At 31.3% G+C, this 72,089-nt stretch overlaps 1 protein-coding gene and 2 non-coding genes across 3 annotated transcripts; 1 reads left to right on the top strand and 2 right to left on the bottom strand.

Annotated features, from left to right (window-relative positions):
- Nucleotides 1-10,100: 10,100 nt before the first annotated feature.
- Nucleotides 10,101-10,172, bottom strand: TRNAP-UGG (transfer RNA proline (anticodon UGG)). The gene has a single exon. It is a non-coding gene; the product is annotated as a tRNA-Pro (tRNA).
- A 174-nt stretch (nt 10,173-10,346) lies between these two features.
- On the top strand, nt 10,347-10,418 carry TRNAP-UGG (transfer RNA proline (anticodon UGG)). The gene has a single exon. It is a non-coding gene; the product is annotated as a tRNA-Pro (tRNA).
- Nucleotides 10,419-53,267: 42,849 nt separating this feature from the next.
- LOC148300663 (snurportin-1-like) lies at nt 53,268-61,812 on the bottom strand. The gene is made up of 6 exons (XM_088274453.1): nt 61,493-61,812; nt 60,002-60,098; nt 59,022-59,189; nt 56,848-57,039; nt 54,391-54,670; nt 53,268-53,723 (listed from the first exon to the last, which is right to left on the bottom strand). The coding sequence occupies exons 1-6, from the start codon at nt 61,633-61,635 to the stop codon at nt 53,308-53,310; spliced, it is 1,296 nt and encodes a 431-aa protein (XP_088130579.1). The 5' UTR covers nt 61,636-61,812; the 3' UTR covers nt 53,268-53,307.
- Nucleotides 61,813-72,089: the final 10,277 nt, after the last annotated feature.

The raw sequence follows: 72,089 nt of genomic DNA, 5'->3' as shown, positions 1-72,089 counted from the left end.
TTTTTTCAAAAGAATCAAGAAGCGTGCAGTATTGAAATGGCTTTCAAAAAGCTTTCAGTATTTTTAAATATTTTTTTTAAAAGGAATTTTATTGAAATTAAAATGTTACTTTTGCAGATTATTACATCAATGAACAAATGGTGTCATCTGTGTCGTATTGCCAAACATCTATTTTGCTGTACAATTTATGTTTTTCTTTTTCTAACCGTATCTTAACCTAACGATGCATAGGACATTAATTTTCATAGATCTTGGTCGTTAATTACGTGGAGGTTAGTAGTATGTTCAAGGTTTGCGTATGTGTAAATAAACATTTATAGGAATTTAAACATGTTTACAATTTATATTTTACACAAGCTTATACATGTACGCTGTCGCAGCCATTTTTCTTTCCCTGTATGTTTTTACGTTTCGATTTCTTTCCTCGTTTAAGTAATGTCGTTCATTCTGAGCGTTTTGTCATATTATGTATTCAATCAAACATATTCCATTGTTATATTCAAAGGTCTAGAACGCATGACTGATCACCTCTCTTCCATGTGATAGGAAAACATTTAAACAATGTCTCGATACAGTGCCGCGCTTTATTTTGTGTAGGAAAAGATGCAGTGCCTCATTTACCATTATATTTAAAATTAAATAAAAAGCAGCGCCTTATAAAGCATTAAAATTTGAAAAAGAAGCTGTACCTTTTACATCATTTGTTGAAAAACATGCAGTGCCTTATGTACGATTATATGTTTAAAAAATATGCTTTGTACCATTGTATGCAGAATAAGATGAAATGCCTTTTTTACCATTATTTATAGAAAATTATTCAGTGCCTTAAATACACTTACATGTTTAAAAAATATATATTGAACCTTTGTACCATTATATACGGAAAAAGATGAAGTGCCTTGTAAACCATTATATGAAGAAAAATATACAGTGTCTTATAAATGTACACCATGATATGTAGATAAATATGCAGTCACTTGCATATTAAAATACAGTATTTTAAATACCATCATTGACATAAAAAGATGCAGTGCCTTATAAACCATTATATGCAGAAAGAATTTAAAAATGTATACTAATTTTCATAATAATCATCAAATTAAAATTTTGTTTTTCTAATCAAGACTTCTTAACTTATTTTTACACTTATATTCTATACTAGAGATAAAATATACCCAAAAAGTTTATTATAATACTAAGTGAAGGGAATGGATGAAGAAAGAGCTTTAAGAAAGATTAACGATGCGGATGGTTGGCGAATAAAAATCGAGAATGTCCAAGAAAGATATGAGCTAGAAGGGTAGGTGTTTGAGGATAATAAATATATTCTTTTTATAACGAAAAAACACATAGCGCCAAACTTGATGCGGTATAAAATGATGTAGCAGTTTATCAGACACATTGTCACTCGATAGCTCGTACGAAATGATGTTTTCGGAATAAGTTCATACTACGAACAAGATAATTTAATAATCCTCTTTTATCTCATATATTTAGCAAAAAAACTTAACTCTTATACGCTTATAGTAGTAGGAGAGTTTGTTGGAGGTCCCGGGTTCGATTCCTAGGGAAGTCAAATTAATTATTAGTATATTCCCAATATTATTGACATTTAAAGCATTTACTTTGTGATGAGTCATTTTTACTTATTTATTTTTTTTATAAAAATGTTAATAATATTAGTATATAACCACTCACCGAGATTTTAATATCTACCGGTTTCGAGACGTACCCGTCTCTTCGTCAGGACAATCCCTACCACAGCATGCAAACAATACTACCCTTTACAACCATAACACTATTTACACACTTAAAACTACACAAAATGTTTAACACATTCGATTTTTGATCGACCCGAATACCAACATGCACTAAGGGTTGCAGCACAAACATGCGGTAATAGCCGAGCTCAAACATGCACCAGGTTATTACATGTACTAATTATTAGTATTTTTTACATATACTAATTATTAGTATTTTTTTACTCTACAACCTTTTGAGCTTGTCTAAATACAAGTCAACAAATTTGAATTATCCCCAATAGGGAGTTGTTTTTTTTTTATTCTTGGCATTTCAACAAAGATGAAGTAGAATATGTATGTATATCTAAATGTTTCAAGAATTTGATTAGCGCGGTGGAAGTGGTGAATATTACACGTGTGTAAAGTGATCACTTAAACCAGCCTATGATAGTCGTAAGCCCTGTAAATGCCCAGACTTCCATATTCTTCCTCGTCTATGTTGGGATGTCAAAAATATTTTTTTTGCTGTCACCTTCATTTTATATCACACTGGATTGATATAAGAAGCGCAGAACTGATCACCGTGACTTTATTCATTTGACGATCAAAATAATAAAACGATACAGTGCCCTTTACACCATTGTATGCGGATAAGGCTGAAAAAGTTAAACTTAAAAAAAAAAAATTTAAGATAAATTTAAATTATCCCAAAATAACATTTTTAAGTCAGTTACGACCAGATCGAGAGATATTATGAGTAAGTTTCTTTGTTTTATTGACAGTTTTGATAGAATTACTTTGACATAGTGAATTTCAAGATTGAGTCTACTGATATTGACAGCCTTTTAAGTTTTTCCATTAGATATTTGAATAATGTTTTTATCGGTTCTGAATAATATATCGATATCAGTGAAAGAAAGTAACGATTAAAGGAAAGAAGATTGACTGGTTGTCTTCTGAATTACTCGTTGAAAAAATTAAGACAAAACGAGAAATGTTTTTTTTTTACTATGAACATAAATTAAAATATATAGATATTGTTTCCTCTCCAAGCACAAGAGCTCGGTTTCTTTTTTGGAGAGGTTCATAAGATAGTTTTAATTAGAAATGTAAAGAAATTGTATCAAGTTGTAAAAAAATGTATCCGTATTAAATAAATGAAAGTAGACTGAATGCAGTCAAAATGCAATCTCTCAGAAGAATGTGCGATAAAACGATGTATGATAGATGTTCGAATAGTGAAATAAGGAAGGAATGCAAAGCTGAGATAAGCATTATCGATAAAATTAAGAAAGGTGAGTTGAGATGGTTTGGACATGTAGAGCGAATGAGTGAGGAAAGAACGGTAAAACAAGTATATGAGGCGAACGTAATTGGGAAAAGAAGCAGAGAAAGACCGAGAAAAACATGGCACGATCAGGTATGCCAAATACTTGAAAGTGGTCAGGTTAGGAGTCGTAACAATCGGCGGGTATGTATGAGGAGATGCATGAACGTGGAAGAGGCGAAGAATGTTTGCTAAGACAGAGTGGTGTGGCGTTCTATTCTCTTTGCCTACCCCTGCGGGGAAGCGGCGTGATAGTAACTTAGTTTTTTTTTTTATTAAATAAAATAAAATAAACATTATTTTCATTAACTTTGTGGTAACATCTATCCATTTTAAATAAAAGTTTTACGTACTAAATACCACTTTGTCTTAAAATCTACTGTGACACGTGTTTCGATGCATTCCGCATCATTTTCATTCACCATTTGTGAAGCTAATTCTAAATTTTAGACGTTCAACGCCCCAAGGACCCAACTCTAAAATTTAGAATTAGCTTTACATACGGTGTTTGAAAATGATGCGGAATGCATCGAAACACGTGTCACGGTAGATTTTAAGATATAGTGGTATTTATTCTACTGCATAATCTACTCTAACCATCCAAATATTTAGGCGATGGACACTTAGCCAACTGACGTTTTGGCGTCGCTGGTTCGATTCCCGCCAATTGCAAAATGAATTCACGAATGTTTTGTTTACAATTGGTCCGGGTGTTTGTGATGTATTTTTCAAATTTACCTTCCCTATCCTTACTTTCCTATTTGTAAATAAGCATCTAATAATAAACGTTTTGCTTTTTGCATCTAAATAAAAAGTATATTTTCTTTTAAAATTGATGGTAAAATTATCACATGTATTTCACAAAATTTCAACCCCTCCCTTTTTGTGTCCAAAATTTGTCTAGCCAAGTGGAAACAATATATTATTAGATTAAAATCAATATTTTTAGCTTTTCCACATTATTTTTATTTGAGCAGCGACCGGGTTTCGTCGTTACCGACATCATCAGACTGGATGTCTGATGAGACCAGTCTGATGATGTCGGTAACGACGAAACCTGGTCGCTGGTCAAATAAAAATAAAGTGGACAAGCTAAAAATATTGGTTTTAATCTAATATATATTAAAAATGCAATTCCATCACGAAGTGTCAGTGGATAATATAAATCTATTAAAAGTGGAAACAAGTCTGATGATGTCGGTAACAGCAAAACCCGGTCACTGGTGAATATCGAAAAAACGTATAATTTTATACCACACGTATTTTGAGAAAAATCGAATCAATCTTAACCTACTCTAATAATGTTTTATATAATAGATGTACCTCTTTCTAGTTTTGGCCCTCATCTGCGCTCAGCTTCTTTTTCATGACTATAATTGCCATATAAATTTGCTTTACCGTTCTTTCCTCACTCATACGTTCCACATGTCTAAACCATCTATGACACCTTTCTTAATTTTATCGATAGTGCTTATCTCAGTCTTGCATTCCTTCCTTATTTCACCATTCGAAGATCTATCACACATCGTTTTACAGCACATTCGTCTGAGGGATCGTATTTCGACCGAATTCAGTCTGCTTTCATCCTTTTTTTTCCTAACTCCATGCTTCGCTTCCATACATAAGGGTTGGAACCAGGACTCCGTTGTGAACTTTAATACTTAATAATAATAAAATACTTTCATATTATATACAATTACCGATAACTCTACTAGGCATAGGGATCGATTCAAGAAAACGTCGTTTTCCTCAATATCGTCTTAAATCAAAGTCCCCTAAAAACGTACAATCTTGACGGAAACTTACAAAATATAATACCTAAGGTCTTAAGGGAATCTTTCCTTTCTGTCATACGCACACATTCGGGGCAAATAAGCTCCTACCATCAACGTTACGATTGTAGATATACTTAAATTGATTGCAAGTTTTTCTCTACTAGGTTCAGTTTAGGACATTTGGACTCGATTTTACCGATCAATGGCTATTCTTTGAGCCACGTGCTCATGGACAAAAAAAAATACAAAAAATAAATAAATATCAATTTAAAAGAAACCTGATGCATCTAATACCATTTATCTTCCATTGTGATTATTCGCTCACTCCTTTCAAGAACGTCATAAATCAAAAATTGTCAATATTCAGTTGTGCATGTTTTCGGAATGCCCAGAAAATGTACTATATCCCAGCAAAAGCGGCATATTTTGTACTTAATATTTACCCGCTACAGGGCAGAAAATGTTGTTTTTGCATTTTGAAGAAAAGGTATTGTTTAATTATTTTTTGAAATATACTAAATATTTTTCAAATGGTGAAAGAACCTTCAGGCTTTACCTTAAAAGATCTGTTGCACAGTAAAAAGTTCAATAAGTGGCTTGATATTTATTTTTATTATATTGTATTATATTTTTAAACTTTAAAAACGTTCTCCTGAAAAATCAAGTTTTTTGATTAATGACGTTCTTGAAAGGAGTGAGCGATATGTATATACATACACTCGTGTATATATGATGATTCATTAACTGAAATTCAGTCTTTGCGACTTGAAGTGATCCCTTTTCTGGCAGTTTTGGACAGTTTTCATAAGAACCAGATTTTTAAAAAAATCAAAAATCATTTGGACCGCACACTGGGAGCAATGATTTTTTAGCTATTTTTACGCGGGTCAACCCTACTGAATTGAATAAAATTATTTGAGACCGCTCAGTTTCACTCAAATCACGGTTGGCGTTTTAATAAAAAGTAATGAAGGTTTAAATGAAAATTACAAAAAGAAAACACTTTTTCACTGATTAAAATAACTGGAGAGCAATGTTTCACATATAAACTGACCCTTGAAATTTGTAAAAAGAGAGTTTTTTTTAATAAACTACGCCCCTAACTGTCGTAAGTCGGGATAACAGGTAATAAGTAGTAGGTAAAATCCATAAAAATACGATACAATCCGAAAAGATTGCAAAAATTCACATTTAAAGACAAACCAATTCTGTAGGTGGTGCCTATTACATTTGGCCACCACTGTACATATATGTATAATTTTGGTAGACATTTTTATGTTTTACTATATAAAGTATATTTTTTGGGTGTAATCAAAGTAGTACGTCTGATATATTATGGTAAAAGGCGAAAAGAGTTAAAGGAATATCTCGTTTTCCTACAAATTTGCATACAATCAAAATGTTGTATTTAAAGATTGTTTACTTAATAAGAAATCGGCAATAGTTTGGATGGTGACCTAGATATCAGACTTCCTTCTTGCCTTATAAATGCTTTCATTTTGTTAACAACGATTTAGGGTCCGGATCGTGAAGGCCCGAACTAATGGCCCCCCAACACGGGGTTGGACCGTTCGGCCCCTCGGGCACCTGGCTTGAATTGTAATTGTTTGATAAGATGCCAATAAAAAGGCCATTACTCAGGTAGTCGGACCTGATTAGGTTCACGTGAGGAAAAGTGCTCTGTTTACACCGAACTGACTCGGAAAACTCGACTCTACATTATTTACTTAATTCTTCATTGCCATCCCACTCTGCCGACTTCCGTATCCAGTTCCCAGTTAACCCATTCTGATTGTAACTTCCTGCTATTATTTTAATTATATCTATTCATTTTATTACATGTCATCCCTTTCTCCCGGGACATCGCATATGCCAATCTCAGTATAACGGTTTGAGTAATTTTGTGACCTAAAATAAGGTTTTACCTTTTCATAAGACTAATTAAAGATTAAATTTCATAAGACTTCTAGAGAATCATAAATACAAAACCCTACCCAGATGCGAATTTTTTATCTTTAATTTACTTAAGTATATAGAGCAGATACCGTTGCCACAAAAAACGCGCTTAGAGTGTCAGAAATGAATAATCTGAGAAGCATAACAGGCAAGAGTCTTCGAGATAGAATCAGAAATGTCAGGATCAGGGAAATATGCGAGATCGAAGATGTCGTTAGGTGGGGAAGGCAACGAAGGAAACAATGGTATGCGCATGTGAGGAGAATGGAACCATCCAGACTCCCCCACATCGCACTGTACGGCCAACCCCATGGTAAACGACTCCCGGGCAGACCACCAAAGAGATGGGTCGATAGCTGGGAATCAACGTCGCAGGAGGCTAAACCCTCTTAAAAACAGGCCGCAAGGCCTATAATAAGAAGAAGAAGTACATAGCTATTAGTTTGCAGTAAGCTTTTTTTCAAGAACTGCTCGTATGTAATTTCATTTCAAATATTTTAGATAGTTAAAAACTCTTTTATATTTTTTATTATTTAAGTTTTACTTGGTAAATACCATGATTTCGAAAATAATATGGAATGTATCGAAAAACATGTTGGATATATAGTATTTATTGTTTCGGCATTAACTTTGTAGTAAGACATGTTACAATGATGAAAGAAAACACTTGAGTTTTATTATAGACTACATGTTTCAGAAGTTAAGCTTCCATCATTCAGGTCTATATATATTATATTGTTATTATACAGACCTGAATGATGGAAGTTTAACTTCTGAAACATGTAGTCTATAATAAAACTCAAGTGGTAAAAAACAAGTGTTTTCTTTAATCATTGGATATATAGATTTTAAGAAGTAATGGTAACACTAAGTAAAACATTAATCAAAAATGGATATGGATATAGATATTACCACAAAGTGATTACCGAATAAATTAACAAAATTATTTGCTTTCTATTTTTGTTGTTTTAGATTTGGTAAAAATAGGATAGATATTGATTCCTGATGAACCAAAATAATTGTTTAAAATGGCTAGGGCGTTTTACCAAGTCAAAAAAAAGTAATAGTTAGGAACGATGTACAGTTGAAATCGATTTAGTCTTTTTCAAGTATTTTCTGTGTGTAAAATATTTTATACAATGTTAAAAAAAAATACCATTGACGCTAATATATTATAATTACTAATATTAAAATTACAAATTGATGGGCATGAGTTCCTATTCTTTACGGGACTCAAACGTGTTAGTTTAAATAAGCTTTAACGAATACGAGTATGTAATCTTGAGTAACTTATGCATTGCAACTTTTCCTTTCTATGTAATATTTCTCAACAGTTTTAATCGATCTTAAATCTTCATTAAGACAAGACTATGCGTCAGGCAAAAACAGACCTTTTACCGCAATGGCAGCGCTATCTGTTAAAGGTGATAGCATCACATACAACAACTGCTGACACTTGACATTTTCATGTTTTTGATCGCATTATTATGTCATAGATTTATAACATTTTCATTACTTTACTTCAATTTAACCCTTATCCGCACCCCAATGGTGCATAGGGCACTGCATTATATAAACACATTGTTATCTTGATCGTTAACAAATAAAGGAAAGGTGATCAGCCCTCCGCTTTAGGTACCAGTCCAGGGTAATATTGAATAAATATAAGAGTGAAAAAATCATTTATATTTATTTGACCCCCCCTGGGAATCGAACCCGAGACCTCCAGAACGGTAGCTGAGCGTGCTGGCCATTACACTACGGAGGTGGACAAAGCATTGTCATTACTTTACAAGCATTATGAAATTACACGTATTTGAAATGTGAGCGTTTTATTTTATTTCTTTTCTATTTAACCAAACTGAGCCCTATATATGCATATAAATGCCTTAAAGGGTTGCCTTTCTCATTAAAATAATGAGCGGTAAGTACTCTTAAATCCTGACTGGTTCACTTATTTTTATCGTCTTACGTAACAGTGAGTTTTTAACTCAATTAACGGATTCAACAAAGATTCAAACATATCACAGTTCTGTAGTAAATCAACGTTCATACTCGGATAATAGCAGAGATATTATTGCACATACCATTATATACAGGCGTAAGTACTTAATCACTATTTTTTATAAAATCATTTAAAAAAAAAAATGCCACCACAAGTCACTCAAATTATACTCACTAGTCTATTTGAATATGTATAACGAAATATCATTTAAAATTTAAATTAATTTAAAACATTTTTTGAATTATTTAAAATACAGGTAGTGTTTTGAACAAACAATCATTAATATTTTGCAGCTTCAAAAAATGAACATTTAAAAGCTTGCACTACATACGCGTTCGTTTTAACTATATTATTACTGCGTAAAGTTTGAAAAAATATCTTTCACATACTCTAACTGCTGTAAAAGCATATTATAAATGTTAATGGTATAGAATTATGAAGCGAGTAATTGCCAGGGGAAGCAGATTATTAAGGCTAAATAAATGAGATCATTAACGAATCTTAGCGAGAAGTCGTTAGTTAATCGTGTAAGAAATTAGGATATTAGGAAGCAGTATGTGGAAGAGGAGAGCATTATTGTATTCAGACAGGAAAAAGCCACGAAAATTCATTTCCTTCACCCATTCTAGGATACAAATGGACCGTTTCTACCGTTAATGAGGGAACGTTACTTTTAATGATTGTCGTTTCGCCAACCTCATCATCTGCCTACCCTATTACAGACTTTTCTTACCGCGAAATGATAACAAGCTAAAAGCTTTAAGATGGACTTTCTATGTGTCTAACTTTATTTTGGCCTAGGTTAAATTTAGGTCAGATTTATTTCCTGATTCAACAATTAATTTCCTATTTCCTATTTTTAAAGTAATATTAACTTCTTATTGCATGCACACATATTTCAATTTCATATTTTTTTTAATGACTTAAGGTACCCGTTATTGTAAATCATTTTCAAGTTGTGGAAGAGACAATTTAAACTCAAAAACTAATCGCTTCTTTATCAAGTCTGATTAATACCATTATAAGTATAATTCAGTCTTGATAAAGAAGCGATTAGCTTCGAAATCGGTAGATATTTTAATTAAGTTACAATAAAATATGTACAGTGATTTTAAAACAAAGTTAAATTTAAATTATAAAATAAAAAATCACAAAGTTAGTGGTTCAATTATAAATTATATTATTATTTCTTACAGTTTACTTCGTCTGCGCATATTGAAAAACAAGTTTAATCAAAAACAAAATTTAATACAATAAGTCATTTTTCATGGGAAAATCGTTAGCAAAAAAAAAATGGGCTCGTCCGGGATTTGAACCCGGGACCTCTCGCACCCAAAGCGAGAATCATACCCCTAGACCAACGAGCCGCTTATATGGTTCAATAAATATTTATAGAAACTCATAAAAGTAACGATACGTCATAAATTTTACAACTCGCTATCGATTTATTGTTTACAACAAAATGCTGTGTCAACAAAACGCGTGAAATAAAAATTCCTCAAACTGATATTGGAACACGTTTTGTTTTATACAAATCAGTTGGCTCGTTGGTCTAGGGGTATGATTCTCGCTTTGGGTGCGAGAGGTCCCGGGTTCAAATCCCGGACGAGCCCATTTTTTTTGGCTTACAATTTTCCCATGAAAAATTGTTTATTTTATTAAAATTAAACACTTGAATATACCACTTAAATGAGTTTTATTTTTATTTACGACTAGTTTCGAAAACGACAGATGTTTTCATCTTCTGGCACAAAATAAAACAATTTAATTCAGCTTTAATTTGTACCAGAAGATGAAAATATCTGTCGTTTTCGAAACTAGTCGTAAATAAAAATGAAACCCATTTAAGTGGTATATTCAAGTGTTTAATTTTAATAGAATAATCATGTCATTCCACAAAGTTAATGCCGAATCAATAAATAATATAAAAATTGTTTTTGAAAGTTTTGAAATTTATGCAGATGAAGTAAGCTGTAATCAATAATAATAGTAAACATTGCATCGATCCGTAAAAGTGATCGTGACAAACTATTATATATATGCAAGCTGTTTGACCCGTTGTGATCGGATATGCCACCGTAAATTACAGTAATATCCAGACTCGTGACGTAACGATAACGTAGAATAAGTCCAAATGTTTATTCAAAATACAACAAACTCTTATAATAAATGCATTTATCAAAATACATCGAAATAAGTGGAATTAAAAATTAATAAAAAATTATATGATATATATTGGTGGAATTAATAATTAATGCCCTATTTAGTAAGTTATCATTAAAAGTGAAAAAAAATTATGAATTTTCTAGGGTAGGTATCAAAAATTACTGGTAAATGAAATAAAATAAGGTACAATTTTACGGAAAATCAGCATTTTTATCGGAAAATCCGAGCCCATTTTTTGTAAGTGCGACTTTTTATTTAAAATTTGAGTAAGTTACCAGAGAAATATTTAGAAATAAATTAATATTATAATACGGAACATTTCTGCGATATCACATTATGTAAACATTTTTTAAAAGCATTTACAAATTTATCATAGACCACGTGATACATATCTTATGTTTAAAAATAAAATTAAAGATACCCACTCAATCTACCTCACTAGAAATCTAACAAAAACACTTAAAAACTGGATAAATTTAAACTCATTCGTACAAGTTAAAGAAACTGCTAACTTTTATAATATATAGGTATTCATTTAAGCAAGGTAGCATATTATTTTATTATAATGTCAACGACACGTAGTGCCAGACATTTCTCTCGAGGCGACAAAGCTATTACACTGTAATGTGATATTTGGAGTTGGAAATTACATAAGTTTTTGAAGAAGACTGTAAAAATACAACAAGGATGCTAAATGTAATACAGCTTTCAGACCATAAATCCCTCTTATCACTAGACCTGGTGTGCCGCCGGCTCGTAACTGGCTTGTTCACTCTTCGAGTCTTTAACAATATATATTGTAAAAGGCTCAAAAGAGATTTAACTCCGACCAAGAGAGGATACATAAAATGCTCTTACTTTTTGCGTTGATGTCTTAAAATACAGCAGTGTTTGGAAAGAATATAAATTTTTACTCGGTCTGAAAATATGGTTGTTACTGAAGTTTCCGACTGAATGATTGATAACATTGACATCAAAATATTATTTCGAGACATGTTTTTTTGAAGCGTGAGAGCATACTTGAAATGGAGTTTATTTTTACTTATTTTATTTTAAACGATATATCAACAACATACGCGAAAAAAGTACCTTTTCAAATATAAATATACTCGTATGGTAACAAATCTCTTTCCCTTTGGTTGTTTGTACTTTTTTCTAAATATTCATATAATGTAATAGAGGATTCTTATATCAACCATCATACCAAAACCGCAAAATTATATTTGTAACTTAAATAATGCGTTTATTTTTTTAAATTACATGTTTTCTTTATTTCGCCTTTTCATGACTTTTTATAATACATAAATGTATTCTCGTTTCTTTTTATACAATAATATATTGATTTTTTTTTAAATTAAACATATTGCTCGCTCCTTTCAACAACATCATATATCAAAAATCGAAAATTTTCAGTTGTGCATTTTTTTGGAATGCCCAGAAAATTAACTATATCCCAGCAAAAGTGTCATATTTTTAATTTAAACAATACCTTTTCTTCAAAATGCAAAAACAACGCTTTCTGCCCTGTAGCGGGTAAATATTAAGCTAAAAATATTTTTCTGAGATATAGTACATTATCTGGGCATTCCGTAAACATGCACAACTGAAAATAGGCGATTTTTGATATATGACGTTGTTAAAGGAGTGAGCGATATGTATAAAACCACATATTGAGTTTTATTTTATTACACGCAACTAGTTTCAAAAACTACAGTTGCAACATGTCATGACATTCAACATGTCATTCCACGAAGTTAATGCCGAATCAATAAAAATACGACAATATATTAATCGGTTTATAATAAATATACATTTCTCTTCTCTGTCTTATTCCTCATTACTGAGGGTTGTGACCCTTGTGGAAGCAATGACACTTCTCCAGTTATCCCTTGACTGCGCTGCACGTAGCGCTCCAACCACCGAGGTGCCTTCTGATAACTAAACTTAACAATAAATATGTATTAAATATTTTTTTATTCCACACAAATCAACCTTACGAGCCGATATAAATTGAAATAATATTACCAATTGATTGCGATTTTATTTTACTGGTTGAGAGCCCTTACCAGAACAATATCTAAATAACTTACACGAGACAAATTCAATTTTCGACGATGATAAAAATGGTTACTATCCTTAATTTTGACTAGTACTAAGCTTCACGTAGTACCCATTGTCCCGTCAATACATTTGATCTACAATTCCTCTCATCCAATTTGAGAATATCGGTTTATTACCCTATGTTTGTAAGCTATTTGTAAATAACAAAGGTAGAAAAATCTGCAAAAAGAAATAGTTTTGTAAAAACCAGGCCACGATATATGTATTTCAATCCCCTTACCTTAAATGGATCTTGGTGTGCTGTGACGTAGGCAGACGCTCTCCGGCCAATCAGAGAGCGGCAACCGATGGAACTGCTCCTCCGACCGGACATCCGATCATGCGGAACCGGCAACATGCTCGAGTTCTGCTTTCCAGACACTTTCCGCAAAAGTTTCGGCCACTTATTCAACACCGACACTTCGAGTCTCATAAATATTACCTTTATTTTTTTAATATTTCATTATGCGGGATAGATTATAAAGAGTCATTATTTTTAAATATATTGCTCACTCCTTTCAAGAACGTCATAAATAAAAAAACTTGATTTTTCAGGAGAACGTTTTCAAATTTTAAAAATAAATTACAATATATTAAAAATAAATATCAAGCCATGTATTGAACTTTTTAGTGTGCAACAGATCTTTTTAGGTAAAACCTGAATGTTTTTACTCCATTTGAATAATATTTAGGATATTTAAAAACAGTAATTATACAATATCTTTTCTTCAAAATGCAAAAACAACACTTTCTGCTGTAGCGGGTAAATATTAAGTTAAAAATACGCCGCTTTTTCTGAAATATAGTACATTATCTGGGCATTCCGTAAACATGCACAACTGAAAATTGACGATTTTTGATGTATGACGTTCTTGAAAGGAATGAGCGATATCTCTAAAACCTTTGTACACTTAATCACTTTCAAAACGGCTAACTTTTTGAATAATTGTTTCTACTCTTCTCTGGATGGCGTTAATGTACCGCACTGTATTCACGCAATGCTTAGAGGTATCATTTAGAGGGGAAGAAAAATTCCGAGGAAAGTGTTGAAATTCACACCATTTTGTGCTAAAGGCAACTTGATTAATAGTATCATTTATCGGGGAGGACTTATTACAAGATAAGACTTGTCGAGCTGCGAAGCTCCTTTCTTCGGAAGAAACAAAATAACACACGTGAGAATCTTAACAACCCTCGAAACGAATTGAAGCTATTTAGAATTGTTAAAGAAGGTGATAAAAGACGAGAGATTACTCGTTTTCAGGGTAGTACCTGCTTAAACTTAGTATAGTCAAAAAACTCAATCATAGTAAAAAAAAAACTATTAGTATGGACTCTAAAATGTACTAATGTTAAGGTCATTTTTTTTTTTTTAATATTCACTTGTATAACACCACTTATTGAGTTTTATTTCATTACACACGACTAGTTTCATCTGTCGATGAACGCAACTGAATGTGAGTGTTTTTGCCTAGAATTTTCACTCATGAATTACATGAAATTATAGTAACTTTAAACATAAAGAGTAAATCCACTCACGAGTAGGCATAGGCAATGAAACTTAAAAAGTTGAAGCCTGAGTAGGGTCATGATAAGTGGTGTTGCATAAGCCGTAGCTAGATTTCAGAGTCACTTGGACGTTAGGTAATTTTAAAAAAACGCAACTTTAGTTTGTGAAACTAGTCGTGTTAATGAAATAAAACTCAATACTTGGTATTATACAAGTGTTTTTTTTTTTAATAATCAACATTTCATTCCACAAAGTTAATACCGAATCAAACGATTACAAAATTACACCCAGGTAGGTTAGAACCTAACAGGTATCGCCATATTTTCATATGGCGATACCTGGCGCGACTTAAATCTTGATATATCTTAATATGACATGATTACCCCAATATATGTATGATACAAAGTAGATCAGTTTTTTTTTCTTAATTATCCTGAGAGATGTCTCTCTATTTTTCAACATTGATACCGCCAAGCACTTCACTCTAAAAAAAATGTGTATATATCGTCCGTGTAAATACGGACATTTTATATGGTTTGTAATGTGGAAAAGTGAGACGTGTTCACGATTATGGCAGTTAAAAAGTTTAAGTTATCTTTGTCTTTACCATAACATTTTTAAGTACCTTTTTACTGCTCTAAAAAAACATCTAACGCAGCTGCGTATCAATGATTATCCACAGTATCTATTTAGAAATAATATATTTATAAGTAATTTGTCAAATAAAACACCTCAAACAATTCAAACATCGCTATACCACTATTTATTCAATGTTCATAAATAAAGAAACAAGGTTTTAACGCACTCCTTTTGCCACAAAGACGTTTTCTTCCGTTTTATGTCCTACATCAAATGAAACATCCGGAGATTTCATTCGCCCTTTCCATTTTTCCTCATTCCAGTTCCACATTTCCTTCAAGATGGAATCTGTAATCTTATTGATACTTTGACGGACCGCAAAAGAACGGAACTCTCTATTTTTGTTAAGAGTTTTATGAATCGTTATATGAGCAATGTTGCAGTTTATTGAAATTGCTTTGCATGCATGCACTGCGAAGCCTGCCTGGAAAATAACGTAATATTGTATTTGTACTTTGATATGAATATGCGTCTTGATGTTTAAATTTGTTTATTTATATTAATTTATTATCATCATACACATAATAACAAATTACAGATAAGGGTTGTTCGAAATCTTATAAACCTAAAAAGGTAATTCTATTCCCTGTCCTTTCCTTTTCTTCTTTTCCTATCACTGCCATCTCCTTTTCTCTTCATCCCATCCTTGTCTCATGTCTCTTCCTATATTTTATAGACTTCTCTTATGCATAGTTGTGAAGAACTGTAATTGGTACTCATGATTTTATTTTTTGTATTCTGATGTATCATATATTGTAACTGTTGTTCTTCCTTTCAATAAAATAAAAAAATAAATAAAAAATAAAAAAATACGCCCTCACTAAGTTTTTCCGTGCCAAGGGCACATTTAATATATCATATTGTACCCATTTTATATTTTTAAAAAAATTATATTTATTGATAAAATTATTTAACTAAAAATAAGTATTCGTTCAAATAATAAATATTTACATTAATTATAAAAGTAATTGTCACTCCGATTCTTTGCCTGGGTAGGCAGAGAAAATTAAACGCCGCACCACTCTGTCTTTTTAAACAATCTTAGCCTCTTCCACATTCATGCATCCATCTCCTTATACATACCAAATGATTATTCTGATTCCTAACTAACCGCCTTAAAGTATTCGATATTCTTGATCATGCCAAGTTTTTCTCGATATAAGTATGATATATAACATTTAAAAATTAAGATATTCAACGTTAAATAAAGTACAAAATGATGAATTTATCGAGCCGTTGCCAGACCTTAAGCCCTGTGAATCTCCAGACCTCCACTTTTCTGGAAAAAATGGAGACCTGGAAATTTATTTTCCATTTCATTTCATTTTCCAGAAATCCACAAACCTGTTAAGATATCTAATATATATTGACTCTTTATTCTTTCCCAAAACCTTTTACTCACCTACGTATAAATATATCTTTATTTCTACAATACCTACCTATCATAAAACAGTAAGAGGCTTAAAGTAATAAAGTCGTCTAAACTAGTGCAAAGAGAAAAGTTTTCGTTAAGTAGGAATTATTCTTTGGAACAACATTGATTATTTTCCAAGAAGGGTGTCAAATCCTGCAAACGATACTTGAAAATCGTTTTTACACATTTTTTTCTTTATTAATTTTACTGTATTTCTACATCGAATTGTCGTTTGTTTGATATATGAATAAATGATACATGAATTTATAAAAATAAAAATGATAATATTCGTGTATTTTTATTTTGTAGCAAGAAATTTTAACAAATGTGGTATTTTCCATTATATTATATTTAGAAGTGTTTTGCATTGTAAGAATGATATTTATGTAAAATAAATGAAGAGGAAAAATAACCGCCTAAAACTGAATTTGGAGAACTGCGTACGAAAAAGCATCTCTATATTTTAACAATAAATAATTTAAGCATAAATAATATTAAACTTAGTCATTTTCCATCTTAAAAGTCTTTTCGTGATGCCTACAACTTAACATGTGTTAAAAATGTTATGCCTATATTTTACGTTAAGCTAAAGGACTCACATTACGTAAATTATGAATTCAAAACGAGTATGTTTACAATATTATCATTCAACTAATATTTGACTTTGTCTAAAAAAATCTTTTTATCTACTACTTTTGACCATTATTTTCACTCTATAGGGCACTGTATCAAATTGATGTTATGTTAAGATGATCGTTAATCATATGAAGGCAAGGTGATCAATCCTACATTTCGGTTACCAGTCGAAGGTAATAAATATCAAATATATATAAGAGTGAAAAAACAAAATATTTTGACCCTCCTGAGAATCAAATCCTGGACTTATTGTCAAAAATACTAACCACTGCAATAGAGAGGAAGAGAAGTATATATTTTTATATTCAAAAAGTTAATTAGAAATATGTATTTTTTTAAATGAAATTATATGTTTTACGATGGCAAACTGCTTAAAATGCAGGTCATCGGGATTTCTGAATTAATGCCTAATAATGTAATATTTAGTGTTTTAAATACAATAAAATAAATTAATCTTATTTTTTTTATTCAAATTAAATTAAAACAATCTCTTGTGGGACAAATTATTTTATCCAATCAAAAAGCTCGCGGTAAGTTTATTTTGTTCTTTGAAACACATATTTATTACCTATATAAGTTCTTCAGAAAGTATAAAATTGATTGCCAAACGAAAAACTTTTTACCATACAACAAATAATAATATTATTATGGTGAATCAGTAGAATGAATCATGACTGAAGAAAGTTTTCCACCTTGATTGGAAAACTTCTTCAATGCGGAGATAATATCGCGTCACAGCCTTTGAAAAATAATTGCTTTATTCACACAGCGTTCCTCTTATTTTTGAAGTGGAAAAAATAGATGTTAATCTGTTTTTCATTCATATTCATCAACTTTCATATTTTGGTCACGTAATCAAATAACTAACAAGATTAAATGGCATATTATGTACTTAAACCTCTCATTTTTGAGAGAAATATCACATTTGAGGTTTGTTTTACTAACATAATTTAATTTGAGTTTTACTCGTACATAGCACATTTGAGAGTTTACAGAACGATTTGAGCTAATGTAAAGTACAAGAAAATGGAAACTAAAAACATTTTTGAAAAATCGTCACATTGAAACACTCTCGTAATTTTCATCCTTCAATTAAAAAAAGGGAAATTTATGTAATACAATCATATTTCAATATTTTGAGTATGTCCAAATTTTTCTTTTCAAATTAAAGATACGATCCACAAGTTGCGTATAGTTGTGAATAAAAAAAATCTCGATATAAATATCGAGCTTATAAAAAAAATCTTATCTCAAAACTTGCATTAAGAAGAATATGTACGTCTGAACATTTATCAGGCTCACAACCTATCATTGAGTGATATTACTCTCACATATCACATAATGCACCTCTCAGCAAAGCACACAAATCATCATTAACAAGCTTTGCGGAAACGTACATAGAACCACACAATCCAAAATACAAAAACACATCAAACAAACTCTAAAATATCTCTTTTGGTCGAAGAAAAACAATGATTATTATGCTATAAATTTGTACAACTTGCTCTTGTAATCCATAAAGTCATTAAATAACGAAATTAAGCATAAAAAAGCTATTCATAAATGTACTTTGAAGGTGAGTAGATGATATTTGATTGTTATTAACAATTTACTTGTTTTATAATTTCAGAAATAAATAATAAAACTCAGTGAGGTTTTTTAAATTTTTAAATGTTTATTTGAAATTTTATCATGATGAAGAACAAATTTTTAAATTTATCACAAGACGTGATATACCATATTTTATGGAAAGCTTACATATGAAAGCTTGTCAAGAACAGTGGATAGTTGTAGTGATGAGTGTTCTGGAATTGAAATTGTTTCGCAACACTGTGAACGGAAACACAATACCTTGAATAGCTGGAGACAAGTTAGTGTTACGTACAACCATGAGCTTTAATATCTCACTCTTTGTCCTCCTGCGATAACCTCTTCCCCTAAAGCGTGGCTAATCTATTATTCCCATCAATCTTTAAAGTATGGACTATATTGTTTATCTCTTTTGGTTGACACGCCTGCCTTTGTTTTCCGCTAAAATTAGGCAGCAGATAGGCATCTCTAAAATTTGAAAATAGACAATAAAATATTGCAATTTTTTTACAATATATTGTAAAGGTTTTCAGGAAAAAACAGAAATATTTATCTTAGAAAACTTTGTTTACTGTTTCATTTGTTGATTCAAAAGTCACTCTGGGGTACAAATATGTGTATAAATATATATATATATATATATATATATATATATATATATATATATATATATATATATATATATATATATATATGTATTTATATATATATATATAAATATATATATATATATATATATATATATATATATATATATATATATATATATATATATATATATATATATATATATATATATATATATATATAATAATATATATATATATATATATATATATATATATATATATATATATATATTTATATATATGTATATGTATATATATATATATATATATATATATATATATATATATATATATATATATATATATGTAAATTTATATATAATATATATATATATATATATATATATATATATATATACATATATATGCATATATGTGCATATATTATCATTATCTTTATTATATTTCATAAATTGATGTGAAGAATCAGTATTTGGAGTATCGTTTTAAATGCTAAAATTACTGTAAATGATAACCAAAAACGGCACTTTATAAATTGTCCAAAAAATTAAAACGAAATAAGAAATTCGGTATAAATATTCGAGTAAATAATGTTTTTTTTTACAATTTTGTTTGGTAACTATTAATGGTTCCAACTCCATAGTAGTACTTAATAAGTTAATAAGTAAACTTTTCAACTGTTAAAAAACCATATCTCAAATTTATGGTTTGGAACGCAAAGTCTAGTACTCGCATTACTTTGATTACTCCACATCTAGTTGGCAATAAAAACGTTAATAGCCTAACTAAACGGAGTGGCCAAACTATAGATTAAACGTCCAACAAATCAGCGAACTTCATTAGTTCTTATTATCGCAGATAACGTGATTTGTCACACAGAGCGATGTGTACTATTGTATTTCCCAAGTGTGTACTAAAATCCAGCATAACTGGGAAATTTCCCTTTGAACCTCAACATGAAATTAGACATTTTTGATATCTCAACATGGATGAATAACAATAAGGAAGTGTCGGTATTTACAGGGTTTACGGCCTATCATAGTCCGGTTAAGTGATCACTTTATACAACCCATGATTGACGACCGCATAGCTCAATTTTGGAAGCCATACATATGTCGCTCACTCCTTTCAACAACGTGTATGACGTTGTCATCAAAAAACTAGATTTTTAGGAGATCGTTTTTAAAGTTTAAAAATATAAAACAATGTATTAAAAATAAATATCAAGCCACTTATTGAACATTTTACTGTGCAACAGATCTTTTTAGGTAAAACCTGAATGTTCTTTCTACATTTGAAAAATATTTAGTACTTACATTTACAAAAATAATTAAACAAAACCTTTTTTTCGAAATGCAAAAACAACACTTTCTACCCTGTAGCGGGTAAATATTAAGTTTAAAATATGCCGCTTTTGTTAGGATATGGTGCATTTTCTGGATATTCCGAAAACATACACAACTGAAAATTAACGATTTTTGATACATGACGTTGTTGAAAGGAGTGAGCGATGTGATTAATCTCATGACGTCCCATGATTAAATTTACAACAGCTACATATAATTGAATTTAGAAAGCTTTTACATAACAGAGACCCTTTTAATGGTATGCAAAATCCGAGCCTAGATTATTTTAAGTTTTCTAAGTATATGGAAAACTTGATCATGTCAAGTTTTCGTCGGCCTTTCTCTGCTTCCATTTCAAACCTTATTCGCAACTTATGTTTTTCCTGTTCATACTACAATCATTTGATTCAAATACTCAAACAACCTCAACACACCTTTCACATAGTTTTATCGATAATGCTTATCTCAACCTTATATTTTTTCCTCATATCACCATTCGAACATCTATCATTTATACTTTTGACGCACATTAATACAAGAGATCGTATTTTGATTGCATTTATTATACTTTCATCCTTCTTTTGCCAACTCCATGCTTCACTCTTCCACATTCATGCATCTCCACATACATATAATCAAAACCTTATGCACACCCGATGGTGCATAGGGCACTGCATTATATAAACGCAGTGTTATCTTGATCGTTAACACACGAAGGGAAGGTGATCAGCCCTCTGCTTCAGGTACCAACCAGTCCAGAGCAATATTGAATAAATATTAGAGTGAAAAAATCACTTTTATTTATTTGACCCTCTTTCCCCTTGGGAATCGAACCCGGGACCTCCAGTGCGGTAGCTAAACACGCTGGCCATTACACCACGGAGGCGGACATACATGCCCGCCGATTGTTCCGACAGCTGACCACTTTCAAGTATTTGAAACACTTAATCATCAAACACTCAAGTCTTCTTAGGACATTATCAAACATTCAACTTGAGTGTTTGATAATGTCCTAAGAAGACGAAACGCGTCACGTATTAACATATACATAAATAAATGTAGAATTCAATCCAACAAACCTTGTTTTATTTTGGATATATTACTCAACAATTCAATATAGAATTCTACCAACTGTCTGCAGTTACAATAAATAAGTTAAAAGTAGCTGACATAGCTACTTAAGCAGTACTTTAAAAGAGTGTTTGATAATGTCCTAAAAAGACGAATCGCGTCACATATTAAGATTTACATAAATAAATGTAGAATTCAATCTTATAAACCTTGTTTTATTTTGGATATATTACCCAACAATTCAATATGGAATTCTACCAACTGTCTGCAGTTACAATAAATAAGTTAAAAGTAGCTGACATAGCTACTCAAGCAGTACTTTAAAAGAGTGTTTGATAATGTCCTAAAAAGACGAATCGCGTCACATATTAAGATTTACATAAATAAATGTAGAATTCAATCTTATAAACCTTGTTTTATTTTGGATATATTACCTAACAATTCAATATGGAATTCTACCAACTGTCTGCAGTTACAATAAATAAGTTAAAAGTAGCTGACATAGCTACTCAAGCAGTACTTTAAAAGAGTGTTTGATAATGTCCTAAAAAGACGAATCGCGTCACATATTAAGATTTACATAAATAAATGTAGAATTCAATCTTATAAACCTTGTTTTATTTTGGATATATTACCTAACAATTCAATATGGAATTCTACCAACTGTCTGCAGTTACAATAAACACTTCATGCCAAGATATTTGATGTTTGTGTACAAGTGTTATGTACTCACTGCTCACCACTCTTGTCGGACTAGTTGGTGAGTACGTGGGTAACCTAAAGCTTGAAGTCATGTAACATCCACCTGGGTTTGGTTTACCAAGCTCAAACACAGCGCAATAGTTACCCGTGTCCTGTGTGTATCGGACAAGGAAGACGCATAGGAAAGTTTCGATGCGCACAGCTCCCCGAATCAACCGTTGATTGCTCTCAATTTCTGATTCCCTGGGGTATCTCGTTCATTTGCACCTCAATTTCTATCCTATTTGCATGCTTGCATGATTGCATCAAGTGAATTGGAAACTTGGATCGTGTTATAGTCAACAACGTGAGGTAGAGGCGTTCAATATCGTCCGGTTACTATGGGATATCACCATTTAACAACATTTTGAGTGTGTCCAAATACTAGTTCACAAATCTGGATTATCTCCAATAATAGGAGTAATTTTAACATTTTTGGACAATTCAAACAGTTGATGAAGAATATGGAAGTCTGGGCATTTACGGGGCTTACGACCGTCATAGACTGGTTTTATTGATCACTTTACACACGTGTGACATTCACCAATTCTACCCATGATTGACAACCACACTACTCAAATTCTTGGAAGTTCTTTATACGTATATGATCCAATTTCGAAACGTTGTACAAGAATCACTAGAGTTTTCACTAGAGACGTCGTTTGGCGAGATGAAGAAACTTTTTTTACTGAGCAGAACTTCTTCTACTTGTATGTTAGGTCTGAATCCTGGATTAGAATCACATACATGAGAAACATGAAAAAATAGAATCACATACATGAGAAACATGAAAAAAAAATAAAAAAAATAATTATCATTCTCAGGGGTAGCGATATTAATAGCACCACACCTAAACAAGTATGTGCTTAGCTACACTACTGTCAGTGACAGAATCATACATCTGAAAATTAACACTTCTCCCTGCAAACTTAACATTATACAGACCTATGCGCCCACATCTTCTGCGGATGAATCAGATGCTGATGAATTCTATGCAAAATTAGAGACTGTACTTCGTAGCATTCCTAATAAAGAAGTGACACTAGTTATTGGAGACTTCAATGCAAAAATTGGAAAAACATCAGACTCTGACCAACCGAGAGACATTGTCGGACACTATGGAATTGGCACACGTAATGATAGAGGCGAGAAACTACTGCATTTTTGCACAGAAACTGAACTGACTATTATGAACACGTGGTTCAAAAACCACATACGCAGACTATATACCTGGAAGTCACCTGGCGATAGATACAGGAATCAAATTGATTACATTATGATAAGTAAGAGATGGAGATCGACTGTTCGTAATGTGAAAACTTTCCCAGGAGCCGACTGCGGTTCTGACCATCAACTTCTTGTTGCTGAAATACAAATGAAGCTGAAAAATATAAATCGAAATGTGGCTAAAAAACGAACTACCCCTTCTGAAGACATCTTGAAGAAATTCCAAGTAAATTTCTCATCCATGATCCAGAGTTCTCAAGATAATTCTAATAATCCTGAAGACAAATGGTCACAGCTAAAGAATATCATAGCGTCAAGCATCAAAGAGTCTCAAGCCCCGAGGACAAATATGGAAACACGAGGTCAATGGATATCCGAAGAATCCTGGAAATTTATTGAAGAGAGGAAACGGCTTAAGAAATTGAGCACATCTACCCAGGAAGTAAGAGTCCAATACTCCGAACTGAACCGAAGAGTGCAAAGAAGTTGCAGAGCGGATAAAGAGCGATACATCAATTCGATTTGCGAGGATATTGAAAGTCACGCTAACACTAATCACACTCGCGACTTGTTCCAAAAAGTGAAAACACTCGCCAAGAAGTTCAAGCCTCGAACATGGACCATTGAGGACAGGCAGGGAAATACCATCTGTGAAATTGACAAAGTCATCAGAAGGTGGAGAGAGTATTGTGCGGATCTATACAAAGATGATAGTATGCAACCCCAGGCAGAATTCAATGATTTAAATCCAGATGAACCCCATATAATCCTCCAGGAAGTAGAGAATGCCATTAAAAACTCAAATCCTACAAATCGCCTGGAAAGGACGGAATCCAAGCTGAGTTCCTAAAGAATGTGACCGATGACGGCATCAAGAGGATGCACGATATATGTAATTCGGTATGGGAATCAGGAATATGGCCAACGGACTGGGTGGAATCTGTATTTATTCCAATACACAAGAAGGGTTCTACGCTAAAGTGTGAAAACTATCGAACTGTCTCACTCATCTCTCATGCCAGCAAAATATTCCTACACATATTAAAAGCAAGGCTAAAACACTACCTCGACTGGCAAATTTCAATTGAGCAAGCTGGATTCGTCAAAGGCAAGGGTACACGTGAGCAAATCTTGAACATAAGACAAATAATCGAGAAAAGTCGGGAGTTCAAGGTTCCGGTCGTACTTTGCTTTATTGATTATACAAAGGCTTTTGACTGCGTAAATTGGAATTGCCTGTGGAAGGTTTTGGAAGCAATGGGTGTACCGAGACAGTTGATAGTTCTTATTCACAACTTATACGTACAAAATTTGGCATCGGTAAGAGTTGATAATTTCCTCTCAGAGTCATTTTAAGTACAAAAAGGCGTGAGACAAGGGTGTATACTGTCTCCTGATCTCTTCAATATATATGGAGAATATATAATGAGGAAAGTACTAGACGGGTGGGAAGGTGGCGTATCAGTAGGGGGCAAAAAGATCTCCAATATAAGGTTTGCAGACGACACAACGCTAATAGCCAACAATGAGGACGAAATGGCTGAACTCCTCCATAGAGTCGAAATAGAAAGCCAGCATTTAGGACTTCAAATAAACAAAAGTAAAACCAAGGTTCTTGTCATCGACCGATTCGGCACCCTGATAAGGAACAATTCTTTAAGGAATTATGAAGAAGTCGACGACTTTATCTATTTAGGTGCACTCATTTCTAAAGACGGAGGCTGTGAAGCAGAAATCCGGAGAAGAATTGGAATGGCAAAATCAGCAATGTCTAGTCTGGCGAAGATATGGAAAAATCGGTCCATACTGAGGAAAACGAAAACCCGTCTAGTGAAATCTCTTGTATTCTCCATTGCGCTGTATGGAGTAGAAATATGGACACTGAGGCAAAAGGAAAGACATATGCTGGATGTGTTTGAAATGTGGTGCTGGAGGAGGATGCTGCGCATTCCTTGGACTGCAAGACGCACAAACGTCTCCATTCTCCGCGAACTGTCAGTGACAGAAAGACTCTCCACGACTTGCAGGAAAAGGATTCTGTCCTACTTTGGGCATATCGCCAGAAAGAACGAGAAGAGTCTTGAAAAACTGGTAGTAACAGGTACAGTTGAAGGCAAGCGGGCAAGAGGACGATCTCCAACAAAATGGACAGACCAAATAAAGGAATTAACCGGATCCTCGCTAAACGCTGCCATCAAGTTGGCCCAGGACCGGGAAGAATGGAGAGGACTTGTGCACCAAGTGCCTGACATTCCAGAAGACCACGACGCTCAGCATTGAGCAAGAAGATGAAGAAGAAGAAACATGAGAAACGCCAGAAAACATCCTTTTTATTTTATATAATATTGAATATATCAATGAATGTTAGGGTGTTAAATCACTTATATTTATTTTCACCCCTAGGAATCGAACCCGAAACCTCCAGCACGGTAGCTAAATACGCTAACCATGACACCACGGAGGCGTACATAATAATGAATTTAATTCAAACTATCCAGGGTTCATATCTTGCATACATCCAAATAAATGGGTCTCTGCTAGATAAAAGCTTTCTGAATCCAAAATAGATTGCTTTTGTGAACTCATATGTACTGTGTCATGAGATTGATCATATGTATAGGAGGTCCAAAAAATTAACTAGTGTGGTTGTCAATTATGGGTAGAGCGGTGAATGTTGCACGTATCGTAAGTGATTACTTAACCAGTCTGTAACAGGTCATAAGCCTTGTAAATACCCAGACTTCCGTATTCTCCTTCATCTCTGATGAGATGTCAAAAAAATGTTAAAATAACTCCTTTGTGGATAAAACCCAAATTCGTGAACAGATATATGGACAAACTTAAAATGTTGTGAACACATTTTTACGATTAATATCTTTTTATTACATCTGAATATTAAATTATTTGGCTTTCTTTGAAAAGTTATTTCCTTGAACAACATTTCATTCAAAACATTTTTGTAAACTGATTTCGGTTCCAAGAAATAATGTTTTTTTTTACAAAAATTGTGAAATTGCTTTGGTGTGTAATTACTGAGGGAGTGTTTGTTTTTACCGCAAATTCATTTAATTAAAATCAATTTGAATGAACATCGCCCCGCAGAAATGTACGGTTAAAAGAATATTTTTGAATTTTCCGAAATTGTATTTGAAAAAGAGCACAAAACTAAATGATTTATTTTATTTGCTCAAAAGGACTAGAATTAATATTTTTTTTAAATTACAAAACCTACGAATGTTAAAGGGGTTGTTATTTTGATATCATGTGTAAAAATAAAACGTAATAACACATTTTCAAGACTCTCTACAACCCCTTAACCCTTAGCGAGATACTATCGGGAACATTGTGAAGATAACGAGGTCATATTTAAATAATATCCAACAATATTTATTTCTGAACATATTCAGCGAACCGAAATATAAAAAATATTTTTATCATAGACTTCCTTACATAATTTATTGAAAGCTGTCCCACCGCATGCCCAGATCTGATACAGAAGCATCTAGGCTTCCTGACAGATCTGCTCTTGCTAAGCAATTTTTTTTAACTAAGTTGCGAAATTTATTGAAAATGTGAAACAATATAAAATTGGATACCGATTTTACTATGAATTTACATTTAAAAGCTTTCAATATACCTGTCACTGCCAATCTAAATAAATACAAGAATGTAAGTCCATCACCAAAATTCCTCATACAATAGTCTAAAAATAACTTGCAAATTAAATTCTTCAATATATATTTTGTTTGGCTCCTTAGTGTTGTGGTTAATACGTTTGGTTATCGCGCTGGAGGTGCCGGGTTCGATTTCCATAGAAGGTAAAATAAAATTATTTGAATTCTCAAACTAATATTTATTTAATATACCGTTGTCAACACCACAGAGTAGGGCTAAGAACCTTTCGTTCTTGTATTTAACTATCAAGATAATACTGCTTCTATACGAAACAGTGCCCTATGCACCATTGGGTGCGGAAATGGTTTAGATGATAGATGATGATATTTTTAAGGCTGACTGACAAAATCAACAATTTAGTGTTCCTTTTTTTATACAATTTACGCAGCTAAAACACATGAACAATGTGTTCAATTACAATATACATATTATCTGGATTTGTAATACACTATTCTTGTACTGTGAGGCCACACTTTAAAGACTAGCACAAAACTAACAGTCATAATCCAAAATGTCAAGTCAAAGTGGATTACAGACTATCTGTCGAGCAAAATTTCCGTTGCAACCTCAGTCTACATGAAAAGTTATTTTGACTGAACAAAATTTCAGATTTAAATTCAGCATTAAACTGTCCGCTAGATAATCTGACTCCAGACACGTCAATTTATTTTTAAAACTTGGAGTGTATTTGATATAAAACGGCTACCCGTAAACTTTAGAAATATAATAGTAATATTTTTAATAATACATTACGGATATATTTCACCATTGTCTTGAAAGTATTGTCTACTGGTAGAAACATATATACACAATATTGTACAATTTTGTTTCACAAATTCTTTAAATTTCGCAACTTAATTCATAAAAAAATGCTTTGCAAAAGAAGATCTGTCAGGAAGCTTAGACGCTTCTGTATCAGATCTGGGAATGCGATAGGACAGCTTTCAATAAATACTCGTAAAAACACCAAATCAAAGCCTGAAGTGTTTTCTTTACGCGTCTTAACGAACGTCCTCACCTGATAATTTGGTGAGAAACCAATTTATAACTTAAAACACTTGTAGAACCACAAAATTAGAGCAGGTACATTAAAAACAATATGGTAGGAAATTTCATCGATGGCACAAAATCTATTGAAGCTAAATAATTTCTAAATACTGATCAACACCGCATAACGTATTTTGTTGACCATTATAATAAATAATAACTTTCTGTTTACGATATTAGTTTATAGCATTTATTAATTTGGCATTAATTTTGTGGAATAACAAGTTGACTATTTAAAATTAAACAATTGTGTTTAAGACTTTTAATTGAATTTTGTTTCACACGATAAGTTTCAAAAACTACAGATGTTTTCGTCGACAGGTGATCACAAAAAATAACGAGCAAAAAATCAATTATTTAGCTTCAATAGATTTTGTGCCACCGATGAAATTTACTACCATATTGTTTTAAATGTACCTGTGATTACTGTGACTTATGATTTTGTGGTTCTACAAGCAAATGTTATATCTGCACATATATTTTTTCAATGTTTTTTGCTAGATCTCGACTATAAATTAATGCAAATAATTCCCATAGTATGAAACGCAAGGAAAAGCGCATACACATTGGTGTTATTTACGACTTATACTCGTACGTATATTAAACGCTAAAAGAAAATAGTTAACATAAAAGGGAGGGGGGTCGCAGAACATAGGGGTATTTAACACTTTATGGGGGTCGTAAATTTGGACGTAAAATGCCTAATGGGACAGACCTTTCTTCTTAAATCCACGTGGATTTCGTGGATATGCGATTTTATAGGTACCTTTATTATTCAACTATTTTATAAGAATCTACGTACGTAATAATATGTGTGTTAACACATTTATTATTGTTTATTGTATCATTATATTTTTCTCACAATGTTCCATTGGAGAAAGCTTTATACTTCATAAATTCTAAATAAACTAAGGGTAGCACCATCGACCAAAATTAAATATCTATCTAAAGTAAACTAAAATACGAAATAAATTCAAGAGCAGTTCATAACATCCATAAAAGATTAAAACAATATGAATAATTTATAATAGCTAGAATGGTAAAATTCACATAAGTTAGAAAGTGATCACTTAAGCCAGCCAAATGCCATCTTCTCTCGATGCTTGTCTCAAGATAAGACAGCTGTAATATAAATTTAAGTTATTTTTATAAAACACTCTCCTTATCATTCATCGATCACATTGTGTAATACCACCCAAAAGGATTATTTAACATACAAAATACATTGAAATATATATAATTAATTTTAGTACATTCCACAACGTACTAATTAGCTACTTTATTTAAGCGATTTATTAATGAAATTGGTTAGCGATAATTCTGTAACATTGATCTATCCTGTTATTTTGTTAACGTAACTAAACGGTTAATTAATTTCTCTCTATACATTACCAAGTGGTATATATCGGATCGACAGGTTATTTAATGTTACATAACTGTACGGGCTTTATAATTTAAACTACAAGACACTTAAAAAATTAAGAGTCACGAGTTAATAGTTAAATTATTTAATTTTTATTTTAAAAGGAATAACCCGTGAAACGTCTATTTTAGATGCTAGTCTGCAGGTAGGATAGTAAGGATAGGAAAGGTTAATGTGAAAAATACATATCACTAACATCCAGACCAAGTGAAACTAAATCTTTATTGAATTCATTTTGCAATCGGCGGGAATCGAACCAGCAACGCTAGTTTCGCATTCGAGCATGTAGCTAAATATGTAGTATAATAGTTTATTGATGTGTATACAAGCACATGGTGAAATATGCCGTTGGAGTCAGGAAAGCCATCGTGTGTCATTTACTAACTTCTTTGTGAAACAAGGATTTCATCTGTCACATTATTCGTGATACGGGTTCCAGATAGGCCCTCAAGTACTAGTATCTACCCGTTGTAGGGTTTTAGATCAGTAACGGCTTTAGTTTTTAACAACTAACAGATGTAATGTCCTAGATATACGACTTAACAATGTAAGTTTACAGCAAAAACCACGACCAGTTAAAAGCAATGCTATAATATAAATCTTGATTCAAGATTTTAAAACTTCTTTATATTTTAACGCAATTTTTGACGATGCTTATTTCTGAGAGAAACGATTTAACGATCAAAATAAAATATTAACCCATGCATTTCCAGAATAGATAATTTTTAATTTATCAAAATTTAATACCCATTAATTAATGTTAACTAACTACTACTACTACTACTACTACCATCACGCCGTTTCGCCGCAGGGGTAGGCAGAGAGGATGGAACGCCACACTCTTCTGTCCTGACATACACTCCTCGCCTCCTTCACATCCATACATCTAGTCATACATGCCGTCCGATTACGCAGACTTTTGACACCGCCAGATTTTAGGTTCTGATTGATCTGATCGTGCGTCTTTTTCGGTCGTCCTCGTTCTGTTTTCCGTCTCACATTCGCCACATATATTTTCTTATTCATTCTCTCGCTATCCATTCGCTCCACATGTCCATACCACCGTAAAGAACTCTTCCTAATCTAACAAGGCAGAAAAATATCGCTAATAATAAGAATAATACATAATACAAGTGAACATTTTTTAAATACATATATTCATAGTATCCAAGTCAATCATGACTCATGATTTAAAGTACTATTGAAAATCTTATCTAAAAACTCGATTGCACATCGCGCGCACAGACTATGACAGCGCGCCGTGCAGACATGCCAACTTGACGACTAAAACTATGTAGTCTTTATAATAAAATATGTGGGCAGGAATTCACACTGACGGTACATTTAGTACTAATACGAGTATATTTTTAAAAATGTTTTTTTTTTATGAAATACAATACAACGTCAAATCTGTTTTGTAAAACGTCCAATTTGATCTATCAAACGTCCAATTTTACTTGTAAGGCATCCAGTTTAGTTAATAAAACGTCTTATTTGTTGTGAAAACTTGTATTGTATAGTTTAGGTTTCAGGATAATCCGAACTAGAGCATATCTCAGTATGTTTTGCTGTATGTGCTGGTACGTACAAGGCTGGGCATATTAAACAATCGGTGTTTATTTGTGCCGTGTCACCGAGTCGTGTTGTTTCCGGTTGGCATCCTAGACAAGTCGATTGCCAGACGTTAATTAAAGGTAATTTAAAATCCCGTATGCAATTAATAAACTCCTAATGCAATTTGTTCGTAAAGGCGAAAGTAGGAACGTCAATCCCTTTACACTTAACGATTCCAATTAGCCCTTATCCTACTCATGAATAAATCAAATATGTGTTCCAATCTCGACAGGAAAGTTTAGAGTGAAACTACGGTTAAAATATTTCAAATTAAAATACTATGTTATTAATAATGGATTGATCTTTATATAATTTTGAGTGTATCCAAATACTTGTCCACAAATCTGGATTATCTAGATTATTAGATTTGTGAATAAGTATTTGGACACATACGAGATGTCGTAAATAAATTATCTGGTCAAATTTATAATAAGTTTTTTGTTATTTTGTATTAACTAATTCTACTTAGAAACCTATTCCCTTATACCCTGTACTATGACTATTTATTTATTTTGTATACCCACACACAGGCCATGCCTTTGTGGGATCTTTTTTGCATTAATTTTTATATTTTATTAATATTTTTTGTATTAGAATTTTTGCCATGTAATACAAAAGAATTTAAAACACACACATATATATATATATATATATATATATATATATATATATATATATATATATATATAAATACATATTTATATATATATTTATATAAATATAAATATATATATATATATATATATATATATATATATATATATATATATATATATATATATATATATATATATATATATATATATATATATATATATATATATATATATATATATATATATATATATATATATATATATATATATATATATATATATATATATATATATATATATATATATATATATATATATATATATATATATATATATATATATATATATATATATATATATATATATATATATATATATATATAAGCTTAAATGATAAAAATGAAAAGGATATTTTCTGGCGTTTCTCAAGTGTGTGATTATAATCCAGGATTCGGGCCTCACATACTAATAAAAAGTTTCTGCTCAATAAAAAGCTTCTTTTTATCTCACCAATAGATGATGTCTCTAGTGAAGTTCTAGTGATTCAAAAACAATGTTTTAAATTTGGTTTTTATATATAGAACTTCCAAGAATTTGAGAAGAGTGATTGTCAATAATGAGTAGAATTGGTGAATGTTACACGTGTGTAAAGTGATCAGTTAAACCAGCCTATGACGGTCGTCAGCCCCGTAAATGCCCAGACTTCCATATTCTTCTTCATCTTTGAAGAAATGTCAAAAAATAATATGAAGAATGAATTGTGTTATATATTGTTTCGGAATTCACTTTGTGGGATAACAAGATTGAATTTAACAAATAAAACAAATAAAACCATTATTTTTTCTACTACAGTTTTATATTTTGTTACTAGTTTTGGAAGCTAAAAATGCTTCCATGTAAAGGTACATACATGAAACTGTACATAAAAGTATAAGGTTTATATTTACACCTGTAGATGGAAGCATCTGGAGCTTCCAAAAATAAAAAAACTTAAGCGCTAAAACACAAATGTTTTATTAATAATTTAATAAAAAGTTTGTGCTTGATTTTTGTCTGCTTTCATGGTGTAGTGGTTAATTATACTTTATCCCTTATCCGCACCCAATGGTGCAAAGGGCACTGCATCGAATTGACACAGTGTTATCTTGATTATTACTTACATGAAGGCAAGGTGATCACTCTTGCGCTTCAGGAACAGTCCAGGGTAATATTAAATAAATATTACAGTGTAAAATAACCAATATGTATTTTCACCCCCCCTGGGAATCGAACCCGGGACCTCCAGCACGGTAGCTAAACACGCTGACCGTTACACTACGGAGGCGGACCAAAATGTAGTGGTTAGTACATTTTAATACCGTTCTCGAGGACCCGGGTTTAATTCTTAAGGGGGTTAAAACAAATGTGAGTGTTTTTTTAGCTGTAATATTTATTTAATGTTACCACGCACAGTTAGGTACCGGAAGCGTTAGACTGATCTCTTTGCCTTCATTTAAATAATGATCAAATTAACACAGCATCAATTTGATGCCTCGATTTTTGGCTTAAAACGTTTGTGTTCAAAAGTGGCTGATAATAATATATCAAGTTCAATTAAGAACTCCTTCAAACAGAATAACGTAAAGAATTATAAAATAATATTTTTTCAAATTCGCATAGAAAATTGAAAACGGTTTTTTAAATTTCTCAGCGATCCGAGTAATAATGACGATGTTTACATTACATTAAGAAATTCTAAGAAAATATTTTTAGGGAGAAATTTTTAGACCCGTGTCGTGTTTCAGCTGGCAAAATGGATAAGTTTAAATGTTAATGTCAAAGATTTTATATACATAAAGAAGAAGAAAGAAAAAGAAAGAAAAAAACACACTTTTTAATCGATTCGGCACTCACTTTGTGGTAATATGTATCCATTTTTAATAAATGTTTTATTTATCACTATTTAAAATGAAAATATCGCTATTTCTCAAAATCCAATGCGACACATGTTTCAATGCATTCTGTATCATTTTCAAGTACCGTATTTTATATTATTTTTTGACATCTCATCAAAGATGAAGAAGAATATGGAAGTCCGGGCATTTACGGGGCTGACGACCGTCATAGGCTGGTTTAAGTAATCACTTTACACTCGTGTAACATTCACCAATTCTACCCATTATTGACAACCACGCTACTCAAATTCTTGGAAGGTCTATATATATGAACCAATTTAGAAACCTTGTTCTTGAATCACTAGAACTTCACTAGAGACATCTATCGGTGAGATGTAAAGAAGCATTTTACTAAGCAGAAACTCTTATATTAGTATGTGAGGTCCGAATCCTGGATTATAATCACACACATAAGAAACGCCAGAAAATACAATTTTAATTTTTATTATTTAAGCTTATAATTTGACCAGATAATTTATTTACAATGTATTTTAAGTAAGTAACGTAATTTTATGGTGTTTGAAAATGATGTGTGAGAATAGATTTTAAGAAATAGTAGTTACCAAGTAAAATTTATAGCTCATTTTTGTATTCAACGTTAATTACATGATAACATAGTGATCAGTTATGCGCTTCAGGTAGCATAGAGTGATAATAAATAAACATTAAAGTGAAAAATCAATTACATATATTTTTTTGACCCTCCTGGTAACCGAACTCAAAACCTCCAGCATGGTAGCCGAACGCTCTAACCACTGCACTGTAAAGGCGTACATTTCTAATATAGATGATTAGAAACTACTTTTATTCTTCTTTGAACCCTTACCCGATGGTGCATAAGGCACTGCATCATTTAAACGTTGTGTTATCTTGATCGTTAACGCATGAAGGAAAGGTGATAAGCCTTCCGCTTTAGGTGCTAGTCCAGGTGATATTGAATATTTATTAAAATGAAAAATCTCTTATCCATAAGTGAACAAAAATATAATAAAAAAATGTTGTAAAACGATTGCATATTATTACACTTTATCGAAAAATATTATTTTAATTTCATTATTTTGACCTGCCTAGCTATCCTTGTGATGTAAAGCGTGTAAACACACTGAAACACTAACAGACTCCGCAATAAAAACCGTTAAGAAGAAAGTAAACCATCGATATTTCAACATCAAAGTAAGGAGGTGCGCAAATCGGAAATACAAAGTGAAATATTTTACGTCAATAAAGCTGTTACATATGGCCCAATTTTACGAGAGAAAAAGAGCTTTTGCAGAAACTGATAAAATATTGATGTTCCTATAAAATATGAAATAATTTTACACACACACATACATTTATGTAAAGTTGCGTTCATTTTTTCAAGAATGCCTGATGGTAAGCTGGATAAATTGCAGTTTGACTAGAGTTTAAGCAGTTATTTTTTTTTGTACTTAATTTCAAAATATTATATTATTTTTTATTCGCCCTGTAGTTTAGTCAGATTCAATAGAAAATAGCAAATAGATTCCTTATATTTTAATATGTTTAATTTTAAATGCCATCAGCAACATTGTATTCAAATACGACTGTATTTGAATGCAACGTTGTGTCAATATTTCAAAGCAATGATATAGTGAAAAAAATGAATTTTTTAAGATGATCTGAGATTGTGAAGAAACTAACATTTACATTTGTATTTAGATAGAAGTGTTGTTTTCCGCTTAATATGTACGAGTTTTACTACTTATGGTGTGGATTTTTTTTATTTCATTTTATTATTATATTTCTAGTATTTTAGCTACCACTAAATCAATAGGAATTTAATGCTTAATCATTTCATTCGGCTCTTGAATGTTTTCCGCAGATACTTTGTGGCACATTTTATAAACATTATAAAATTAAACAACTTTGTTTCAACCACTTTTTTATTATTATTTTTTTTTAATTTAAAAGGTATTAATAAAAAAGTGGTTTAAACAAAGTTGTTTAATTTCATAAAATTTCATTCGGTGACCAAAAATAATAAAAATCAGTAGTTCTGGTTAGTGTCAGAGACTAAGTCAGAGTTTCTATCTTCAAACCCACTCTATCAAAATTGATATCAACCTTTTTTATTGAAAACCAAATTATAATATTGAAATATTTGCATACGTAATAAACAAATAAAATCTTCATAAAAATATCACCACAATTAAAACAATGTGTTTCGGTATTTTAGCTTGATTATCTAATATAATATATTTAAAAAATACGTACTAACAGAAACATCCCTATTAAAGAATTTTGCGTCATTTTACAGAAACATTTTTTATTTCATGGCTTTTTTTTGGCGTTAAATGCTAAAAATTCTTCCTCTCTTCGCCTACTAAAAATATTGACACCCTTTTGACTGTAAAAGTAACAAATCTTGAACTCTCACGCTAGTTTATTTTGTTTAGTTAAAGAATATTCCTTTATAGCAATAAGTCCCCATATACAGGAAGCTGAGAAATAGCTGCTTGTAAAAAAAAAATGGACCGAAAACAATTTACTTTCGATATTACATGTATGATAAATGATAATAAGACAGTGTCTGATACGGGTAAATGTTAACTTGGCTATAAATCGCGTGTGAGACATTACTAGGGTTAAAAATATATCTCAACTCCCAACTGAACCATCCCTTTGCAATCTTTCGTAAAATCTGGAAAACCTACCCTTAAGTCTAGTGTCTGGGTCCCCTTCCGGGGGTGCACTTTAGAGCATATAAAAGATTTCTCTTTCAAATGGCTGATCAATGATAAACCATGGTAAGGAAAAGGTTTTGCATGTGATTCTGAGCCGTTTGTAATGGTGTACAGGGTCTATAATATTTTGAATTATATTTTTAAAATCCATGTCAGCAATGTGATTCCGAAATTTTCAAACTCTCAGATACCGTATACTAGTTTTTTTTAGACAATGGTATATATATTATATATTTATATTATACATATGAAGTAAGCGTGATTTTTTTTAAAAAACCGGTGAAGCTCCCGGGTTCGATTCCAAGGGGGATCAAAATAAATATAAGTGTTTTTCACTCTAATCTTTATTTCAAATTACCCTAGACTGGTAACTGAAGTGTAACACTAGTCACTTTGACTTTTTATATTATAATTAACAATCAACTAATCATTCCAACTATTTGATTCAGGGTCCAGAATCCCCTGCACCATTCCGCGCTGACAAAAGTACGAATAAAATTCATAATAGCGTCAAGTATTATAAATACTTACGTAAATTGCTTGAAGTTAGCTAACACATAACAAAATTCAAATTGTATATAATTTTATTACAAATAATTGCAAGACAATTTCAGAAAATTAAAAAAAATCGCCCTTAAATATTGAAGTTTAAAAAAAAAATATCTTCAATCTTAACTTACAAAACTAAACAATTTTCATGGAATTTTCAACGTTTCAGGGAATTAACAGAATTATTAAAATATCTTTGTTGGACCGTACCTAGTATTAGGTTTTTGAATCCGTTATTTTTGTTTTTATTTACTTAATTTTATTTTTAATTTAACGATTATCATGTTCAAATAAAAAAAGTTGTTTCAATAATTATTTCTGAATATTGAAAAATATTACTTATAGAAGTAACTACATGTTATAATAATTAAGAAACCGTATCAATGTGTTTACATAAATTATCGCTTTGATAAAGGTATTAATTTTGGATCTGAAATAACGTGGATTTAGATCGAATAATTCTTGATTTATTAGTGACGTTCGGATTAATATCACAATGAAAATTTACATTTCGGTTCATGAAACAATCAGATTATTATCTTCAGGCAATATCATAACCACAAGATTATGAATTGATGTAGAATAGTATATGTAACCGAATCTTTAGTTTAATTTTTCTTTATTTTTTTGCTAAAAATGGAGAAAAGGTTCAGCTACCAGTCCAGGGTAATATTTAAAAATATGTATATAATAATGAAAAATCACTTTGATATTTATTCTTACGTAAACTATTTCCTTGTTTGATATATGTATCATTTGAACACATTATAAAAACCCGATGACAAACTCCTGAAAATGCAATTTTATCGGGATTTCTTATTTTATGATATGCAATTTCATGTTTTATGTATTTAGAAAAAAAAATTAAGAAATAATAATTATGTTGTATTTATTTTGACCCCCTCGGAATCAAACCCGGGACCTCCAGCACTATACCCAAACACGCTTACCACTACATTACGTACGCAGACTTAATACTAAGTTCTTCTAGAACAAGAATTTAAGTATTTTGTGACATTGTAACATTGTTTTCAGCAGTTTTGTAATTTAAATCTTGATCATTAGATCGGTTTTAAAAAAAATACATTTTTTAACAATAATTTTTAGTTTTTTCTTGTTGCTCTTTGGTAAATCATATATTTAATGAAATTATCACCTCCAATTGATTAATACCAATGTAAAAAAAATATTAATTAAAAATAAATGTCACATTACAACCAACCAAATGTATACGGTGTTTATTTCTATTAAAAATGTGACGATCTCTTTACATTCATTAAGTATGAAGTTCTATTTTTACCTCATACCATTCACCCTCGCGAGTTAAAAATACACTACCGCAAGTTTATATGCGAGCTTTTAATATTTGCATAAAAAGTTTAGCGGTAAATAAAGGCGGCGTTCACTCGCGCACTATCGTATCGGGATACCGCGACTGTTCACCGAACTAACGACTCCACTTTCCTCGTCACCAGGAGTTTTAGCACTGACAAGGGAGTGCGAAGTGTCGGCGTAGCACATCGTAGCGTGCGCTACGATGCACGTGGGTCGAGGCAGGCTACGCGCGTAAGTGTCGGACCAAACTGAGAGACAGATCGTAGCTGACGGCCTCTCTCGCTAGAGAAGGCGGGCGCTTCCTAACTCTGCCTCTATACTACGATCTCGCCTGGAATATCCGTACAACTATTCCGGAGTCTGGAAGTAGTTTGAAAGTCTTTCCGTTGAACGTTCTGGAACCCGAAACGTTTTTGTCGCCTACGACAAATGATAATATTTGACTCTTGTTAGCGTCGCTCGATGTATTTTTTTATTCGGAGTGAATATTTTTTCTTGTCTTGTTTTCTTGATTTGTTTACTTCGTTTGTCTTCACAATATTTACCTAGTAAAAATTCTAAAATTATCATTGAATGTCAGTAAATCATGAAATTATTAAATAATCAAAACGTTTTTTTTTAATTACTTTTTATTTTTTATTTAAATAAATGAATGTTTTAACACTTATGGTAAACACATATTTTTTGAATTTTCTTATTTGGCATTTTTAGTGCACTTATTATTTTATCAAATAAATCGTAATTAAATTTTTTATTTATAACGTGTGCTCTATTAACAGACAAATCGTTATAAAATGCGTGCGTGTTATCAAAATTATTAAAAAAGATTATACATTACTTTGGGATAGATTTTACAATACACAACAACGAAATCATCCATTTTTTATTTTCCATTCCATTCTAATGTTTATAAAAAGAGATAGAAATATTAAAGATGATATGTCAGATTAACTAGGGTAATTTTTAGTTTGAATGCAACATAAATATATATATATTTATATATATATATATATATATATATATATATATATATATATATATATATATATATATATATATATATATATATGTATATATATATATATATATATATATATATATATATATATATATATATATATATATATATATATATATATATATATATATATATATATATATATATATATATATATATATATATATATATATATATTTATATATATATATATATATATATATATATATTATATATATAAATATATATATATATATATATATATAATATATATATATATATATTTATATTTATATATATATATATATATATATATATATATATATATATATATATATATATATTATATATATATATATATATATATATATATATATATATATATATATATATATATATTTATATATATTGAGAAAAAAATTGTTGATCTTTGATACACGAGTAAATCTAAACCATTCCAATAAGAGCACATAATATTTTTAATAAAACATGTCGAATATTTTCATACTAAATCACCATAATATTTTCACAGAATACGCATTTATGTTTTAAAATACGTCGGCAAGTACCGTCAATTTGAATAATACTCGAATAATTTCCCCTTCTCGTGATTCGGGGGAAATCTCTTTGTTGTTTCTGAAATTTTATTTTGTTTTTGTTTCTGTTTAATGTTCGCTGGATCCAACATTTCTTGTAAAGTATTGATTACATGGCTCTTTGTCTCGAGTAATGACAACCGTGGGAACTTCGGTATTAAACAAACAAGTGGATTAATCATTAATAAGAGGTAAGACTAATTGATTACCGATTTCGGAGTAAGATAAACATGTTTTTGATATGTTTACATTTCATTTCAATTAATATCGTGTTTCCAGAAAGATCAACAAAGGTGACTTAAAACATTTTACTATCTAGTTATTTAGGATTATCTTACATGGAGGGTACGGTTTCTCACAATAATTGTTAGAAGAAGTCAGTTTTATTCATTTTAGAATTATCGAGAAATCGTTCAAACGGTATGCGCATTTTTTTAAAATGGGAATTCATACATCTACTCGTATAGTGTGGAGTAGATCAACCCCTAATGCATATGAGCATTTAAAGAATATGAGGTTTGAAAGATATTTAACATATTTTATTTAATTCTAGCCATACCACGCCATGGGTTTCCGTGGCTCTGTGTCTGGTTAAATGGAAAAAAAAAGAAAGTAAAAATCAGACATTTTTATATGTCTAATTTAGCAGTGTCCACTAACCGCAATATTTAGTATTGCATCGTTGGTGTTGCGCTTTATAAATATATTATATAAATATAATATATTTATTTATAAATATAGATAATGGACTTATTGAAATTCTGCACCAATTTTGTATCAAAACCAATCTTAGTGTCAAACAGTATGTGAGTTAATCATTTTTCCCTTCATATCTCTCCTAATTAAATTTTTAAACACTTACCCAAAAATCTCTTCAATGCTATAATGATTCTCTACCGTATCCTAGTTTTCATATTTGACATTTCAAATTCGGTTGAAAAATAATCAAATCTCAATTTACTGTGGTTTTTTAATTTTAAAAAATGTATTTATATACCATTTGTTTCATTTACACTGGCACAAAAAACGTGTAAATAAAAAATAAGTTAACAACATTTTAAGTGTGTCCAAATATTTTTGTATTTGGCGTTGGACACACTCAAAAAGTTGTAAATAAATTAACTGGTCAAATTATAAGCTAAAATAATACAAATAAAAATGATATTCTCTGGCGCTGCTCGTGTATATGATTATAATCCAGGATTCGGACCTCACATACAAATGAAAGAGTTTCTGCTCAATAAAATGCTTCTTTTTATCTCAACAGTGTTTCGAAATTGAATCATATATATAGAACTTTCGAGATTTTGAGTAGTGAGTTGGTTGTCAATCATGGGTGAAGCCGATGACGGTCGTAAGCTCCGTAAATGCCCAGATTTCCATATTCTTCTTCATGTTTGTTGAGATGTTAAAAAAATAATATGACAAAATAAGTTAACTGTTTTTTTTTAATGTATTTTTTATATGGCCACTATAATGAACGTACGTAAAATGTTGTACATAAACTATACCCCTTGTTACATAAATGGCAAAGAATTTCGAACCCAAATGTTAAAACAAAGGCATCAACTCTGTTATCTTCGACAAAGGGCCTCATTATTACACCCATTACTGTATTTTACAGTAATAATTATCACTTCTTATCTCGCTTCATACTATTTAGTATTAATTTCCACATTTATTGCTTTAGATAAAGTCACTGATTTATATAAATTAAATTAAATAGTGAAAAAAATTAACATTTTTTTTACATCAACGTTTTTATGTTAATTTTACAATTTCAGCTTTTACGCTTAATAAAATTTTAAGCTGCTTGGATACACGATAAAGAATATAAATTAGTTTTTCCCTATGAAAGTCATTTTTCTCTTCTCTATTGTAGATAATTTTCGTTTTTAGAATGCATTTACGAACATCAAATGAACGTATCTGTCCATAATTCCTTCCTTTTTTTTGAACCCATAATTTTCACATCTTTTTTATATCTCTTTAATTTTCCATTGGAGTTTAAATGTGTATTTAAATGTCATTATCCTTTCTTTGAAGATTATGCTACGTCACAGGAAATTGTTTTCAAGAATTGGTTAACGTTTTTTTTTGTTAAAATATTTTTACTATGAAGTAACCGTTTGCTTTATTCCTAAATATGTGTATATACGTGCACCTATAACATATAGAAAAATCTTGACATTTCTATGTTGATCAATGAGCAGCTGTAATTACATAATATGTATGCTTTGCATCTCCCATTTATTTATCAATTTCACTGTCAATAGTTTTTCTAAAATTTCACACGATATGCACTTAAGATAGTGTTATGATATAATATATAAAGATACTCCTAATATGTGTGTATGTGTGTGCATTTTTATATAAATAAATAAATACAAAAAGTAATTAATTGAATTATAAGCAAATTTTCATCCAAATTATTAATATACTTATTTTGGATGTCTGAAGCGTCTCTTGTCATCAAAATCTCATTAAACCGGTGCATCCGAAGCTGAAAAATAAATTACTAAACATCATGTTTCTCTGCAAGAATAAGCTGAGAGGATAATGCATCTCAGATTAGATAGCTTTCCATCCGAGTCAAGAGTCATCACGTTGTTTTTCAAAAATGTTACTGCAATGTTTCATTTTACCAAATAGAGATTGTATGTTCAATTTTGGTTAGGAAAATCAAAATTTCGTCCCAGAATCAGGAAATTTTCCCTGAAATGTCTAGCTTACGTAGTTGATCGTTGTACAAATACAAATATGCTCCGATAAATTTTGAAAACTGAATACCAATATTTTAATAACGAAATTAATTAACTTATGTTTTTAACTAACAAGCTAACTATTACACCGCTTCCCCGCAGAGGTAAGCAAAGAGAAGAGAACGCCACACCACTCTATCTTTTCTAACATTCTTCGCCTCTTCCAAATTCATGCATCTCCTCGTATACCACCCACCGATTATTTCTGACCGTTTTTAAGTATTTGACATACCTGATCATGCCAGGTTTTTCTCGGTTTTCCTCTGCTCCTTTTTACAACTACATTCAGCTCCATAAATTTGTTTTACCGTTCTCTCCTCACTCATTCGTTCCACATCTCCAAACCATCTCAACGCACCTTTCTTAATTTTATAGATAATGCTTATCTCAACTTTGCATTATTTCCTTATTTCAATTTTTTTTTAAATACTTGTTTGAGAAAATAACCCAGACGACCATCAAATCCTATTACATTAATGTCACGTTGTGCGCCTAAATAGCCATTATACGGACTACATCGTTTAGACATGTAAAATGTTCCCAATCAATCGTATTTTTCTTTTATCGTGAGGGGGAAAACTGTCCCATGGCAATTCAGCACTTAATTAAAAAAAGGTTGTTTACTTTCCAAAGTAAAACATACGTTTCGTTTAAGCCCGAGTTTTATAAAAACCAATTTAACTTTAACAGATTCCCTTCTATTTGTAAATTTAAAAAACTGAACCATAAAATGCAATACTGGAAAAAGATACAATGTTGCATATCTAACATTGTTCATTTGCTATTACTATTAGTTTGTAACGAAGATAGAAAAATACGAGAACATATGTTTATGATGCATAAACACTTTATCGTCTCACGGAAAATATTACAATATTTAGCTTTAGAGGCCTCTTACATAATTTTAAGGCCCAGTCACTGTATACCATAAAAATAGGTAATTAAATATAGCACTTTTTAGTAATTTTTAATGAGCATTGGTAGTGTGTATCAACAGATTTGGGATTTTTAGGAAATTTAGTTCTCTACGCCATTACTTAGTATCGTTATTCTTTTTGATTAATATTTTTGGCTTATATGTTGATCGATATTTTACATTTACTACTGGATTTTACTCCCGATGAATTTTTATAAGATTTCTGTAGATATGTAAACAGAAAAAAAATATATAATATTAAATGATATTTCTAACCCATTTTATCATCGCCAAATTAACTCATACTTTATTAAGCTAAAAAGAAAAAAATATTCATATTTAAAAACACACACACATATATATATATATATATATATATATATATATATATATATATATATATATATATATATATATATATATATTTATAAAATTGTCAATTTTCATTTGCGCATGTATTCGGAATGCCCAGAAAATGCACAATATATCCCATCGAAAGCGGCATATTTTTAACTAATATTCACCCGCTACAGGGCAGAGAGTATTGTTTTTGCATTTTTAAGAAAAGGTTTTGTTTAATTATTTTTTTAAATATACTAAATATTTTTCAAATGGACAAAAAACCTTCTGATTTTACCCAAAAATATCTGTTGCACAGTAAAAAGTTCAATAAGTAGCTTGATATTCATTTTCAATACATTTTATTTTATTTTTAAACTTTAAAAACGATCTCCTGAAAAATCAAGTTTTATTTTTATATATGACGTGGAAAGGAGTGAGCGATATGTTTACCCCCTGGCATAGGATAGGTAAAAGATATTGCCAAAACTTGTACAACGTATTTTTATGTAATACGTTTATTAAATACTGTAATTTTAATCTATAATCGAGAAGAAACAATGAAAGGTTTGAAAAGAACATTTTACATTTTACATAACTTCATACGACGCTATAAAAATAATAATATAACAGTAATGAGTGCTTTAACCGACCCCGAATTCAAATTTCACATGACCTTTTTGCAATATTTTTTTTCAATGCGTTAATTTATATCTAAAAATGAAAAGGAACAATCAAAAGATTGAAAATAAATCATTTTGATCTTTACAATTAATATAACTTCATAGCACGCTTTACATACAACTAATAGTCTAACCGTAATGAGTGCTTTAACCGACCCCCGTATTCAAATTTCAAATAGTCTTGTTTTTAGGAATTAACTCCCAGCCGCAAATAATTAAATTCAATAGTATCGAGTGCATTCCCATTATGCCTGCCCGACCGAACGGGAATGCCCGCTGACCTATGCAATATGACTACCGTTTTTGCTGGATGCACAATACTGCACAATGGAAAGCAGAATGCACAATACCTATGCACGCGTTCGTGGAACACAATTATTATTATTTGTTGGCTGACCCCATTTGTACCGCGAGTGCTAATTCGATTAGATATACCGATGTGCGAGTGCATAGGATGTGCTTTATTTTCAGGATTCCGGCTTATGAAGTAATCAAAAACGTGATACGTGAAATTCGCACACTGCGAAAATTTAAAATCAATATTATGACGAATCAAATATTATATTACATGTGATGTAACCAGATTTTATATGATTGATAGATTGGTAGGGAAGCTGATTAAATTTGAATCTTATTTATACCTCCACATAGATGAAGAAGAATATGGATATATATGTATTTACAGGGCTTGCGACCTATCATCGACTGGTTTGAGCGACAAATTTATATAAGTGTTACATTTTTTTAAAAATTTATATTAGTGTAACATACATACATTCTATAACTGACAGTTTCTTTCATATGTGAGTTCTCGGCATCGTCTTTGGTTGAATTGAGTAAGCTTTTTATTTAGCAGAGACCCTTACGAAAATGTATGTAAGATTTATGCTGCTCAAAGTGATTACTTTATACACGGATAAATTGTATGCCTGTGACAAGTCCCAGTCTTCCATATTTTTCTTCATCTATGTTGAGATGTCAATGTACATAAATAACTCTTAAGTGGAGAAACCCAGATTTGTGAACAAGGATTTGGATGCACTCAAAATGTTGTGAAATTTATATTCAGGTACGACAAAAGAATAACGTATCTTCATTTATCTAAGTTATATGAAAAGATGGTGTACTGTGTCATCTTGTATTTGTGAGACAATAATCAAATAACACTAAATCGATTCGATGCCCGTTCCCTATTCATAATGGGGTATTATCGCTCGGGAGGAATATCTAAATTTAATATACTCAACCTATAAAGGCTTGTGTAAGACTCGTTTCGTGTTTATAACAGTCGATATAATCAATATCAATCTCAATAAATATCATTTTCTTTTGCAAATTTCGCCTTCGTAAAAACGTTGTTTTCGTAAGTTGGTAACGAATGACGTCACAGAAACGAATTCACATTACTACTTTTACATTTCTATAAAGCAGATACATAAAGGGATATGCCCCATAACACACCCGATGACGTATAGCGGTGTCCGTTTTTCGTTTTATTAAAATATCCAAAGTTTAAACCTTCATATCTCCGTTACTTCTCTACAGATTTCAATAAGGATGTTACCGATAGATTGTGATTTTTAATTTTGATTCATTAACCAATAATAACACATCATGAAAAAAGATCCATTGCGTGCGAATATGAGTAAAAATAAATTTAAGCTCTTTTTTAATTATATTAATGATACAAACCTAGAAAGTTTGTCGTTGTATTAATTTAAATTAAAAAACTGCAAGTTAGTGCTTGGAATAAAAATATTTATTGTACATGTGGTATTGCTATTTTTGTAGTTTGTTTTGCAGTGTTTTACATCAACTTTGTGTTAACTATGAAAGTTGTTTGGATGTTTTAAATGATAAAACCCCGACGAGTCTGCGATTCTAAACTGGTACTCGTATGTCACAATCAAGGTCACAATTTTGCTCGAACTTTTTTGCTAGTTTCAACATATATTAATTGCGTGCAATATGATTTTATTTCTAATCAACGGCGTTTATTTTAATGTACTTTATATAGTTATTTATTATAAAAGTTGCTTCTACGTACCACGTTACATATTATGTATATATGTATATGTAATATTATTATGATATTGTATGTATAATTCGAGAAAACATAGCTAAACTAAACTATTGATATAATACATGGATTTATTTTTTATTTATAAAAATGTTACAATATTGTAAGTCGAGTTTTTTTGATTTTCATGCCAAAAAATGAACGGTAAAAAGTTTAATGGAAAACAAAAATTTCTTAGATTTTCACATACCATACATAAAACAACTCGTTTAAAAACGCATTTTCAATTTTTATCCGTTAATAAAAGAAAAATTCTTTCAGTTGAATTAATTGAAAAAAAAATGGAATAAAAAAGGTAAAGCGCTTGTTTTTTATGCCAAGTAAATATTTGAGCACGAGAGGCGCAATTTACTTGTGCTTGAATATATAAGTGTATTTAATTTTCAAATTAAATGAACATTAATATAAAATTCAATTCAAATCACGTAGTTTTTGGTAAACAGTGAATAAATAATGCATTGTTTTCGCATCACCGTACACCCCATTAAAACACTAAATTTAAAAATTATTAACATACCATTTCTCTATAAATTTATTAACGTATTTACCTTCTGCGCACCGAGTCAGATTAATGATAATTTTTAGATGAAGAATCCCAATTCTCTTACAATAAACAACGGCAAAAAATCCTAGATTTCTTCCAGAATTCACTTTTACAATATTGTCATTTAAATTTCCCTCCAAAACGGAAATTTATTTTACAGTCTCAAGAACGATCGCTTAATTAGGTAGTGTTAGATAAGTTTCAACGAAAACATGAAGCTACTACTCTTTTTCCACACTATTTAATACACTTAATTGAGTAGTCCACTTCCTAACTACGTTATGTCAAAAAAATAAGTTTAATCGGTAGAAAATTAAAAATAATAACGTCCATATTTAACATAATCTGCCAAAACTCGTTGAGTTAGGAATAAAATGGAATAGAAAAATCAATACTCTTGCAAAACTTACTATGCCGATAGACATTTCAGTTTCTAAAATCTCTTAAAAAAGCTCAAATCGGTAGAATATTTAATATTCTACCGATTGCCGCCATTGGCTAAAAAAAATATTTTTTTAAATAACGTGATTTAAGTAACGTGACAAGTGGACTACTCAATTATTATTTTAAAATCACGTTTAAAATGGAGGCAATCAAAAAATTATTTAATTGTATTAATAGTCTCAAATAGATTTATTTTTTTAAACTAAAATATGTCCGCCTCCGTAGTGTAATGGTCAGAACGCCCGGCTACCGTTCTGGAGGTCCCGGGCTCGATTCCCAAGGGATTTAAATAAAAATAAGTGTTTTTTTCACTGTAATATTTATTCAATATTACCCTGGCCTGGTATCTGAAGCGGAGGGCTTATCACCTTTCCTTCATGTGTAAACGATCAAGATAACACTGCGTTTATATGACGCAGTACCCTATACACCATTGAGGTGCGGATAAGGGTTTTATGCATTCAAATATGCATGTTTCTTTATATTTGTCAGACACATAAAAACTATTTTTTTGGAAAAAAAATTAAACTTCAGTGGCAGCGCCATCTGTTGAACAAAACAGCTATACACGCAATATTCAACATTGCTAATAGCTGACAACAATCTTCTTGACAGTTGCTAAAATATTGTATACCCACAAGCATTGTGAAATTAATTGTTAATATTTTGATTTCTCTTTTTTCTTCTCTGTTTAACCGGATTGAGCCACAGATATACGTAACTAGTTATAACTAGTATTTGATAAAATCAAAACATCTCCGATCCCACCGTGTCTGAATACATTTTAAGGACTAAACATCGAAAATTGATAAAGAGAAAGTAGTCCGAAATATACAGCACATTTATCCCTTGCAATGGTCCCTCTCTCTAACATATCCCAACAAACCGAAGGTAGATTTAAGGATTTATTAGGCCGTAGCGCGAGGTCAATTTCGACCAGTGATTTAGTATGCCTCCGTTAATTGGGCTGACAATTTTTATTAAATGGAACTCCTTTTTCTACAAAATAAAATATTTTAAAAATTCATACAAAAATTTCTGTCACCAAATTATTACATTTGCTGTTAAGGTACGATGCTAAATTACAGGCATTGTAAGAAAATATTAATTTAATCTTCCTCCTAGCATTTTCTGGTTATAACCATAATATCGTAGTCATACAGGAGAAAGTGACCAAGAGCATTGTTTAACAAAAACGTGATCATTAACTATTTGCTATCTTACTAGCTTAATATTGCCCCGAAAAAATCCCAAAGGATTTTAAACTTGGAAGTATAATATATTGACTTAGTAAAAATTACTAACTGTATTGATGTTTATTTTCTTGCTAAGCAAAAGTGACTTAAATGGCCCTCCTGAATATTTTACGTTTTGGTAGTTGGTCACTTTCTCCTGTACGACTACGATATATGGAAGTGCAGTATGAAGTTAGAAAAAGAAAGATGAAAGAGAACTGAAAGCAGTCAAAATGCGATAGATGCGAATGGTGATATAAGGAAATAATACATGTCTGAGTTAAGCATTATCGATAAAATTAGGAAAGGTGTGCTCTCTTGTAAAATTCGTGCAAATGAAGATAATGCAGTTTTTTTAAAGAAATAACCCGCAAAGCCTCTATTTTAGAGGCTTGTCAGCAGGTAGAATAGTAAGAATAGGAAAGGTTGATATAAAAATAGATTACAAACATCCAGACTAATAGAAAAAGAAAATTTCTAAAATTCATTTTGCAATTCGCGGGAACCAAACCCACGACGCCAGGTTCGCAGCCGAGCATCTACCCAACTACGCCACGGCGTCTGTCGATACACAGTTGTTAGGAGAGTTATAATATGCTCAGCTTATGGAAAGGATATTTTTAAATGTATATGTAGTATAGTCCACATTGCTCGCGAATTCTTATCATATTGTAAGCTGTACTATGCATAATACATACTTCTTCATTTATTGGTACATGTATGTAGTATGATTTGCTGGTGAAATTCACTGTATGTGAATACATATTTCATAAGGAATAAAAAAAACTATTTTTATTTGACAGCTTTTTTAATGTTTAAAAATGCTTAGCCTATTACATTATACCATCAAATATAGATGCAAAGAACACAATTCAGGGTTATGACTTAATTTGGGTATAAAACTGAAAATTGTTTTATATTATACAAACATCACTGCTAAATCTGTGGAATATGTATAGGACATAAGGTGACTAAGATGAGCAAAATTAAATATAAAAACAATTTTCAATTTATGAAAGTATAAAAACCCATTTACTTATGTAATTAATAATCCTTAATACAAACTTTTAAAAAAATGCATTGCTCATAGATTGGATTAGAATATTACAGAGGTACTATTCATTTTATTATATTATCACATTCATTCATTTTGTATTTGGGTTTTTTCTGATTTTAACACATTGTTGTCGGGACACGTATAAAAATGTTTTTTCTTAATTGTGCATAGAAGCAGTATACATATAAATACATTTTTTACTAAATTATCTTGTTGGTTGTTTGCGGGACGTTTATATATATACAGGTTTGAATGTAAGCGTAAAATACCACATCGCAACTAATGATTCAAGTGATAACTTCCAATGGAAACACTGTACACTGTACAGGTTCGGGTATGCCACATAATCAGACTGTCAACAGTATCATGAATATTGAAGTTCAATTGGGGGTAGCCCAACTGGCAAATTTCATAAACATTTCAATCTAAATTGCTTTCTGGGTTATTTTAGTCTAATATCGGTCGTCTTGCGTGTTAGGCAGCTTGTGCACTACACGGAAATTTACCATTGGCAGTCAGGTTTTGAAAAATAAAAGCGACGACGGTTAAGGGTGATCGAATTTACGTGCACCGTGATCACGCGCCGATTGAGCACAGCGATCCGAAGAAAGAAAGACAAGCAATCCAAGCCAATCACCCGTTTTATATGCTAACTGAAGTGCCATACGGTGAAATTCCAGGTAGTGCACAAACGCCCTTAGAGTATTGTTTTACTCAGCTGGTGTTATACTATTTGGTGTTATGCTGTCATACTATTAAGTAATAGTTATAGTTTTGTTTCAATTTAAACTATGAGAGTGTAACACAAAACTATAAAATATTTTTGTATTATCGGAACAAATTTTCAAATGATAAATGTATGCAGGGCTTTTTTTTCCATGGTGGAACGGCATTCCAGTACATTTTCACTTTTTTTTTTAAATTTTCATTATTAATTAGGCGAAACAATGTTTACTCTTACGTAATTACAATCTATACTTTTATAATTCGTCAAAATGATAAAATATGATGCTGTAATAAACTATCTTTTTTTTAGTAAAAGGCTCGACATGAAGTGAGGTACCTTTTTGTTTAAAAAAAACCCTGTATGTATGTAACAACACATCTTTTATACTCTTCTGGGTATGGTGAATACTACACAGAAACTTTCATCACTAAATATCATATATTCTCAAAGATGACGTTTTATAAATGAATTCATAATTTTTGAAAAACATGTCAAAAAAAAAAACATGCGCTCCTGGTACTAATTACCACACAGATCCGCCCGACAATAATGTATTAATGTTGTTTAAAATTAACACTCATTTTTAAAACTCACTCAATTTGACATTATTTGGATGATTTGAAATTATTAAAATATTGTTTCAGATTATCTTGCAAGAGAGAGTACAAACATTATGTTTTAACGTTATAACTTACGTTATAATTGAACTGCCATTATATTTCTAAGTACATTTCAACTTTGGGTGCCTCTTTAATCAATGATGGTTGAAATACCAGAATGTTTTAAACAATTTTTCTCCAGAGCAAAGAGATTCCTAGTTTGTTGGATAAAAAGGAATTATTCATGAATATCTTAACGTTTTAAATAAAAATTCTTTTTTTTATTACGGAAATGCCTGAAAAGATTCTTAATTTGTTTAGGAAATGAGGGCCCAGCTGATATCCAATTGGGCCCCAAAAATATTTTCATTCCTAAATTTGGCCTTTATTTTTCATAAATAATATAAAGCTAAGGGGACTTATTTAAAAAATCAAACGGAAAACCATTTTACCTTTTATTAAAATAAAATATAAAAGGTTTTATCAAACCTTTGTTTTCTTATTTACATAAAAGTAGATTAAAATCAACAGCCAATGTAACACATTATTTACTTTAACAAACTACCTTATTATAAATATCACTCAGTCATTAAAACTTAAATCAAGCACAATAGGACCAAGTTAAACAATATATGTATTATATATATGAGATGTTCCACTGTATATTGTAAAACCATGTCCATACTGCTACAATAAACTCATGTAATATCATTCCCTCTTTATATTATGAAATTAGGATTGCAAACAGTAAAAATAGGAGTACAACTAAAAGATCACATGAATAAACTTAGTGTTATTTTTTAAAAGGTGTAAGCATATGTAAATATGAAGATTGAAGAAAAAAAATCTGATATTTAGTGTGTTTAAAATGGTAATTAATAAATTAAGCAAGTAAAAAACTAAATGAGGGTTAAGATTTGATTAGAATAACAAAGTTAAATAAAATCCATTTCCTATCTTTAGATGGCAGATATTTTAATTGAAAATGCAGCACATGCTTCTTAAAATCCATTTTTGTGATCTTGAGGAATCACAACAAAATTAAAAACAAAATAATATCATAATAATGATCAAAATTATGTTCATGATGCAAAATTAAAAAAGGAAAATAATTTCATAATAATTATCAGAAATTAAAACTGTAAAACCATATGAAAATTATAAGGCGAACACTAAAAAATGTTTTTTTTTACAATATTCCACTAAAAGATTTATAATCAATATTTGTTTAAAAATACTTAGTTACTTTACTGTGATATCAGACTCCTCCATCTGATAAAACATTAAAAACCTTTTGCAATCATCTAATTCATTGATTTCTTCAACTTAGATTTCGTAATTGAATAACCTTTATTATTCCTATAACCTTTGTTATTGTTAACACATAAGATTTTTTCATGTTATGAATATAATATGATAAGACATGAAAAATATTTTTATAAATGAAATTCATTTTACTCGAGTTATCGATAATTAATCATTTATCTTTTCAAGGAACTTTGAAATAAAAATTATGGATTTTTAGTAGTAGAACGATAATGAAATTCAATTCACGATACTCGGATTTCTGACACATTTTTTTTTACATTTATTTAATTTTATTAAATAAATTTCCTTAAGTAATCATTGATGTATCACAGTCCGCATTACTGGTTTCCGCTACGCTGTCATAGATGAAGCATACAGCAGAATCACTAGACTGGGTAACTATTTGCATGTCCTGCTTGATACTAATTTCGCTAACTTTACCTACTTTGGGCAAATCAATGTCTTCCACTTCCTTGGCCTTTCTCTTGGCCGTATTGGAACTGAACACTACGGGGGCTACATCACTTTGGTTTGACGAGAAGGAACTGTTGAATGGGGAAGAGGAAGACGTGCTGGAAAAGGAGTGCACCCGTCTCCTTATAGGAGTGCTGGTCTTCTTCGTCTTCTTTTCGTGCCTCTTCTTTTCATAGTCTTCTATGTATTTTGCTTGATTGACATAGTCATAGGGCTTTTGTACCATGTACGTCTCGTTTACGGTTATTTCTGAAACAAAAGATTTTTTTAACTCCTTACTTTTCAAACTCTTTTCTTTTCAAAACCATAATTTCAAAGAAAACCTTATTTATAAAACACAAAAACGGTGTTTTAAGCAAAAAAATCAATTATGTCAAATGATTAAAGAAAATTAAGTTGCGATTCATTGTATATTGGGCCCTAATTTGATAAATAATATGTACTTGTATACATTGCAAGCTTATATTTGTACTGGCTCTTTCAACAGGCATCATTATACGATGTTTGGTTCTTATTATTAGAAACAATAAACGAGAAATTCCCTACAATTTTGATTCTGAATGATGACATTTGTAACTAACTAACTAACCATCACGCCGCTTCTCCGCAGGGGTAGGCAGAGAGAATAGAACGCCACACCACTCTGTCTTTGCAAACATTCTTCGCCTCTTCCACGTTCATGCATCTCCTCATACATACCCGCCGATTGTTACATGACATTCGTGATCACAAATATTAAAGCTTTCATTAAACTTTGAAGTTTATTAGTAAAAAAAATGGTCAACCGTCTAATGTTTATGTGGAGTACATTTTTTCTTCTCAAAATACACAAGACTGGATGAGAAAAAGTTTCTAAGGGAGGAGGAGGTTGAAATACATGTTTGGTGATTCATTAATGAAAAAAAGCTCTACAAACCTGGGCCTAGTAGTTCATTGATCATAAAGGGATACACCCAAATGACAATTGGGGTTTGACCTGCGATATAATGTCCTTCTTTGTGGTAGATCAGCAAACCATCTACAGGTGGTTTGTTATTCGAAAAGTATGGCCATTTACCCAAGAGTGAGCTTATATTTGGCTTTGTGCACATGATTTTATCCAGCAATCGTATTTCATAGGCATTATCTTTTGATATGGTGCCGATTAGGGGATGTTCTTCGAATTTGGATCTCAGCCAATATTCCCGAAACTGCAACTGAAATAAAAATTATATTTTCTCATTTTGATCAATGCTTTAACTCAGGGAATAACTAATACAGTGCATTTTTTTTAATCCTTTATATATTTTTTTAAATAAAGCTCTTTTTAAAAATGATGAAACATTTAAAGATAATTATTCCCAGATTTATAAGTCATTTAGAGGTGTTTCCATGAGAGTTGACCTAACAAACACATACCCAGGAGTTTTTTTTGTACATATATCCAAATAGGCCTGAGGGGTGATAACATTACACAAATTGTAATAAGTTTTACACTCCGTATGCGTGTTGTATCTGTTTTAGTACTATATTCTGGTCAACTCCGATGTAAATTCCTGTACTTACAATGTAAATAAAATTACAAAGTAATAAAAAATGTCAATGAAAAAATACTAACCATGATTTTCTATTAAAGCTATTATTGTGTATACAAAAAGAAACTTTTAATTAAGGAATATATTCTAGGGATTTTTTTTACTCTTATAACATTCATATACTATTTTAAATAGAGATATGAGATAAAACATCAGCTTTTAAAATTACAAACAGTTAACATGATTTTTTTTCTCTCTTTAATACTGATTATAAAACCAAATTCTATCAAAAAGGAAATAGTTGAAGATGCCCATAACCAGGTGAGCATTCTATTTCAATTTTAACATTAACTGTCATTCATTTTCAAAAATATATTTTTCTTTTACCATTAAATTACAAACAATATATCATGAAATTTTATTTAAAATAAAACGATTGCGATGCCCCTTAAAAATAGTCATAATGCTAATACGAGGGCTGTCCATAAAAAATGTCTCCAAGATCCGAATTACGCACTGTGATTCATTTTTTGGGTGCAAAAAACATAACTCCGGTAGGCATTCATTCTCAGCTACGTGAAATGTATGGAGAATAGTGTATGGGTGATAAAAACGTGCGCAAACAGCGTAGAGAATTTAAAAACGAATAAACAGACGTAATGATGTCAGTTAGACCATTATTGATAAGATTTTGACAAAACGATTAAGATGTTAGAAGGTTTGCGCAAGGTGGATGTCCAAAATCCTCACGAAAGATCACAAACAACATGCTGCTAGTGCAGAAGCAGCTCTCATTGTCCAATTTGGATGGAATACTGTCACAAAGTGACAATATCTCTTTTCCTAATTGAAGAATCACCTGGGTGGAAAGAATTTCAATACCGAAAAGGAGATGAAAGAATATATCAAGCGCTATATGCGTGGAAGAGTTTTATAACATGGGCATAAAAAAATGGTACTCTGCATGCAAAAATGCATCAATTGCAATGGTGATGTAAAAAATAGGGAAAAACCTAAGCTTTCCAAAAATGTATATTTTAATGTAAATAAATGTATATTTTGTATATTAAAAGCATTGTTAACTTTGTGATATGGTAATATAACACTCCTTACCATTCATCACAAAGTGATCGATGAATAATAAGGAGAGTGTTAAATAAATGTGTTTTATCCTGTGAAAAAACTATCGGAAACCGTATTTTATAGACAGCCCTCGTAATATGTACTTACATTTTTTACATCTCAACATAGATGAAGGAGAATATGGAAGTCTGGGTATTTACAGGGCTTACAACCTGTCAAAGGCTAGTTGAACGATCACTACATGCATGTAACATTCACCATTCTCCCTATGGTTGACAACCATACTACATACTCAAATTTTGGAAGTCATACATATATGATCAATTTATTTATTGATTTGGCGTTTAATTTGTAGAACTCCGTTTTAATTTATGTATTACATAAATTCGTCTGATAATGCCATAACTAGGCGAAACAATTGTTACAAAAATAATTTTTTATGTGTTTTTGTTAATAAAATACAACTTAGTAGACTCAAAAAATCTGTGTTTGATTTAAAATTAATACATATATGATCAATCTCACAACGTTCCGTGATTGAGTTCACAAGAGCCTATGATTGGATTTAGAGAGCTTTTGGTAGAGACCCTTTTATTTGTATGCAAATGCCTAAAAACCTGCTTATCAATTTTTATGCAGCTTCTACTCTGACCAGTTATTTTATTCACAATTTGAGTGTGTCTAAATACTTGTTACAAATCTGGGTTTCTCCACTTAGTAGTTATTTTACATTTTTGATATCTCAACATAGATGAAGAACATGAATATGTACTTACCTCACAGTCATCCATAGATAAGTTTCCCCAGGCAATTACGTCAAGAACAAATAATGTTTTAGCCGGGTCACTCATAACACAGTCTAATATACAATACTTTTCAAGTGAGGAATTCCTCTTAGTTCCTCCGGGTAGTATGGATGCAAACTCCTTATAGAAGTGTCCAGTCTTAAAATAGGCTTTCGTTTTACCCTGCGAACAAAAAGTAGACCAACATTAACCACTAACACCAGTATTATTAATTTGGAAGATTATGTAAAACATCACACAATTCATTAAATAAAATACTGAGATTAAGGAAATTGTTTTCATTATTGAATATTTAATGGGAAACCCCTAGAGGTTGTCATTACTACCCAGCGAATTTAGGATGCACTAGTTTGTGACTTACGGTAATTTATTATGAATTAATGAAAAATACCCAAAGATATGAATAACAAAACTGACGTCTGTCTTCCGCTTGGACCACTCAACTCTTCTGAGCCAGTTCATTTACACAACTAATGTTAAATAATCAAACCAGACTATCGATGCAATAACATAAATAACGTGATTGAATTAGTTAGTAAAAAATTACACCATTTTATTTAAAAATTCGTCCACAAAGGGAGAAGAGCCGCTCGCCATTTTGATTCTAAAATGTAGATAAAACTATGTACATTTTTTACCACTAATTTAGCAAAGTACTACACCCGTTTATCAAATTTAAACAGATCCAGACATGGACACTTCTCGAGACGCATGTTTTTCTCACAAAAAGAAAGGAATCGAAGGATTATAAATGTATGAAATTTACTTTACAATAACAGACATGTGGGAATTTCCATTTGGATAAAGTAAGTAACCTGATGCCTTGTAATAGAGGCGAGCTAGATTAACCTTTTAAACGCGTTAACTTTGTTCCTAAGAGACGCTCGTGCGCGGCTGTATTTCGCCGTTTTTTAAATTATTACTTTTATCATGTATTTAGTTATGAAACGATTTATTTTCCTAAACAAAAACGTTCAATGGGATTCATTGTGCCTTTTTGGTACTCTATAATACACGTGTGTCACATTATTCTTGAAATATATCGTAATATAAACAAATTAGATCGTAACATAAATAAATCAAAGCACGCATCGTGTGTCACTCTTACCCACTGGCGATGCGTAGCGTCGAGAGTGAGACAGATATAGGGCATGATTATGGCGCGGACTAATTACCGACCGCAAGAAAAATTAGGGATCTGTTGTTTTATTTATCCTTGTGATATTACAAATTATTAGTCAGATATTTCAACAGATGTCATAAGGCCGAGGATAGACGTATTATTTTATCCAAAGTTCCACACCATGAAAAAATCCCTCCAAGTTGAACTGAGGTTCGAAACTTGGAGCAAAGTGAAAACACAAACGCTTATGTCAGCCGCGTATGGGGCATGTCTTGTAAAAACACAAACGGTTATGCGAGCCGCGTGGATCCGGTTAAAGCTCTCGGGAGCAATGCGAAGTATGCAACTGAATCGCCTTTTTTTGGTGACAGTTGTGGCCATGGTTTGTTGCATCCTAGGCCATATTTCCTCATTTCTCACGAAGTCAAACCACCGCACGCCTAAAATTCTTCCTAAAACAGCTATTTTGTGCCCTTGTAAGGTGCCATGTCTCACAGCCATATAAGAGAATAGGAGGAATACACTCTGACAAATATGACTGAAAATATTGTTAAGACTTTAAGAAGGGTATACTTTCAATAACACATTGATATTTTCAAGCCGCGTCATATGCGCCTAGCACGTATTCCACACGGGGGAAATATTTCCGCCTGGCTCGTGCGCTGTACCCAATGTGTTAATGACTGCGAGTTATTTATCTTAACACACTAAGGACGGGAAAGGTATTTCTACCCGTTCGGTCGATTGATACTTAAGGACGGAAAAGTTATTTTTACCTTCTGCGCCGACCTCATTTCAAAATCAGAAAAGAGTGAATTATTTAATGTTTTTATCTGAATATTATGTACCAATCTCTTTGTTAAGGTCTTAACTATATGTACACAATTATCAAATCCCGTCGCCAGTGGTCCACAGGCGTAAAAACACCCGTCCTTAGCGTGTTAACAATAAATAGAATTAAAAGTATGAAATATGTTAAAATATTGAAGATGCTTTTAAAGTAATAAAAAATTATACATACCCCAGAGGCTATTACTAGTACTCGGGTACCCTCTGGACAAGGCATAATAAGCCAATTCTGGTACAAATCTTCCGGAATATTGATCATCCATTCGGACAACATCAATGTATTAGAATAAAATGGCTTTTTCTTATGGAACCCTGGGACATGCACCTCCGGTTTATATGACTAAAAATAAAAAAATAAATTAATAGATTTTAGTAGGATGTTATTGGTATTGCCATTGGAGATCTAGATGTACAGATTTCTGGAACAATCCTTTTCGCCATAAGTTGGGTAAGTCTCACCACTCCAAAATTACTAATATTTTTATATCAGTAAGTTTGGATCCCTCGTCCGCTTCCGTAGTGTAATGGTCAGCACGCTCGGCCACCGTTCTGAAGGTCCCGGGTTCGATTCCCAAGGGGGATAAAATAAATATTAGTGATTTTTTCACTGTAATATTTATTCAATATTACCCTGGACTGGACTGAAGCGGAAAGCTGATCACCTTTCCTTCATGTGTAAACTATCAAGATAACACTGCGTTTATATGACGCAGTGCCCTATGCACCATTGGGGTGCGGATAAGGGTTTAAAAAATTTTTTTTAAAAAGTTTGGATCCCAGTTACCGCCATTTCCAATATACTATAATGGTGATATCAGTTTCTGCTCAATGTATTGCTGGTTAAATACCAAAGGGCCACAACGCAAGAAAAAATTAACTAAAAATGGTATCTAAATCGTTAACATTTTCATATTCAAAAGACACCCATGATTCTAAATGAAATGGACATATCTAAAGATAGAATCATGGGTGTCACTTTAAATACCATTTTTGGAATAACGAGCTTAATTTATTTTTTTGCATTGTGGCCCTTTGGCATTTAACCAACAATACATGTAGTTTAAAAAGGCCAAAAAATACCATTCCCAGTGTTAAGAAACATTATAATAAATATATATGTATGTGTAAGTATATAAATATATATATTATTACCAATTTACACATTTTTTCTTTATACTGTTGTTCTAATTCAGCTTCCTTAATCAAATCGAAAATTCCACGAGATGCATTGATTTGAGATTCCCGTTTTCTGAAACAAACATAACGACATATCCTTCTTATGACTGTTAATTTAACACCACTTCCATTTACTTTGATAATTATTAGTTTTATTTCTAGTAAATAGATTGCGCTTTTCAAATGATAGGAAATAAAGACCGCCACACATTATGATATAAAAAATGTTTATAACAAATCCCGACCCGCGGCTGCAATGTCCAAAGATTATTTGTATTTTTTTTTTAACAATGGAGATTCTATGTACTTGCATTGATATCATAGTACAAAAAGTGGCATCAAACAGAGAAAATTGAGTAAAATTGGGTGAAATTGAGTGAAATTGGGTGACAGTGGGTTTGTGAGCAAAATTGTGTATCTAATATACTGTACCTACCTATGAAAAAAAATAGCATAAAAATCTCCCTTTTACTGTATTTCGTTACACAAACCAATTATATTCAAATTTTGAATGAAAGAAAACGTTTTGATTATTTTCAACGTCAGAATGTGTGCTATTGATGTTTTTTTTTTTTTAAAAAGAGAAATATTTGTGTTCTTATTATTTACACAAATTTTTCAATTTCACACTATTTCTGTGGGCCAAAAGCGGCTCATTATTAAAATTAGGTATCAAATTGTGGTAGAGTGGGCTTGAACCGAGAAACTCTGACTTAAGAGTCTGCAACACTAACCACGGGACCACAACCCGACACATTTTGACATGTAGTTGTAATATATTTCTTATATAACTCTTATCCGCACCCAATGATGCATAGGGCACTGCATCGAATTGACGCAGTGCTAACTTGATCATTACTTACATGAAGGCAAGGGGATCACTCTTGCGCTTCAGGAACCGGTCCAGGGTAATATTAAATAAATATTACAGTGTAAAATCACTAATATTTATTTTCACCCCCCCTGGGAATCGAACCCGGGACCTCCAGCACGGTAGCTAAACACGCTGACCATTACACCACGGAGGCGGACAGTGACAATATATTTCTAGCAAAATTATTATTATTTATACAGTAAAGTATTAAATTTTGACTAGAATATTATAAGTATTGATTTGTGGTAAATAAGCTTTGAAAAAATATTGAAAAAAAAACTGAACATTACAAATCACTTTAATTTGCACAATACTTTTACAACAATACCTTCAAAACCACTTTTGTAAACCGTTTTTTTGCATTTATTATGTTAAAAAGTGGAATGCAAAGAGTAATCAGTCTTATTACGACATGCAAAAACCCTCTTCACAATAACAACACAGATAAAAACATAACCTACAAATGACTTTTCCAAAGGTACATTGAAAAATGAACAACAATAATATGATATGATTTGTAAGTTTGGAAAAACTTAATTCAAGCCAATATGGACTACGAGTTGTAATTAACATTGTTTAATAACACAACTTACTCTTTCTGGGCTTTTAACGCTTCCAACCTCCTTTTTTCTTGTAATTTTGCTGTATCTCCGTGCGATTTTAAATAAGAGGAGTGATTATGAACATCTTTTTTCGTTGACAAAGTTGTTTCAAACGACGCTAATAATTCCTCCATAATTTCACTTAATTCACTACAATTTTAAATCCTTAAATAAACCTAAGCGTATTATTTATCGCATCCAACCGTCCACAACGCTCCAAAGATTATATTGATTTGATGATTTGATTATTTGATTGTATACTAGAAACCGCTCTCTGCTCTCATGCTCCTAAGTTGTCCCAAGTTTTTGACAACCGAATAGATAACAGATAGCAGACTGCATGACAACATAGCAGAAAAAATGTATAACACGGTAAGTACTGCTGAATATTATTGGGGTAAGTCGGTGAACTTTGATTACCTTTATTTTGTATAGGTACCATGTGACGTAATTAGAACGCCTTGTAATAATAAATGATTTTTAATTATATTTATTCAATGGAAACCTAAAACGACGTTATATTGTGAGATGTTTTAAATTTTAGACCAATATGTATTTCGTTTCGTAAAAATTGAAAAGTGAAGGATAAAGAAAAGAGAAAAATAAACGGATATTATAATCTTCTAGGTCACATCGGAAAGTACCTGGTTTAGGTTGAAATAACCAATTGCAGATGGAGGGGCATGATTCCGTTTTTTTTTATCCTTAGTGGGATTGACGGCCAACTGCAATACCTTGACGGCCAGGTACTCCATGTCGGCACCCTTCCTGAGGAGCCTTTGAATACGGCCGATATAGAATCGCAGACCTGCACTTTTCGATTGGGACTATTCCCTTCCTTACACTTCGCTTCCCTTTCTGAGTTTTTTCGAAGTTTTTTGTTCCCATAGGATGTACGAATGTGAGCTAGCATGTTTCATATGTTTGAGGCTGCCGCTCATTCCACAGAGTTTATTAACAGCTTCAAGCATTAAAGTGCTGTAAGAAGATTCTTTTTCACGGAGTTTTGATAAAATATTGCACAAATATACGTTGGAGTAACCATGTGTTCTTGGATCTTCGTTGTTTATTGCCATTCCGCTGTTATATTTTTATGTGAGTCATTTGACATCCCCGGGAAGGATAATGAATTCGGATGAATACAGATTATGTCATTATTATACTAGACAAGGCCGTACCTTAGCACAAGAGTTCGATTGCCAGATGTGTTTACAGAAGTTTCCAAAAATGCACACCATCTCGAATTTAGTATTAGTATAGAAATGATATTATTGATGCACTTTTCTAGATACCATATAACCTTTATAAATTTTTGACCATTTTAAATTAATTCTAATTACAGTATGTCTATATATCCAAAATCTTACAGGTTTTGCATGCCAATATCTGGCGAAAACTATTTAAAACTACGAAGTTACTGCGATCGACTGCTACAGAGCGCCAAACCGATATTCCATATTAATATTGATTTATAACTTATCCTATTAATAAAATTTATTATTTATTGTTTAAATTAGTGATCAATTCATTTCAAGAATTTTCGAAGTGAAACCTTTTAGGCAGTAATTCGATAATCGATAGTTGGACTAGAATTAAGAGAGGAGAAAAAAAGAGAGCTCTATATTCTGACGCCATTGGGAGTGGAGCAAAAAGATTGACGTTAACACAACGATACAAAGCGACAGAATAGCATCGCGCTATCAACGATAGTGTCGCGCAGGCGCGCGTTGCAAATGTACATGTACGTTGCAGACGCTATATATGAACAATAGAGGCACCACGCGTTTTATAAGTAATATTTATCATTGTGTTTTAACAAACCCAACTATTAATAACAAAATCCGGAACTACAACAGATGCAGATGCAGACTCTCGCTTTCTCGAAAATATCGAAGTACCTCCAGATATATTTCTCATATTTTCGTTAGCACAAATCATAAATATCACTATTGCCAATGGACGCATCAATCAAGTGTAAATATAGAAAAAACAAAAAAAAAAACATTTTTTTTATTTCTTTTGAGATACTCTCTTTCTCTCCGTCTCTCACATTAAATCTTTCATATTATTTTTTAAGATGTTTCACTTCTATCGTGTACAGTGCTGCGCGCGCATTTTTTATTTATTTATTATTATTTATGTCTTATTTGTCGAATTTTTGTTTGTTTGTTGTTTTCTTTTTCTCTTCTTTGATATTATATTGTTTAATCAATAATATCATTTTTGTGAACAAAATATGGCTCACTATCGCACCTACAACTGCTCAGTCAGGCCAGAATAAACAGTTGTTATTATAATTATGTAACTTGTGTATTATTTCCGAGATTTTTTTTACGCCGTGGCGTAGTTGGGTAGACGCTCTACTGCGAAACTGGCGTCTCGGGTTCGATTCCCGCCGTGTGCAAAATATATTCAGGAAAGATTTATTTTCAATTCGGGTGGGTTTGTGATGTGTTTTTCGCATTTACTTTCCCTATCCTTAATATCCTACCTGCAGACAAGCCTTTAAAAGAAGAGACTTTGCGGGTTATTCCTTGAAAAAAAAAACATTTTAAAAACTTTTTTTATGGTTGTCCCATTTCTTTCCTGGTCTGATTATTTTATAGAAAGAGCATTGGATATTTTCTTGTATTTTGAATATTATATAGAAGAAAAAAATTAACTCCTAACCTTTCTACTTTTTAAAACTATATACATAATTATCACGAAGAAAAACATATTTTTTCAATGCAAAAACAGTGTTTTAAGAAAAAAATTACCTACAATGTTACCTGGATTTAGAGAAAATTATGTTGAGACTTAACGAATACTGGGCCTAAAGGCTCAAAGAGTCGCGTGCGGCTCCCGAGCCACAATTTGCCGACCTATGACCCATCTAATCGCATATTTACATGGAACGGATTGCTCCTTGTTAAACATAATTTTCCACGAAACTTCGAAATCAGAGGTTTGCGGCGCGGCTTTATCTGCAACGTGATGAGCAGCGTCAGTTCGGGCTCACTCCTTTCAACAACATTATGTATCAAAAAACTTGATTTATCAGGAGATCGTTTTTAAAGTTTAAAAATATAATAATATGTAATAAATTAAATATAAAGCCACTTTTGAACTGTGAAACAAATCTTTTTAGGTAAAACCTGAATGTTTTTTCTCCATTTGAAAAATATTTAGTTCATTTAAAAAGGTAATTAAACAATACCCTTTCTTCAAAATGCAAAAACAATACTTTTTGCCCTGCAGTGGGTGAATATTATGTTAAAAATATGCCATTTTGCTGGGATAGTGTACATTTTCTGGGCATTCCGAAAACATACAAAACTGAAAATTGAAAATTTTTAATATATAACGTTGTTAAAGGAGTGACATTTAAATTGGTACAGTAAACCCCCCTATAACGTTGAGATATGTACCGCGTTACCGGAGAGAACGTTATAAGGGGTCAATGTATATAATTGTATATTTATATTTTAATGAACGGGATTTATTGAAATGAGTCATTATTTAATTAAAATACATTTTTAAAACATTTGCCCTCTATAATGTTCTCTCAGATAACGCGGTACTTATCTCAACGTTATAAGGGGGTTTACTGTATATATATAAACTGAACATACCGCTAACTACTGCTTATGAGTGATAGAAGTGGGCAGTGGACAATATTTTTTGACATCTTGAGTGCGCCCATATGCTTGTTTTTAAATCTAGGTTTTCTAAACATAGGAGTTATTGTTACAATTTTGACATCTCAACATAGATCAAGAAAAATACGTAAGTCTGGGTATTTACAGGGCTTATGACATGTCAAAACCTGTAAAAATAATCCGTGGTTCGGATCTTGCATACATCCAAAAAAAAGGTCTCTGCTAAATAAAAACCTTTCTAAATCTAACCATAGATGACTCCAGTCAACTCACATGTACAGTGTCATGCGATTAATGATAAAAAATGTAGGAGTTCTAAAAATCCAGTTTGAGAAGTTGTCACGTCACAAAATATTCCAGCATATTTGAATTATGTAGATTCCTGAGAAAAATAAGGCCGTATTACAAAACATGCTTACTTATCATTCAAAGAAAACGTATTTACCTTATTCCAGTGGTCGGGTAAATTACCCCAAATGGGGTAAAAAATAATTTTTTGGGGTAATTAGGAAATTTTTCTAGTTTGCTTTTTCATAAACATGTTAGCATTTTTACAAATTTAAACAATTCAGAAATCGATTAAACGCTGAAGACAATTCAAGCTGCTCTTACATCAAAAAGTCCCAATTTTTAAATAATTGTATCAAACACGAAGCTACATCATTTCTCCTAAAACTGAAAAGGAAACCTGAAAACCTGAATTTTCGTTTGATCCAATTTGAGAAATTAATTATTTTTGTCTAATACATGCTTACCATTTTAATGTAACTTTTTTTCTTTTTAATATAAATTAATTCAACAAAATAAGTTGTATTTTAAATAAACATTGATTGTCTTCTTTTCAAAATGAGGGGAGGGGTAATATCGACTTACGCAAAATATTTTGAGGTAGTGGTTAAAAAAGTTTCCCGACCCCTGCCTTATTCCTATCCCCTTCCCCCCTTTAATACATCTTTAAATAAACACATTACACACAAGCCCATTATCAGGTAGGTACCTATGTGTTTTGTAAAAGTCATTACAATGAAAAGAAGATAGATAGAGGCCAATTCCAGAGTCCGGTATTCACCTTTTTTAAGAAACTTACGTACGGAACGCTTAGAAGTCAATCAGTTTAAGTCACATTTTTTTAAATATTTGATTTACGGCATTCAAAGCATAAAAAACGAGCTAAGAGTATCTCGTAGTGCTCAAAAAGTATGATAAATAGTTCTCTTGGTTTTAACTGTTAGAAAAAATAATAACAGCGGTAATGTCGTTACTTGACTACGAACGTATGATAAAACACTACTGCTTGTATTGTATTAAAAGCTACCAGCTATGAACATCCAACAACAAAAATTTCAATAATAATGAATTAAAAAAATATATACTTTTTTTGTGCCATTAATAAGTACTATTTTTTTATGTATTAATTCTTTGTTTGTTTTTATCAAAAATCTGAAGTTACAAAATCTTTTGATCCATTTTTTTCCATGGCGTGTGACACGCAAAACATTATTATATTGAAAAAAAAATGGCACTCAGGCTGAAAAAGGTTCGCTATCCCTGTTGTAAGACATGTATAATTAGATACCATTGTATTAATAAGCATCATTCTGTTGAAATTTTGAGAATATATTTAGCAAACGACTAAATATATTTGTTCAGTCCGATGTGGATTTATACTTATTGACCTCAGAAGCATATATGCATAGATTTTTGGTTAAGGTATTAGGCAGGTATTGTGTCGTGAGTATATATTTCTTACTGAATGAAAAATATGCGAAGCTTGTACTTATCTTACGTTTTATATATAAGTTAATAATTCCACCATCTACAAATCAGCTTGCGGAAAATGTACTGAACAGGAACCTTTATCGAAAGGTTGAAGCATAAAGGTGGAGACTGACCGGAGCATTTTGTCGTAACATAACGTCGTAACATCGCTCGCGGCGATCATCACCGAGCATCCGAAACTATGGATGGAGCGCTCGGCTCGCTGTATTGACTGCCTGAATGCTCGCATCGTAACGTGTTACATTACGACAAAATTCTCCGATCAGTCTCCACCATAAAACCCCAGCTGCCATTGTTCAAAATGTAAACACACATTGTTTCGTCGAAATAAAATACATACACATACACGCACACACACACGCACATCAGAGGCGTGCAGTGACTGTTTTAAGTAGGGATGCTGATTTTTTAAAAAGATGTAGGTAATTGATTGATTCGGCAGTCACTTTGTGGTAAAATCTATCCATTTTTAATTCATGTCTTTAAGAACAGTGTCCGTCGATGGTTGCTTCTCGTTGGAAGGGACAAGGTAGAAAGTGAATAAATTAAAGTCCAGGTGTAATTATTTTATTGTAACACCTTTATACTGTAAATTGTTATTGTATCTATTGTATGTAATGTTTATAATCTAATTATAAAAAAAATTAAAAAATAAAACAAATAATAATAAATAAAAAAATTATATTAACATGTAAGTATTTCGGCTCAACGCAGGCCATGTCTAAAGAGCCGTAATACATATAATAAAAAATTAAAATGTATTTATCTATGAAATAAAAAAATTAAATAATAAAAAAATACGCTTACTAAGTAAATACCACTATTTCTTAAAATTATATGAATAGATAACAATATGACAATGACTAAAGCCTCCCCCCTATTATCTATGTTCGAAATTAATAAGAATGATTATACAAAATAGTACAAATAAAATTAAATAAAAATAAGAAACAGCTCCACCCCCCTCTTCAACCTTCAACTTCCTAAGAACCCAACTATAAAATTTAGAATCAGCTTCACATGCGGTGTTTGAAAATGATGCAGAATGCATCGAAATACGAGTCGCAAAAGATTTTAAGAAATAGTGTTATTTAATAAGTAAAACTTAAATAAAAAGATGCAGGTATTTTACTTCAGACGTATAAATGGTATAAAAAATACACATTAAAACTCAACGGAAGTGTTAAGGATGTATTAAGGGTGTACTCTCAAATATACATTCAGTACGCGACTGGCTGCGTGGGAAGCTACACGTGCTGGTCACGCACATTATTATTTTTTTTTAATATAAATATATATATTATATATATATATATATATATATATATATATATATATATATATATATATATATATATATATATATATATATATATATATATATATATATATATATATATATATGTATTGGAATTTGAGTTTTTTTAGAAAAAATAATTTTTATCGTTTATTTAAACGCCTAATCTTTCAATGTCTCTTTTCTTTTCATAACCATATATTTATTTCTAAGAAAAACTCTTTTTTTCAATACAAAAACTGTGTTTTAATTTTAAAAAATCAATTACGTTAAATGTTTAAGGAAAATTTGATTGCGGGTTAACTCTCACCTTTTTTTATTTACTAATGAACCCAGTGACCATAAAAATTAACTTTTTGACATCCTTTGTAGTCTATTTGGGACTTTATGTACAGTGTTATGAGAGTCGACGAAGCACCAAAAGGCTCGGATTCGATTCTAACGAGAGCATCCACCCGAGTGATTAGCATGCTAAAGTTAAATCAGTAAACAAACTCACGATATGAAGGTCGCATATATCAACAACTGGGCGGATAGTAGAAACAAGTAGACACGTTGTGCACACAAAAAAATCAAGTATGAACATACATCGCTCACTCCTTTCAAGAACAATAAAAAATCGACAATTTTCAGTTGTGCATGTTTTCGAAATGCCCAGAAAATGTACTATATCCCAGCAAAAGAGGCATATTTTTAACTTAATATTTACCCGCTACAGGGCAGAAATTGTTGTTTTTGCATTTTGAAGAAAAGGTATTGTTTAATTATTTTTGTTAAATATATTAATCATTTTTCAAACGGAGAAAAAACCTTCAGGTTTTACCTAAAAAGATCTGTTGCACAGTAAAAAGTTCAATAAGTGGCTTGATATTTATTTTTAATACATTGTGTTATATTTTTAAACTTTAAAAACATTCTCCTGAAAAATCAACTTTTTTGGTTTATGACGTTCTTGAAAGGAGACATGTGCAGAGAAACCCCTATCCTTTATCTATCGTTCATCGAATAGCCGTTTTCCCGCATGTGTCGTTAATTTCTTCTACCCCGAAAAATAGATCGTCTCGATTGATTCTCTATCACCATTTTACCGCATTCGTCGTTTGAATTACACTGCATATTTGATACATTTAGTCTGTGTTTTTTTTACATTCTACTTAATTGACTCAAGTTTGTTACATTCGACGACAATATTCCAACGTGTGGGATAGAAACTATCGAAAGCTTGTGTGACGCAAGGTTGAAGGATACAGCAGAAGAGATTAATATTGATGAAGAGGAGCCGCTACCTGTACCTTCATTTTCAGAAGCATGCACACTCTTTGAAAGATTGAAAACATTCTACTATATTATTTGCAAATCCAAAAATATACTGTTGACTTACGGAAATAAAAAAGTGAAAAGACAATTGTCGATCACAGATTATTTACAATGCAATAAACAGTTTTTTTGGTTATGTTGAACTTTGTATTTTTTTATTCTTCTTCTTCTAACCCTTATACGCACGCAATGATGCATAGGGCACTGCATCGTATTGATGCAGTGTTATCTTGATCATTAACAGATGAAGGCAAGGTGAAGGCACTCCTGCGCTTCCAGTCCAGGGTAATATTAAATAAATATTAAAATGATAAATAACTCATATTTATTTTTACCCCACTCTGAGAATTGAACCCGGGACCTCCAGCACGGCAGCTAAACAAGGTAACCATTACACCACGGAGGTGGACACTTATAAAAGCTGTATTATTCTTAGAATAAGTTCAATGGTTATGCAGATTAAAAGGACGGTGTCTTTGCTAGATCGTATCTCCTTGTGTATTGACTTCTTAATCCCGCATTCTTTGTTTATTTCAATTGGTCTTTTTAAAAACTATAGATAGAGGTTTATATATACATAAATAAATATATATGTATATATATATATATATATATATATATATATATATATATATATATATATATATATATATATATATATATATATATATATATATATATATATATATATATATATATATATATATATATATAATATAGAAATAAAAATGTATTTTTATCATAAATTTTTGAATATTTGACCTCAAGAGACGTGTAGATCTGCAACCAAAAGGGCGACCATGGTGTGAAAATACTGTAAAAATATAATTACTTAAGCAGATATTCTAATGTGACAAAAATATAATTATCTTCATCTTCAAAATCCTTTTTGAAACGTTAATTTATTTGAATTTGGGACATAGAAACCTCTAATGTAAATAATACGATTTTATTTATAGATTTGGTGTTTAATTTGTAGAACTCCATTTTAATGAATATTAAATATTAAAATCAAACACCGATTTTTAAAGTCTAGTAATTGATATTTTATCATTAAAAACACATTAAAATAGAATATGTATTGTGACAATCGTTTCGCCTTGTTATGGCATTTTCAAACTACTGTTAAAAACTACTAATGCCGTAATGCCGTAAATTTTATTTTCATGTGTTTTTAATTATAACACATAATTAAGAAGACTCTAAAAATTCTCGATTTTAATATTTAATATATAAATTAAATACTTCGATTTAGTGTATGCAAAAGGAATGTCTCATTCTCAATATTGACCTTGGTTTGTTCACACTAAGGCCTTCCTTTTCCCGACATCGGCATCAGATATGGTCGCCGTATTTTTCTCTATAGAAACGAGAATGCCACCGCGTCGAGAGTTAGATACGCACTGAATGGTATGTTGACGCTCCGTTGCTATCGTCACTAAATGACGTTGACCAATCAGCTAACACGTTCCACACTCATTTGCATACCTGGATATTACACAAATTATTTGTTTGTGTTAGTGTGAGCATGCTTATCTGGCGACAAGACTTTGAGTACGGGTATGCATCCCTGAGTGCCCACAGCTCCTATTATCTTTTACCTATGTATATATATATATATATATATATATATATATATATATATATATATATATATATATATATATATATATATATATATATATATATGTAGGAGCTGAACGTAATATATTTTAAAGAAAAACATAAATAAAATATTAACATCTCGAGATAGCTGATGAAAAATATGGAAGTCTGGGAATTTACAGGGTTTACGACCTGTCATAACAAGTGGACAAGTGGACATAAAAAGTACATAAAATTCTCCCAGAATTATTTTACACGCTAGGAATCGTCTGAAATCACGATTATCAATTTTTATTAAACATACAATTTTACCAGTTGTTTTATTCACAACATTTATGGTAGGGTTTGTACTGTGTCCAAATCTTTGGTCAGATATCAGGGTTTGTCCACTTGTCCACTTGTTGTGACATTGTGACAGGTCGCAAGCTCTGTAAATACCCAGACTTCTATATTTTTATCATATTTGTTGAGATGTCAATATAAATAGCTTCTAAGTTTACAAACCCAGATTTGTGAACAACTCATTCAAAATGTTGCGAACATATATAAAACGTCATTGGCAAATGTACACATGTCGAGAAATCATACATTCGTATTCAAGTAACTGGTATTACATTTTTTTCTAACAGTTCAAATAAATTCCTCTCCCATTAGCTCTCCCATAAAATGGCAATGACGGATATTGAAACCTTTTATATGTTAATTCATAGTAAAATTAAGATACAATTTTGCTTCACATTTTCTAAGAATTTCGCAATTTAGTTCATAAAACAAAAACAAAAAAAATCTTTGCAAGAGAAGGTCAGTCGGGAAGCCTAGATGCTTCTGTATCAGAAATGGGAATGCGGTGGGACAGCTTTCAATATATCCCATAATGCCTAATTTCCACCTTTTTTCCATCAAATAGCTAAACTTTTATGTAAAAATCTGGAACGCAAAACTAATCACC

Source organism: Brachycentrus maculatus, unplaced genomic scaffold (genome assembly GCF_059751285.1).
Source record: "Brachycentrus maculatus isolate JH-2025_06_01 unplaced genomic scaffold, ASM5975128v1 h1tg000675l, whole genome shotgun sequence".
NCBI classification, from domain to species: Eukaryota; Metazoa; Arthropoda; class Insecta; order Trichoptera; family Brachycentridae; genus Brachycentrus; species Brachycentrus maculatus.
The sequence above is the reverse complement of the archived record's forward strand: the minus strand, read 5'-3'. Positions and strand labels throughout refer to the sequence as shown.

Excerpts from the sequence above, each read along its gene's own strand:
- LOC148300663 (XM_088274453.1), bottom strand. The coding sequence starts at position 61,635 with ATGGAGGAATTATTAGCGTCGTTTGAAACAACTTTGTCAACGAAAAAA. Across the intron at positions 60,099-61,492 it reads GCGTTAAAAGCCCAGAAAGA|AAAACGGGAATCTCAAATCA; the intron begins GTAAGTTGTGTT and ends TGTTTGTTTCAG. Across the intron at positions 57,040-59,021 it reads TACTAGTAATAGCCTCTGGG|GGTAAAACGAAAGCCTATTT; the intron begins GTATGTATAATT and ends TTTTGTTCGCAG.